A 54,843-nucleotide genomic window follows, 5' to 3' on the forward strand; every position below is an offset into this window, starting at 1 on the left:
TCACTATTGATATGAAAACAACTTTTTCAAAAGCCTCGATTCGGAATCAAATGTTATACATGTACATATTGACAATGCCCCTCCTTATATGTTGAAATTAACAATAAATTGATTAATGAAGAAAAGAGAATTGAAACTTTCTATGATTATCACTACTTTTATTTGTTACTAACGTTACTGCAGTTTCGTCCTATAAGGACATTTCCAAACTTATACATTCAACTAAAAATGACTGATTACATTAGCCCTTATATAACTCCACTCATGTTCTACGTCACTAGATGCTTCTTCTTTGTGATTGGTTTGAGCCGATTGACTCTCCTGATTAGAAAGTTTAGCTTCTTGGGACTGTGGCAGTGACAACACCTAAAAATGAACAAGGAGAAAAAAGAAGAAGATCAAACGCAATCGACCAGTGGAAGAAAGGACTTGTGATTCGCCATTTGTTTTTTGTATACAATTACGAGTTAACTAGTAAACGAGTTTGTGTATGAGGTTGTTTATTTATGTTCAAAGTTTGGTTTGCCATGGAAGTAAAAGTTCATCCAGGAGGTCATTTTGACCTCAACAAGATTTGCAGAGCTTGTTTGACTGAAAAGGGGGAAATGCGATCAGTATTCATCCAGGATGAATCTACAGGACAGTCTGTGATTCTGGCAGAAATGTTGATGGGATTTTCTTCAGTTCAGGTATATATTAACGTGATTTAGTACCTCGTCCTACTAATGGATTACAGGTGGATCATTCTTAGTTTATATTGTTAAGGCATTCATTCATGTTCTCCTATTTCTTGAATGGAAAATTGATAGTAGAAGTAGTAGCCTACAAGTGCATTTCATTTCAAGAAAATTCAAAATTGATATTGAAAAAGCTAAGTGATAGAGATGAAATAATTTGAAAATATTTGGGAAAATATTTTGTGGGATATTAGAAATTATTTCTTAATAAATTTTGTAGTAACGATATCTTTTACATGAACTATGAAAGTTATTATTTGGTTCAAAGGCTGGTTCTAGTTTTTGATGAATATTTCACTGCGCATATGTAAAGTCAAAACTCTGCGCTCCGATCTACTTTCGAAAATACAGCCACTTGAAATTTGAAAAACTGACGCTTTTAGAACCCACTTCTGGCAATAAAAACTGGTAAAACATTACCTTCTTTTCACAATTGCTCCTGCATATCTTTATTCCCATACCACATTATTTTCATACAACGTGTTTAATTTCCTCAAAATCTATCTAAATCACATAATAATTGAATTTTAAACTGAATAACATTTTTACAACTTTATTTCTGTTGGCAGTATTGACAAAATTTTCTTTTGAAATGTGCCTTCGCAATTCATCTAATGATGCACTGTTTGGCACGTTTGGTGTAGTAATGAATATTACTGGAGTTTTTTCCCAACACCAAATCATTATTTTTAACATCTCGACACGTGTTTCGATCACCAAGTGATCATCTTCAAATAGGAAGATTAAACTGGAAACTAACGCGAAGCTAACGCTATTTATGCTATATAGATATCCCATACAGGTAAATCATCCAGGTGTACCACCCATACAGGTATACCAACCTAAATTAATTTTACAATTTATCCTTATCTATTATTTTACAATAAATATTTAACTGTTATAGCTGTATATAAAACAATTTTCAGCTATATGAAAATTAATTTCACAATATTGCCTATCTAAATTATTTTTGCAATGTGTCCTTATGTAGTAATCAGTAAACCCAACAATATTATTTCAACAAGCTATATGGTATGCTCTTTGGTATAGGTCCGTCATCGTTATTTATAATATTATTAGTCTGGTTCACATGTACTCGATTTAGCTCTTTTTGGTGACATTTTTCAGTTTTTTCCTAATATCTCGGAAAATTTTCAAAATTTTGGAATTTTGAAAAAAGATTTGAAAAGATCAATGAATTTGCGTAAAAAAAGGCCCGACTCCCAAAACTGTATCTGGATTAGTTATAATTTTTACAGAGCCCTGAAAATAGAGCCAAAAACGGGTCCCTATAATTATTAAACTAAAACCCTGGCATTTTTTTCCTTTAGTGAAGTTATCCTTAATAGGCAACAAAATAGATTACCGTTGCCAAAATAAAAAAATTGTTATTTTCTATTTTTTTTTATTAACAATTGAAAATTATAATTTTATAAAAAATACATTACAATTTTTTTTTTAATTTTTTATTGTTTCAATGTCTCATGGCTATAAACTAATTAATAATTTTTTTAAATACATTGTTTATAAGCAATTCGAAAATTTTTTTTAGAATTTTTTTTAGAAAAAAAATGGTTTCTTAAAAAAATTTCTTTGTTGCTAAAAAATGCGTTAATTAATTAACAATCGTTTTTTGCAACTAAATATTAAAATTAAGGAACGGTTTTTTTTAAATCATAAATTCTATTGTTCTTTAACTCCTACTGGAAAATCTTGATAATCATTAAGGTCGTCTTCATTTCTATCGGGATTACTATCGATAGCATTTAATCGACCAATCATGATATCAGTATCATCATCGTCATCATCAAGTGATGGTCTTGTACTGTTAGAACATGTTTCACCTTTACAATTTTTGCATGAAGATGAGCAAGGAAACCCAGCTTTTTCACATCCACATCGATTATTACACTCTTTCATGCAGGCACAATTAACCAGCTTAAGTAAGTCGTCAGACGCCAGTTTTTCCGTTGTTTTTATCGGCAGGAACATTGTTTCAGATTTGATCCAACCCCGATCTTCCGGATTCAAATTATAATTACAATTGCAATAGTTTGAAAGTTATTATAATTATAAAAGCGAAGGAGCAAATGAAAAAGACAAGTATCAAGGTATCACAATATTAAAAGTTTTATAAAAAATAGAATAAATTAAAAAAAACACATAGTTACTTTTATTATAGAACAAAGTTTTGAAAAAAAAATTGTTTATAACAATTTTTTTTTTAAATAAACAACTAAAAAAAGAATAAAACATTTTTTTTCAAAACCATAAAGAACAATAGAATTTATGATTAAAAAAAAACGGTTCCTTAATGTTAATATTCAGTTGCAAAAAACAATTGTACATTAACAAACGCATTTTTTAGCAAGAAAGAAATTTTTTTAAGAAACCTTTTTTTTTTAATCATGATTTTTTTCAATTAACATAATGCAAAAAAAAATTCGAATTGCTTCTAAACAATGTATTTGTTCATAATAAATGTATTAACAATAGCTGTAAAAAATTAAAAAAAATATTAATTAGTTTTTAGCCATGAGACATTGAAACAATAAAAAATTAGAAAAAAAAAATTTGTAATGTATTTTCTATAAAATTATAATTTTCAATTGTTAATAAAAAAATAGAAAATAACAATTTTTTTATTTCGGCAACGGTAATCTATTTTTTTGCCTATTAAGGATAACTTCACCAAAGGAAAAAAATGCCAGGGTTTTAGATTATTAATTATAGGGATTTTTATATAAATTTTCAATTCATAAAAAGTTGTTAATTAACAAATTTATAATTAACGTTAAAATTGGGGTAAAAATTTTTTGACTGCGGATTATTGTTTATTGATGTATCCTAACATTACATGAATTTTTTCATTCTTCAATATTTACATTTAATATGTTTAAATAATTTTTTTTGTTTTTATGTCAGAGTGACGAAAGGCGCGCGGAAGCCAAACTACCCGCTTTTGGCTCTATTTTCAGGGCTCTGTAAAAATTATAAATAATCGAGATACAGTTTCGGGAGTCGGGATTTTTTTTTACGCAAATTCATTGATCTTTTCAAATTTCCAAAATTTTAAAAATTTTCCGAGATATGAAGAAAAAACTAAAGCCCCATTTTTTTTTCACCTAATTGTTTATAACTTTTGTAATTTTCATCGGCGCGTTTTCGGACCTTTCCTTAAACTTTCTAGGCAAAAATACGAATCGAATGACACCTTGGTCGTAATTTTTGGTCAGGGCTGAAAAATGTTACAAAAAAAAGTACATGTGAACTAGACTATATTATGTTTACTTATTTCTACACTCTCATAGACATCCAATTGCCTGTTGTTAACTTGTCTAACTAATCTTAATGAACTGAAGTCTATGGAATGGTTTTGTTGCAAAATATGATGGGCGACTGCTGATTTTTCAGGTCTTCCATATTTTAAGTGTGCTATGTGTTCCTTATATCTTACTTTGATAGATCTTTTTGTCTGTCCATAATATTTTGCATCGCAGTCCTTACATTCAATTTCGTACATTGCAGACTTTTCCGAATTCTCGACATTGTTTTTTGGACTTCTCAAAATGCTCTGTAGTGTATGACTTGTTTTAAAAACAACCTTCATACCTAGTTCCTTGAAAATCTTTCCAAAGTTCTTCGTATATTGGTGGTATGGAACTGAGATGTATTTATCTTGGTTTTTATTCTTTCTGAAAGTCGAGATTTCGTTCATTCTTAACCTGAACTTCTTCCTTATTATGTCATCTACAATACCCCTCGAGAAACCGTTAGTGGCTGCTATTTCCTGTATTGTACGTCTTTCTTTTGTGAACCTATCATGTGTTAAAGGGAAAATCAAAAGACGATGCACTAAAAAATTCAACCAGCACGTTTGTGTCGTCCACAGTGATGTGAACTGTCAGGAATATACCTGTACGTGCTTGTTTCTTTTCTAAATATATCGTATTCTAACCCTCCATATTGGCTCCTCATTACCAAAACGTCAAGAAATGGTAGTTGTCCCTTATTTTCTAACTCATACGTGAATTTTATTGATGGACATCTATCATTTAAAATGGAAACAAAGTCCTCAATATTCGATTTTTTGGTATCGAATATCGCGGAAATATTATCCACATACCTTAGCCAAATCCTAGGAAAATTCTTCGACTTTTCTTTGGTTTCCATTTCGAATCTGTTCATGAGCAGGTCTGCCAGGTAGAGGGACAAGGGGTTTCCCAAGGCTGTTCCTTCCTGTTGTTCATAAAAGCAACCTTCTACCTGGAACCGATTTTGTTTCATACACAAATTAGTAAGAGAAACGAATTCATCGATTTCGTTATTATTGAAATTATTTTTCTCTAGTAATTCCCTGAGGTATTGCAAGGTCTGTGTTCCAAAAAAGGATCTTGTGACCCAGACTATGGGTGCGAGTATGTTGATTTGTGTTTGTATATGTGTATGTATCTTACTGTTGGTTTTTAAAATCATTTTATTCGAAACTCTTCATTTTCAGATTGAAAATGGCGATGGTCTTCCCAGTATGATATGTTTACAATGTGTTCACCAGATAAGCAGATGCTACTCTTTCAAGAGGTTGTGTGAACAGTCCGACCTCAGTCTTCGCCAGTATCTTGGAATCGGTAAACCGTCGATAGTGAAACAGCGAAAAAAATCAGAAAATCATCAAAACAATGACTTTTCCGGTGGTCTTTTTCTAGATAACTTCGGACTAGAAACGTCTTCCGGTGACAGTGATGACGACGATTTTACTGACGACTATAATTTAATCCAGTCAACATTACTAGATACTTCCGATGACGAAAAAGCAATTGCCCAGAAGCAACTTTTGAAGGCTGCAAAGCTTCAGAAGAGTAGAATATCCCGAAGAAAATTACTGGCAAAAGGAGGAAAAGCTGCAGGTAATGAGCTCCAGGTATGATTCGCGGCCACCCAATCCTTCCTTCTGTAACTTTGATCTTATTTTTTTGAAAGGATTTCAGATATTCTGATTCAAGTTCACTCACTACAATCAGAGTATCATCTGCAAATAGGTTGAGTGATTCACATCCATTGATGAAGTTAATGTCATTAATGTAAAGAACAAATAGAAGCGGGCCCAAGATACTACCTTGAGGTACACCATTATTGACATTGTTTAGGTTTGAATATGTCCTGATAATTTTAGTCTGTTGAGTTCGACCAGAGAAGTAGCTTTCAAACCATTCAAGTACTGAACTAGAAATTCCATAATATTTGAGTTTTTTTAGTAGGATATTAATGTCAATTGTCTCGAATGCCCTTTTGAAGTTTAGAAACACTGTCACTATATATTTATTATTATCAACAGCAAGTTTCCATTTGGATGTTGAAACTTGTAATACTGTTTCACATGAGTGTTTAGATCAAAAACTGGATTGGTTCTTCATAATCAGTTTATTACTTTCAATGTAATCAATCAATTGTTCATATACTGCCATCTCAATCAATTTTTCAATGGGAGATAAAGTATTTATCAGACGAAAGTTGATGGCTTCATTAGTATTATTATTTTTTGGTACAGGAATTACTGTACCATTTTTTAATTTTTGCGGTACTTTACCAGTTCTGGGTGATGTATTAACCAAATTCAATAATACTCCACCGATTGCCTCAAACGCACTTCTAAGTACTTTGTTGTTTATATAATTGGAGTTACATTTGTCATCAAAGTTTCTAATAATAGTTCTGACATTGATAATAATTTTAATTTAGTTATCTCACAATTAATAGGTGAGAGATTATTGTTAGTCCAAAGGGAAGAATGGGAATTGGTGTTCTTAATGTCTACTATACCAGGGGTCTCCAAACTACGGCCCGCGGGCCAAATCCGGCCCGCCAGTGTCATCAATCCGGCCCGCGACAGTCAATGATTACCTAATTGTTGTTACTATTGCTGTGGTAAGTTGAAGAAGAAAACACAGAATGATAATTACTCGGTTTATTTACTTGCAAGGTAAAACTTAGCGACAGAAATGATGACAAAGAAAACTTAAGTATCTGAGTTTAAGCATATTAATAACTAACAAATAATTGAAATGAATTTTTCTTCTTCAACTTATCACAGCAATAGTAACAACAATTAGATAATCATTGGCTGTCGCGGGCCAGATTTATGACAGTAAATCATTGACTGTCGCGGACCGAATTGATGACACTGGCGGACCGGATTGATGACACTGGTGGGCCGGATTTGGCCCGCGTGCCGTAGTTTGGAGACCCCTGGTATATACCATAAATTGTTCGCCGAATCACATCTTTTGTAGCACCATCAACGTTTGCGAATTTTTTATTTCTTTGATTTCGTTTCATTGCATGGTCAATGACATACCCTATTTTAATGACTCGAAGAACTGTCAAACGAAATAGTTTCGTTAACTCGCATATTCTAATCATAATAGCATTCTGTGAAGTGTGACAGTTTTCCTTCTTCAAGCATTCATGAATATTTAAAATTACTCGCTGAACTTGAACATGTAAATCCTTATTTTCAAATTCCGGATCCCTGTCGATTGACACAGATTCCTCACACGTAATGTTATCATTTGTTTCAAAAGGTCTCCAGAAAGCCATTATGATGAAAGTACCCAAAAACTCTTGTATTTTCACAAAAATCGGTTTAAATGATGAGATTGGAACCTTTGGTGTAAAAGTTGAAAAACTTTTTCTTGAGATCAATTACTCTAACACCAAACTGATATTTTTGCAGTCGACGCGCGTTTCGCTAATAAGGTTAGCATCTTCAGGAGAAGCAAATTGATTCTGAATCTACAGACAAGGGTTAGCTGTTTAAATACCTGAAGTTCTTTGGTCCGATGTGGACTTTGTTTGTTAATGATGATTATCCCAATTGATTTTTCGGTAATTAACTAGTGGAGTCACTACCTGTAAATTAATTTGTCCCCTTTTTAATCTATTGTTGACAAATTAATTTGCAGGTAGTGGTTCCGCTAGTTAATTACCGAGAAGTCAATTAAGATAATCATCATTTAACAAACAAAGTCCACATCGGACCAAAAAACTTTAGGTATATAAACAGCTAACCCTTGTCTTCAGATTCAGTATCCATTTGCTTCTCCTGAAGATTCTAACCTTGTTAGCGAAACGCGCGTCGAGTGCAAAAATATCAGTTTGGTGTTAGGGTAATTGATCTCTAGAAAAAGTTTTCAAAAATCAGTTTGCAAAACCACTGACTACCTCACCTAACCTCACGAACACACGGCACTGATAAAGAAATATTGTGAAACGGCCAAATAATTAGTATTCAGCCAGTCCAGCTAGCCGAGCCTTTATTCCTCAACTACATTTGGTAGCACGTTTACTAACTATCTGGGCGACTGGGGGCCACAGGCCAGAAATATTTATGACTGTACCAGGGACGCTTTGAACATAAAAGCAATGGTAGTATATACATTTCCCATTTGCCGGGCAGTGATTATGAACACCCCTTTGTAGTGCTCTTATTTTCATTGCCGTTCCAATTGGGAATGGATAGACTATATGAAAATTCAATTCACTACAGAAGTGTATTACAGGATGCTGAGTGATTAGTTTTTTTCTTACTGGAGATTTGACAACAATCGTTGGAATGTTATTTATGTATTTTATAGTTTTGTCAGTTTTGCCCTTATTTATTAGTTCATTCAGTTCACTTTTAATTGATACATAATATTCTTTTTTTTTTTTTTTTGTGACCAAAAATTCATCAGGAACGTTTATAAAACTAATCAATAGAGTTTATTCTATGATTTTCGCTATAAGGGTTTTACAAAAACCGCGACACGTGTTTCGCTATACAATAGCTCCCTCAAGCATAAAAACAGTTTATGCTTGAAGAAGCTATTGTATAGCGAAACACGTGTCGCGGTTTTTGTAAAACCCTTATAGCGAAAATCATAGAATAAACTCTATTGATTAGTTTTTTAAATATGGATTTTCATCAAGTATCGGCCAGTTCTATTCAATTAGGAACGTTTATGTTTCTTTTATTTTGTAAAATATAGATAGCTTCTTCATGGTTCTTCAGTACAATTTTCATAGTTCTGTTTCTATCAGGGATGTATTTTCCAAGCCGAAATGTATTTTTTATGGTTACTTGATCGGTGAGTCCGCCAAGAATTCTTTTTACTTTTTCAGTATCACTCTTTGCCCTTGTCAAATGGTTATTCTGCAAAAAAAAAAATGAGCAATTCGAAAAATTGTTCTCCTGATAACAATGTATCGAGGGAGTCTTGTTGACTCACCCTGTACATTATAATATAATTAAATTGCTGAAGGAATTATTCAATTGGTTGTACCAAGTTTTTTTTTTTTAATTTCAGCTTTGGCCACAAAGAAATTGAAACGCAATGCCAATCAGTGTAACGTGTGCAAAAAACAGTTCATCAACTTGAAGTCTTTCAAGAAGCACTTGAGAATGCATATCGAAGACCGTCCCTTCAAATGCAAACTGTGTCCTCGAGGATTCACCGAAGAAAATTATTTGAATAATCATATGCGCACCCACGTCCCGGAAGAAGAAAAACCTCACGAGTGTGAAATTTGTAAAAGAAGATTCATCCACATCACGTTGCTGAACAAACATATGTTGAAGCATAGTGGCGAAAAACCATTCGTTTGTAAAATATGCAACAAGGGATGTTACGCCGAAAATAGCCTGTTGAAGCATATGAAAATTCACGAGAAAAAAGAAGGTGATCCTGGACTACTGAAACACATCTGTGATTATTGTAAAACGGAGTTTCCCGATTCTCAGAGTTTATCGATCCATATCAAACAGCATACTGGCGATAGACCTTTTGTGTGTAATATTTGCGGGAAATCCTTCCCACAGAGGTTCAATCTCGAGTTACATTTGAGGACGCATACAGGTAAATAACAAGTCAGTTCGTTTAAAAAACTTGAAGCCCAACATATTTCCATGTAATCGATATTTAGTTTCATAACCTTCGATGGAACTTCGAAAATGCTTTCAAATCGTGGAAGTAGAGACCAAGGGAATAAGCACTCAAAGCGTCGAGTGACGACTGAAGTGTTAGATAAATCTAACCGTATTAGTCGTGATTTATAGAATTTTCCAGGGCCGTAATTTGACGTGTTAGGAATCACACGTTAAAAGATAAGACCTCGTTAATCCTTAGCTCGCACAAGTTTCGACTTCTGAGGGTTGTCGTTCGTAGGGGTGCGACAGCTGGTTAACGGAAAAACAGATTTGAAACAGATTTAAAAGGGAATAATTCACATAATTATAATCAAATATTACCGAAACATCCAGGAATATAAAATTTAATTTAATTTCTCAGTATGAAGTGAACGTCGACGATACAAAAACTACAACAAAAAATACAGGTCCGTACTTAAAAATTGAAAGATGGGGGTGTCTCAAGTCAGGTGACACCCTGTATAAAAGATTCATGAACATATTCTGATAGCTCACATCGAGTACCAATAGCAAAATGTGGACAGATTTTCAATATGTGTGTGAATAAAGAAAATATAGACAAAAAATAATTTGGGATATTTTTGTTTTTTCTGTATATCTCCAGAACCAAAAGAGCTATATTCGATTTTTTTACATCATTGAATAGGTCTCTAAAATACGCAACTTTGCCACGATTTAACCGACATTCTATCTCTTATCGTTTACGAGATCCCCATGTACAGAAACCAATTTGAATAGCCCTGTACATACAGGGTGATTCAAAAGTACTTTGACAAACTTCAGGAGGTGATTCCTCACAATATTCTAATATGAATTGTCCAAATGAATAAATGTCCGGAAACGCTTCGTTTTCAAGATACAGGATGTTGAAGTTTTATTTTTATTTACGTTTTTTTCAAATAACTTTTGAAATACTGAACTTAATTGAACGAAACTTGGTAATAGGAGGTTTTTGAGGTGTCGAATTCGAACCTGATGTTCTTATTGCTCTTACTCGTAGGGGGCGCCACCTACACGTCTTTCTCTTTTTTAAAGATTCATAACTTTTTTGGGCGTACTTCTAGCACATTTTTCAGTAAAAAAATCGATTCCTCTATAATATCTACGTAAATAAGCTACCCTTGTTACTAGTCGCTGTAAGCAACCGTTTTCTAAATATTTGGACTTGAAAACTTCAAGTCGATTATTTGATAATCGATGCATGTTGAAGTTATTACGAATATTTTGCATTTTTCACAAGAATGCTTTGGAAATGAATTTGACGTTTTACTCGTTTGAAGAGGTCATTACTGTTGGGTACGTTCCTTTATGACATCCTTAAGCGAAATAGTTATTTTTGTATCAAGGGTGCATAATCAGTATTTGTTTTAATAAAATTTGCAAGAAATTTCAACATTTTATTTCAGGAAATTTTGAATATGTAGAATAAACTAAAATAAACGAAACTAAATTGTATTCAAATAAATTGTTGGAAGTGTCCACCTTCAGTGAAGAAACAGGCAGTCAGTCGTCTAGTCATTGAATCTCGTACCCGCTCAAAAATTATTGGTGTGTTTCTTATTGTTTCACAGGCGTCCACTATTCGGTTTCTTAGATCTTCCTCGTTCACTACTGGAGTCTTATAAACTAGTGACTTCAAATGTCCCCAAAAATAAAAATCTATCGGGTTTAGATCTGGGGACCTTGGTGCCCACGCCTGGTTAGGTTCTTCTACCCCCTACCGATCCATCGATTTGGATAGACTGTGTTAAGGAATTCCCTGGCTACAACGCTAAAATGGGCCGGAGCCTCATCATGCATAAACCACATGCGGATAAGAATTTCTAATGGTACATTCTGAAGTAGTCCCGGCAATTTATTTTCTGAAAAGTGTCTGTAAGTTGCGCCATTCAGTCGGAGCGGAAGAAAGAAAGGACCTATCAAGTATTTATCAATTATTGCCGCCCATACATTAACAGAAAATTGATACTGATAATGCCTTTCACTAACTGCGTGCGGATTTTCGAGAGCCTAAACATGGTTGTTATGAAAGTTTGTGATAGCATTTCGGGAGAAGTTTGCCTCGTCCGTGGAGAGTACATATCTTAAATATTGAGGATTTCCAGCCAATTTTCTCAAAAACCATTGACACATAGTAATGCGTTGGGGAAAGTCTCGTGGCAAAAGAGCTTGTCCCCTTTGAATATGGTATGGATAAAACTGTTGATCGTGGATAATTCTCCAAACTGTGGACTGAGTAGAATTGACAGCTTCAGCAATTACTCTTGTGTTAGTTTCTGGAAATCGCTCCTGGTAAATACGTCTTGCTTCGCGCGCATTGGCATCCGCAAGGCCATAAACGAAATGCATATCGGCTAAATGAGCATTATTGTTTAAATAATCCATTTTTTCAAAATGAGTGTTTTCTACTTCTACTTACGGAAACTTCAACAAAACGTCTAACTGTCACAAAATATGTAATTACCAAAACTACTCACAAACGTCAAATTTATTTCCAAAGCATTCTTGTGAATAATGCAAAATGTTCGTAATAACTTCAACATGCATCGATTATCAAATAATCGACTTGAAGTTTTCAAGAACAAATATTTAGAAAACGGTTGCTTACAGCGACTAGTAACAAGGGTAGCTTATTTACGTAGATATGATAGAGGAATCGATTTTTTTACTGAAAAATGTGCTAGAAGTACGCCCAAAAAAGTTATGAATCTTTAAAAAAGAGAAAGCCGTGTAGGTGGCGCCCCCTACGAGTAAGAGCAATAAGAACATCAGGTTCGAATTCGACACCTCAAAAACCTCCTATTACCAAGTTTCGTTTAATTAAGTTCAGTATTTCAAAAGTTATTTGAAAAAAACGAAAATAAAAATAAAACTTCAACATCCTGTATCTTGGAAACGGAACGTTTCCGGACATTTATTTATTTGGACAATTCATATTAGAATATTGTGAGGAGTCACCTCCTGAAGTTTGTCAAAGTACTTTTGAATCACCGTGTATAAGGAGGCATATTGCAATATAAAAAGAAAGTTTATGGTGCATTTCTTTAATGTCCCCTATTATCAATTCAAAAAATTTAAATATGGGATAATGAAATTAGGGCATGAATACTTTATTTTTGAGTGAAATTGACAGACGAAACTTTCAAGATGGCGACTGGGCGCCATCTTAGAAACAAAAATTAAAGGGAAGGGGGTCTTGTGACACATCTTTTGGAAGCTCCTGACAAATGCTTCAACCCTAGAATATAATTTTTGAACACAGTAACACAAATATCTCTACAAATATTTATTATTCTCTGCCGTATATTCAACATTGAAACAGGTTCAGTTTCGTACACCTTTTGCCTCATAATGCTTATAAAAAAAGCCTCATAAAAAAAGTACAGAGCTCCATCTTGAAAGTTTCATCTGTCAATTTAACTTCAAAATAAAGTATTCATGCATTAGTTTCATTATCCCAAATTTTGAGTTGACCCCATTCAAAAAATAAAAGGGGGGGAGGCATTAAAGAAATGCACTGTATATATATTAGATTCCATTTTATAGCAAAGCAAACCAATTTTAAAGAAACAAAAATACAGCTTTATAATATCACAGGCAGATCGCCTGTGAACTACAACAAACAACAGGTTTATCGTCGCCCTCAGCTTAGTTCGAGGAATGATACTCTGACGGAATTCGATTTTCAATTATCGGAAATCATCGACTTTATGTTGATGATATACAACACTGACGAGTGGCCAAACAGCCACTGACGAGTGGCCAAACAGCCACTGACGAGTGGCCAAGCAGCCCGAAACCGTCTGCAAGTGTGTTCCAATAATTGAAAATCTATTGCGGCAGTTGTATCGCCAACAGCATATGCAGGAATAACTTCAGTGAAGAATCCTGCACTGACACCTGTCGGATATAATCCAATGCCCTTCGTGGTATTAGCCAGGGGAGTAGTTGTTTTCTGATAGGTGTCAGTCCATTAACCTACTGTGTAGGGCAGTGGTCGCTAACCTGTCGATCGCGAGCTACCGGTAGCTCGCGGAGGCAATTCTGGTAGCTCTCACATCGGTTTTAATTTAAAAAATACAAACTGCAAAAATCAGAGAAGCTTCCAAGAATTCCACAAAAAATCTAATTGTCAATATTAAACATAAACAGCGGCAACGTTGCGGTGAGCGATCTGCCGCTGACGCCATCAAGCTAGAATCGGCTAGAACCGACCAGCCGGACCAGCGCGTTAGTGTTCGAGAACGATCTGGATTGCTTTGAACGGGATAAATACGCACGGCGCGGCGACATTGCGCTTAGTTTAAAACTGAACGCGTAACCAACGTCCAGCGGTTGGGTTAGTAGAGAACAACAAAAATAATATGGTAAGCAGTTGTAAGAAAGTAAAGACATACCACTTTCATTCGGAATGGGAAGAACAATACTTTTTTACAGAAGTTGAAGATAAAAATGTGTGTTGAGAGACATCATAAAACTGTACATTCTAATTTTGAAAAATCATTCCCACTACATTCTGCCGCCAGAAAGGAGAAACTGAAACAGTTAAAAAAGCAGTTAATTGGACAACAATCAATATTTTTAAGAACAGTCGACAAAAATAAGGCTGCAACTGAAGCATCGTACCGTGTGTCCCAGATAATTGCACAAAAAAAGAAACCTTATGAAGACGGGGAAATGATAAAACAGGCGTTTTTAGAAGCTGCTGATTCGTTATTTGCCAACTTTAGAAATAAAGACGAGATAGTTTCAGCTATAATTTTTTCACTTCAACTGGATGGTTCAACAGATGTCATTGACACTGCCCAGATGGCCGTGTTCGTCAGGATGGTTTTTAGTGATTTTACGATTAAAGAAGATCTTTTGAAGTTCATTCCACTGAAAGGAGACACTACTGGACATGAGTTGTTTTCTCATCTAAAAAAGATTATTTCTTCCGAGAAATTTCCAATATCGAAAATGGTAGGCTTGACAACCGATGGCGCTCCAGCTATGGTGGGTTGTGATAAGGGTCTGGTGGCGTTATGTCGTAAAGATGAAACTTTTCCGCAATTTCTCTGTTACCACTGCATTATCCATCGGCAAGCATTATGTGGAAATTTCCTGAAACTAAACAACGTTATGAAACTGGTGGTAACAATTGTGAACAACATTAGAACTCAAGCGTTACAAAGAAGATTATTCAGAACTTTGGCCGATGAAGTTGACTGTCAATACGGGGACCTACTCCTTTACTCTGAAGTCCGATGGTTAAGTAGAGGACGGGTGCTGAAACGTTTTAATGATGTCCTATCTGGCATAGTTCAATTTTCCAAACAACGCGATGAACCGACTCCGGAACTGGAAAATTCAATCTGGCTTAGAGATTTTGGTTTTCTCGTGGACATTACAGAGAAATTAAACGAACTTAATTTGCAGCTTCAGGGGAGAGACAAAGAACTAGCGGAAATGATTTCTGATATAAAAGCATTTTTCAAAAAGCTGGAGTTTTGGGAACAAAACCTAATTAACAGCGATGCCAAGCATTTTCCTATTCTTTCAGAAAAAATATCTCAAAATCCATTAGAACCCTATGACAACAAATATCATGTAGAAATAATTTCTACCCTGAAGAATAACTTCAAAAATCGTTTTAAGGATTTCAATGAAATGGCTTTAGTAGCGCAGTTTGTTGTTTCACCCTTAATGGAAATTGATATCCAACAGTTTGCAACTTGTGTTATGCAGAACTTTGGCGAAGACATCGCTGCAACAGAAATGGAAGTCATTGAGTTTCAAAATGATTTAGCCTCAAAATCGTTAGTCTCAAGTACTGAATGTATCTGGCCTATTGTAAGTAAAGACAAATATTCAGTTCTATGCCGTGTTGCTTCGAAAATGAACCAGTTCAACCTATTTGTGTGAATCTTCCTTTTCCAATATGAAGTTTATTAAGAACAAATATCGCAATCGACCTACAAATGAACATTTGGATAATTGTATTCGAATGGCTGCATCAAATTATACTGCAAACATTAAAAAAATTATCGATGAGTCTGAGTGTCAGCCTTCTCATTGAACGTGCTTTTTTATTTTTCAATGTTTATGTCCATGATAGTGCGTTACTTTTTTGTTATTATTATTAACTATTTTTAAATCATACGTGACATGCCGTTGTGGCTGGATAAAAGTTTGTATTTATTTTTTAAACACCTTCGTTTGATAGGTAGAAATGTAGCTATGAACAAGTACGTACTAGTACTATTAGTTATTTTGTTATTAGTTTATTATTAGTACCTATGTATTATGTATAACCAGTTAAATAGTGAAATAAATACATATAATGATAAATTAACTGTGGATTATTTCATTTACGTTGCGTTACGTGGCTTCCGTGTTGGCGGCCACTGGTGTAGGGTGTTGAGACTGGCCTGAACGAATTGTTCTTTTAGATGATTTGATTTATAGCCAGTCTTCAAGTATGCCCACTGACTATACGTGAAAGTTAATGGAAGGTGTTATTTTCTTAATATGAGTTTTATTAATATTGGATCCATAAGTATTCATACTATTCCATATTTGTACTTAAACGCCTTCAGCGCCAAAACCCCTAACCACACCTCAGGCTTGACTTGTACGCGCCTATGGTCTCACTTATGCACAATCCATTGGTTCCTACTTCCACGTTTCAAATCCTCATTGAGAGAGGAGAGTAAGGTCTATAAACGAGAAATGATAAATTTAATTTTGAACCTCAATCATTTAGATCAATGTCCAACTATGCAAAACTCCACTCTGGCTGAGCTTAAATTTTTTTGTCGCAGTTTTTTTGCTGTACTTTCATCTCCCATTTCACTGTTGAAAGTTGTCAAAAAAAAAATGAAATTGACAAAAGCATTTGACACTTTATACCCGGTTTACATATTTCAGGTGAGAGACCCTTTCAGTGTGAAGTTTGCAAAAATGGTTATGTATCTAAGGCAAGCTTAAAGATTCATATGAGAACTCACACGAATGAGCGTCCATTCGTTTGCAATTTCTGTGGAAAAGCTTTTCGCCAGTCGGGGGATCTTACGAGCCACAAACGTCTTCATGGAACTGAAAAACCAATTGAATGTTCCGTTTGCCAAAAAAGGTTTGTTATTCTTCATTTTTGTAATCATTAGACCGTACAATTGGAAAGAACACAGTCAATCAATTTTTGGGTTGAATACAGACAGTTGAAAATGATGGTGACTGTTGAAGGTTTGTAATAAGTTCTGAAGTTTTGTTCAAGTTTGTTCCAACCAGAATATAAACTTAAGGAGAGTTTTTATTAGGTCTTGTTATCACATCTGACGAAAACTTTTCTTGAGGAGAAGCATTAATCTTCCTCTAAATAAATATTGTTTAAAAAAACTAAAAATCACGCTTTTAAAGAACATCAAACTAGAAAAAGTTAAACATTTTTTTTTTAAATAGGCTTCAAACAATAACGATCAAAAAATACACACATCGGAAAAGTCTAGGGATATTTTTATAACATACTAAATATCATAAAAATAAATGCATGAGGTCGTTTAATTTCGATTAAATTGCTACACTCGACCACCCTGTAGATTTCTATGGGTTGAACAAAGCCTGCAAGAACGGTAACTAATTTTTTATCAAGTTTTTTACAAACTGTAGGTTTTCTGCTGAAATGAATAATCTGAAAGTGTCGAGTTTGTACATTCTATGCAGTTCTTGCTCAGCAATTAAACTGGAAATATTGTGCTTTAACATGGAACGCCATCACTTACCATTGGCTGAGATGAATAGAGCTGTAGGGCTTCTTCAAGGTGGTATGCGACAAAATGATGTAGCTCTTCGTTTGGGGGGCTCCCAAAGTGTTATCAGTCGATTGTGGCGGCGTTTCCGTGAAACTGGCAGTCCAGCCGAACAACATCCAGGGCGAGGACGCGCTACAACTGCAGTTCAAGACCGATTTTTGGTCTTAACCGCAAGAAGACAACCGACAATCACAGCACCTGAGTTGGTTAACGTGTTGCAGCAGACGCACCAGGTAACCATTGGTCGTGATACTGTCAGAAATCGACTGCATGAAGCAGATCTCCACAACAGAAGGCTGCTTAGATGTCCACCTTTGTCGAGAGGCAATCGCGGTAGAAGATTAGAGTGGTATCAAGAACATCAAAACTGGGATGCAAATGATTGGGCCACAGTTTTGTTTACAGACGAATCCAGATTTGGATTTCATCCAGATTCTCGTCGAGTAAGACTGTGGAGACGACCTGGAAATAATGAACATTTGAGACACGTCCAGGAAGTCCACACATACAGAGGTGGTACAGTAATGCTATGGGGCGGAATCATGATCGGCGGCAGAACCGATCTCGTTTTTCCAAATCGCTCCCTCACAGCTCGACAGTACCTCGACACCATTCGTCTACCTATCGTCCGTCCGTTTGCTGGTGCTGTTGGTGAAAACTCCCACCTAATGCACGATAATGCTCGTCCACATGTCGCGCGTCTAGTGACTGACTGGCTCACCAACGAAGGAGTTGATGTATTGCCATGGCCAGCACAATCACCGGACCTGAATCCCATCGAACATGTGTGGGACATGCTTCAACGAAGAATTACTCCGCATATGGGGAACATTCACACAACGTTTCAATTGAATGGGCAAATGTACCTCAACAAGACATTGAAAATCTCATTTTGTCGATGCACGATAGATGTAGGGCCGTAATAAACCAGCGTGGAGGCCATACTTTGTACTGATTCCAATTTTTTTTCTATTATGATTTTTTTTCAGGGTGCCAAAGAAGAGCCATATTTTTTTTTTAGTTTTGCTTATATGCGCACTCAGTATTTTTGACCATTTAATGAATTTTGTTGTAAGTTACATTCGTTTAATAATCACCCGTCAACTTTTTTTCCCTAAAGCGATCTAAAAAAATTATTGCCATTTTCAAAAATATCCCTAGACTTTTCCGATGTGTGTACTAGTATTATTGTGAAAAAAGCGCAGGCGCCTAATATACAAAAATTATGGCACAAAGCGACCATGCTTTCTTCACAATAATACTAGTATTTTTCGATCTTTATTGTTTTATGTTTATTTAACAAAAATATTTTCAACTTTTTAGTTCGATGTTCTTTAAAAGCGTGTTTTTTTAGTTTCTTTAAACTATATTTATTTTTCTAAAGAAATGAACTTTAAACGTTCAAGCCAGTCTCGTATATACCTACACAGTAGGTTGAATGGACTAACGCCTATCAGAAAACAACTACTCCCCTGACTAATACCACGAAGGGCATTGGATTATATCTGTCAGGCGTCAGTACAGGAATGTCTCTTGGGTTTTTTGCCCAAAATAAACCAGTTATTTTACGAACAACTACAGAAATACATCGTCATAAATGCGAACTGGATTTATTGTTATTTTGTAGTTAGTACCTGCATTAAATGATTAAATTATTAATTTTTTAATAACAAAACACACAACATGTAGAAATTACAGTAAATGTTCAATATGTTTACCTTCAGACATTACGCATGCGTCGGCGCATTGAGCCACGTATTCGCTCAAATATTCCTGGAGTCTCTCTGATTACACTGCATGTATCGATGATGCGGTTTCTTAAGTCCTTTACATCGCGAACAGGAGTACTATAAAACAAATGCTGTAAATGGCCCCAAATAGAGAAATCGAGAGGATTGAGATCCGGGGATCGAGCGGGCCAGTTCTGTGGTCCTCCTTGACCTATCCACTGATTTGCATATGTTTCAGTTAAATGCTGACGTGCTACTTGATTAAAATGGACGGAAGCCCCGTCATGCATAAAAAACATATCCTTTCTGACGCCCAAAGGAACTCCCTCCAGCACTTCTCTTTAAAATTGAACGTATGCCCCACCATCTAATCGAGGAGGTAGAAAATGAGGCCCAATTAAATCATCCCCAATAACTTCGAGCCACACGTTAAGAGAAAACTGTTCTTGATGGTTAGTTTCGACAATAACGTGAGTGTTTTCATCAGCCCATAAGTGGTAATTATGAAAAATCTTGTCCCGAGAAAAACTATATTCGTCCGTGAATTCTATCGTTTTCATAAAGTCACAATTTCTTCTAATCATTTCCAGCACCCAATTGCAAAATTAAAGACGGTTCGGAAAGTCTCGCGGTAACAGTGCCTGTACTCGTTGCAGGTGGTGAGGGTATAAGAGTTGTTCCTTTAAAATTCGAAATACCGTCATATGATCAACATTTAGCTGGAAAGCAATTTTTCTACTACTGGTAGTAGGTTGTTCTTCAATCAAATTAAGTACTGCTTCCTCAAGCTGTGGTGTTCGTACTTCTGACCACAATCCTGCGTTCTTTTGTCAAATGAACCATATTCTCGTAATCGTTGATGAAGTCGAGCAATTATTCTATGTGAAGGATGCTGCCATTGAGGATACATTTCAGCACATCTTCTAGAAGCTTCTAACCCATTCCCCTGCGACAGACCGTAAACGTAATGCATATCAGCCATTTCCTCATTTGTGTATGCCATTTTAATAACAAATGAATTATTAAAGTAACAAATTAAGAACAGGACAACAACACACAATTAGTATTGATTCAATGTCGAAAATTCACAAACTGACAGCGTCATACCAATTCAATTGTCACTATCGCTAAAGGCGACCTACTAGATAGATTAGTTTCGTAATTTCGCATTTATGGCGATGTATCTCTGTAGTCGTTCCTAAAATAATTTTTTGCTGCGAACTGGTTTATTTTGGGCCAAAAACCCAAGAGAAATTATTTGTTTAGAATGAAACAGGCTATCGGAAATACATTTTTAAATGGTAAACAAATAATAAGACAAAAAGTTACATTGGAAATAAATTTTAGGGGTTGCGTTTTCCACCCCTCACACCCATGGGGTGAACCAAATAAATTTTTGGCTAAGTGTCTTTTTGGTAGTACAAAAGGTCAGGTTAATTGCAATATTGTAACTTTTTTAGTGCTTGTGAAAAAAATTGTTATACAAATTTTATGTACCCCCTTTAAGGGGCTGTATCTTAACAAGGGATGCTCCAATGAAATTTCTTTATATGAAAGATCCTATCTTTTTTTCGATGAGGAATCACCTCCTTAAATATTTTACACTTATTTAGTTACGCCCTGTAGAGGAAGATAGGTTAGGTGCACAAAATGTCATATGTCACAGAATGTCTCGGAACATAAGTAAACAGAACAGCACGCCTCTGAAATATGTCATCTTTGTTTGTCTCATCCAGGTAACAGATTCATTGTCCTTTATTAGCTATAACCGATGTTGCCAAATGGTGAAATAGAAACGAATCCCTTTAAATGTTGAATGCATTATTTCATTCCTCTTTTTTAAGTATTTAAATATTTTTTTAAAGAAAAAGGTTGAAATGATAAGTTTAAAACGCGTTGTTTTAGAGCTCTTTTATGAAAACTACTTGATTTTCGTCAGGAGGAACATGCCCCATTGCCCTTGATTTCATTTAAAAATATTTTTTGTAATGCTTCAATTATTATTTAGCGTTTTTTTTTTTTTTAGATTCACTACAGTGATGAAGCTGAAGTATCATATGAGAAACCATACTGGCGAACGTCCCTACGTTTGTTCCGTGTGTGGCAGAGGATTCACCGTTAATACAATATTACTCAGGCATATGAGGGTTCATTCTGGAGAACGCCCTTATGTTTGTGTAACTTGTGGGAAGGCGTTCTCGCAATCTAGTACTCTCAATACACACATGAAAGTCCACGCTCCATCGCCAAAGTATCCTCAAGAACAAAGGTCGACCAAATTCCAAGAAAACAGCGACACAAAGTACCACAACCAGCAGCACACCCAGCAGAGGCCACTACATAACCCAGATCACTCGAATCGACTTGTACAGGCAGGAGACAGCAGGATGATTCAAAACGAACCTATTCAGCGGATGCTGTCAGATAATAACCGCATGCTCAGCACTGATGGATCGAGATTAGTGGACAGTTCGCAAATGTTGACCGATAACAGAGTTCTCGAAGATGCCACAAGGTTGTTGCAAAACGATAGTACAAGACTGTTGATCGATATTACTGACCCCCACCACTGAGATTACTAGTAACTGATAATACTACACGGTTACTCTCAAGTGATGGCAGACAACTCACCCAAGACAATAGACTGCTAGCCAACGTGAATTTGAGCGATAACAGTAGGCTTCTAAGTGACAATTCTCGCCATTTGGCCGTTTTAGATGGATCTAGAATAATAAATGATAAGTATTTGCCAAACTATGATGCGTATCATCGAGGTCATTTGTAGTTGACTAAGTAGTATATACTAGTACAAATAGTGTGTGTACGTGTAAGTAAACAGTGTGTCCACGATGAGGAGAGCTAGTATGGGAAAATCAGAAACCGTAATAGTTTGTTAAGTTGACCATCGTTAAAAAAAAAATGTGGGAATTATCCAAAGGAAGAAAGGAAGCAATTAATCCCAAAATTTCACTCCAAGTAAAGATGTGTGTAGATCATGCAAATAAGCAACTTTCAGGCAGAAACTGGAAGAAGAAACCACTTGAAATACCTACTTTCATATACAGGGTGACAATTTGAAAGCCTACAATGGCTATATCTTAGCAACCGAATAAAATATAAGAAATCGCTGAAAAGAACTTCCTAATAGGGAGTGGGAAACGAAATGTAACAGCTAACTTATTTTCACTTACCCCTCGCCCCCAACCACCCCAACTTTATAGTCTCAAATGGCAACCCCTACTTGTGATACCTTATCTAAAAGCTCTTAGGAAATGCTCTTCAATGGTACCCTACAAAGCTACATTCGATGTAATAGTAATCTAATAAAACTTATTATGCACTGTTTGGAACCTTTGGTGTAGTAATGAATATTACTGGAGTTTTTTCCCAACACCAAATCGTTATTTTTAACACCTTGACACGTGTTTCGATCACCAAGTGATCCTCTTCAAAGAGGAAGATTAAAACAGTTTTCTCTTTGAAGATGATCACTTGGTGATCAAAACACGTGTCGAGGTGTTAAAAATAACGATTTGGTGGATTAAAACAGTTTTAATCTTTCCCTTTGAAGATGATCACTTGGTGATCGAAACACGTGTCGGGGTGTTAACAATAACGATTTGGTGATTAAAAAAGTTTTAATCTTCCTCTTGAAGATGATCACTTGGTGATCGAAACACGTGTCGGGGTGTTAAAAACGATTTGGTGGATTAAAACAGTTTTAATCTTTCTCTTTGAAGATGATCACTTGGTGATCAAAACACGTGTTGGGGTGTTAAAAATAACGATTTGGTGGATTAAAACAGTTTTAATCTTTCTCTTTGAAGATGATCACTTGGTGATCGAAACACGTGTCGGGGTGTTAAAAATTTTGGTGATTAAAACAGTTTTAATCTTCCTCTTTGAAGATGATCACTTGGTGATCGAAACACGTGTCGGGGTGTTAAAAATAACGATTTGGTGGATTAAAACAGTTTTAATCTTTCTCTTTGAAGATGATCACTTGGTGATCGAAACACGTGTCGGGGTGTTAAAAATAACGATTTGGTGATTAAAAAAGTTTGAATCTTCCTCTTTGAAGATGATCACTTGGTGATCGAAACACGTGTCGGGGTGTTAAAAATAACGATTTGGTGATTAAAAAAGTTTTAATCTTCCTCTTTGAAGATGATCACTTGGTGATCGAAACACGTGTCGAGGTGTTAAAAATAACGATTTGGTGTTGGGAAAAAACTCTAGTAATAATCTAATAAAACAATATTTATTTAAATCAAAATTTTATTTTCCATTATTAATGTGACAAATGTTCAAAATTATTTCTATTATTTTCAAGGCAATAATAAAGAGTCGGGTTGCGTCTCAAAAGCAACAGATTTTAGGTGGGCTCAGAGAAAGAAATCGAGAGGAAGTAGGTCCGGGGATTCAGGAGGCCATTCAATAGGACCTCTTCTTCCAATCCATTGATTAGCATAATTATCATCTAACCATTGTCTAAGTGGAAATACATAATGAGGAGGTGCCTCATCCTGTTGAAAGTGGGATAAAAGTGCACTCGTCACTAAAGCAAATATTTTTGAAGAACCAAGGTTCTGCGGATGTCATGATTTCACAAAATTCAATCCTTCTGTCGGAACAGCGTCGTCAAGTTCTTGAAGGATTTGTATTTTATATAGATGAAGTTTATGTAATTTAGGTACTTATAGATTCACGGGATAATCCAGTTGCTGTATGATTCATTGCAAACTGTCTAAGTACTTCAGATTGCGTTGCTTCGCCCAGTAATCTTGGTTGAGCACTTTTTTCCTTTGTGACAGTACCAATTTCTTGAAATTTTGCTACTGGTTGGTGAAGGTACACGTGACTCACAATTCTCTCTGGGTGCCTTTGGTTGAATACTTTAGTTGTTCTTAAGAACCACTGATCTTTTCTACCATAAATAAAACTTGTTTCCACATGTTCAGCTGTGTTTTGTACCATTGTTGCATACAGTCAGTGGGCATACTTGAACACTGGCTATAAATCAAATCATCTAAAGGAACAATTTGCTGTTGGTTACCTCATAAGAGTGGTTGTAATAACTGACTCTCTCACAACACAAAAAAAAGAAAAAACAGTTTTGATATCACTTCAAGATTTCCATTGCAACTTTTTTTATATGATTCGCCGAGCAAGTAAAAATATCGCAAAAGCTGCATATTGAGTTGTAGTTTTCACACATATATATATTTAATTGTGCGAGATTGTGTGAAGTTCCCTGAGACGCATCAAGAGCAACGCTTTGGTTTCTGACGGGATATCCCTCAAAATGATCAAACTCATTGACTCTTTTTTTGATAAATCACTTCACCTTTCTCATAAACTTTATCATTACCAGTTGCCAATTTCCAAAATGTTGGAAGGATGGATTGGTTATCCCTCTGGCTAAGTGTAACTCACCTACTGTCCTTTCTGACCTAAGACCAATTACAATTCTACCGTATCTCTCTAAAGTAGTGGAATCGATTCTGAAAAATCAGATTAATGAGTACGTCAATGAAAATCATATTATAACATCTGTACAATCAGGATTCAGACCTCAGCATAGTCTTCTGTCAATTACTGACGATATTTTTCAAGCTGCAGATGAACAAAATTTGACTTGTTCAATACTCCTAGATTACAGCAAGGCATTTGACACTCTAGCTCTAGATCATATGATATTGTGTGACAAACTTGTCTACTTCGGTTTTTCTCAGAAAGCAGTGTCTCTCTTAGAAAACTATCTGAAGAATCGTACTCAAAGAGTTGTTGTGGATGAAGTTATTTCAGATGCTTTGCCGGTATTGAAGGGAGTGCCACAAGGATCTATCCTTGGGCCCTTGCTTTTTAGCTTGTATATTTGTGACTTTTATCTGTCCGTGAAAAAATGCAATATACATCACTATGCAGACGACACGCAGTTATATTTCTCTTTTTCGCCAGGCGAGTCTACATCTGCTCTGTCGCGTATTAATAACGATCTCCAAGCCATCTTTGACATTTCTACTGCCCATAAGCTCAAGCTCAATTCAGACAAATCCGCAATAATGATGTTCGGAGCTAAGAAGAACAGAGAGCTCACCAGCTCTACCTTTCAAGTTCGCATCGAAAACGATATACTTCCCTCCGTGGACGAGATAAAAAATTTAGGATTGTGGTTTGATCTGGATCTCCGCTTTACTAAACATGTCAGCTATCTGAACCAATCTTCTTATAACGTTCTCAGACAGCTTTTTCCTAATCGTGATTTGCTCAACACAAACTTAAAACTCAGACTATGCGAGTCTCTGATTATGTCAAAAACTTCCTATTGCGACAGTATTTATGGACCTGCTTTGAAACAATCGGATGCTCTCCGACTACAGCGTATTCAGAATAGCTGTCTACGTTTCTCGTTTGGTATTCGGAAATATGACCATATATCCCCAGCAATGCAAGAATCAGGATGGTTAAATGTTGGGAAACTTAGAACTCTACACCTTCTTACCAACACACATAAAGTTTTGATAACTCAACAACCTGATTACTTACTGAAGAAGCTTAAAACATTCTCTACGATTAACAGCTTTACTGCAAGGAACAGTTCAGTTCTAGTCATCCCCAAACACAAATCTTCCATCTTCACCCGCTGCTTCTCGTATAATGCACCCAAATATTATAATCAACTACCCTGCGAATTTCGATCATACACCATCGTAAACTTTAAAAAAGACTGAAGACTTATTTATCTCATTAGCCTCTTGCCCGTTCCCGACCTTGGCATTTCTAAAATGAATTTTCTAAAGTAAAGCAATAACTAAATTTTTTTGATTTTGTTAACTCGACTTGTATTCATATTATTTATCTATAGTTTCTCCCAGGTTGAGTTGAAAAACAGCCTTGGCTGATACTCCGCCTATTCACCATATACTGGAAGTTTTTTTTTTTGTTCCTGTATTCTGTTCTATTTTATTTTTGTCTATTCCATTTGTATTTTTATGGTGAATAAAGACGTATTATTATTATTATTATTATTAATTGGAGAATGCGATATTATGTTTGTTTGTGCTGCAGAGCAGTAAAATGTGAGATTCAGCCGTGACTGAGCTTCTGAGCTTCAGTTCTGACAGGAGCAAAAGGCAGTCTACTTGGCTGTGTAGTAGTTTATGCAAAAAGGCTATTGAAGCACATCTCCTTTTTTATAAAGAAATTAATTGAAAATGATTGAGAAGACTATAGTGGTCAGAACCCCTAACTGGATAAATTCCAGTGTTTTTGAAGTAAAAGTGTTTCAAAAATTTTCTCATGACAGAAATAGTGGGGGCTCCAAATAATTGAGCAGTATTCTAGCTTGGATCTGACACTGATCTAGAATACTACAATAGTAATAAATATCCAAAATTAAAAAATCAAGAAAGTGTGTTCAAATTAAAATTCATCTCAGTTAATCAAATGAAAGAAGTCTTAGCAACTATCAAATCGAATGCCACTGGTTTTGATGGTTTATCCATCAATATGATTAACTATTGTAGTCCGTTTATAGATAATTTTCTCACTCATATTTTGAATTGTTGCTTAGAAAAATGTTATTTTCCTAATCTATGGAAAATTGCCATTGTTAGACCTTTGAGTAAAGTTTCAAACCCAGTGAACTACACTGACCTCCGTCCTATAAGTATTCTTTCTACGCTTTCAAAAATATTAGAAAAACTCATTCATCATCAAGTAAGTTTATATCTATATGAAAATTATATTATTCCTGATTTTTTTTTTGATTGTCAAGCCGGGTTCAGAAGTGGGTATAGTACATCTGCAGCCCTCGTTCAGGTTACAGATGACATAATTCGAAACTCTGATAATAAAGAACCTAGTTGCCTTACAGATTTTTCGAAGGCATTTGATACTATAAATCATTCTTTCTCGGATGAGTTAGTCTTGCTACTATTTTCATATCTAACGAATCGCTGTCAAACGATATATTATAATAATGAAATGTCGTCAACTCGAAATGTTACTTCTGGTGTGCCTCAAGGGTCAATCTTAGGACCTTTACTCTTTATAATCTACGCCAGTGACATCTTGAATTCTATGAAGCACTCAAATGTTCAGGCCTATGCAGATGATACGCAATTGTATACCAAGTTAAACATCTACAACCATGGAACTATTCAAAACCTCATCAATTCCGACCTACAAACCATTTCTAATTTAGCTGCGCAACATAATCTAAAATTGGTAATAAAAAGAATAGGGCTATAGTCGCACAATATCTCACAATCAGAATTGAGAACACCATACTTCCCGTTGTGAATTCCATTAAAAACCTAGGTATTATTGTTGATTCTGACCTAAAATTTGATTTGCATTTGAATGATTTGCTTAGAAAATCGTTTGGGACTCTCAAACTGATTTATTCAAATAAAAAATTTTTCAGTCGACCAATCAGGAAACTTCTCACTGAGTCGTTGCTCTTATCACGGTTCAACTATGGTGACATTGTGTACAGCCATCTTTTAAGTAAATTTGATTTAAATCGGAAACAGAAAGTACAGAACTTCTGTTGTAGACTTGTCTATTCTTTAAGAAAATTCGATCATGTCTCGAGTAAAATCAAAGAATTAAATTGGCTGACAATGATCAATCGTACTAATTATAATCTTTGCAATTTTGCGTACAAAGTATTGAGTTAAAAAATTCCCACATCACTTTACAATAAACTGATTCCTAGGTCTATGCTACATTCATTGGATGTAAGATCAAAAAATAAACTGCATGTCCCTCGTCATAAGACGTCACTGTTTCAGAAGTCGTTCGCTTATCTCTCCATCAAATTCTACAACTCACTGTTATACAATTGTATGCAACTTTCGAAAGGAGAGTTAAGAATCATTCTGAAAAAACACTTTCTGGAAAACACTTTCTGAATACCAACAGGAACTTGAGTGCCGTGTCCTGAATTTACCTTTAACCTTTACTTACCTTGTCACACTATGTCATCTAGATACCTATGATATAAATTATTATTATGTGATGCGTTTTTTTCATCGTGTCTTTCTCTCTATTTATCATTTTACTTGATTAGAATTGTACATTTTAGGTTAAGTGTAAGAGTAGCCTTTGGCTAAACTGCACCTATTTTGTACCTTCACCAATAAAGACGATTTATTATTATTATTATTATATGAGAAATATAATATCTTCAAGACGTTTATGTTTGTGAAGTTTTGACAATTTCGTGTGATGAATTTTACTGGCTTTGAAAACTTTTTTGTTTATGTGATTGGCAAATGCCATTTCAGAGTCAAAAAATACACCTAAATCCTTAGTCTCCACAAAACGGGTTAGCAAACTACCTTGAATATTGTATGGATGTCCAATACGTCTATGTTTTCTAGTATATGACATGACTTTTTATTTACCCATATTCAGATGTAGGTTATCAATTTCACACCAAGCCTGCACATTCTATCTTTCTGAAGTGTTATGCAATCATTCACATTTTGGATAGAATTCAGTACTTTCAGATCATCAGCAAAAAAGTTTCATAGAATTTATTTGTGTGCTTAAATCATTGATAAATATTAAAAACAACAGCGGTCCCACCTTCGATCTTTGGGGTACGCCAGACTTTGCAATGATTGTGTTTGATTTGTATCCGGTGTAATAAACTATCTGGTTACGGTTAAAAAGATACGATTCAAAAAAGCCTAGTAGCTTATTATGAAGGCCAATAAGGTCCAGTTTCGAATGTAAGAGGCTATGATCAATTTTGTCAAAGGCCTTTGAGAAATTTGTGTATATCACGTCCACCTGTCCTTGATTATCCAATGTTGAGCACACGTAGTGGGAAAACAGTGCTAGATTTGATTCAGTGCTGCGGTGGTTCATGAAACCATGTTGAAATCCACTTTTTTGGTTGTGTGTTGACAAGTAAATGTGCTCATACAAGATAATTTCAAACGCCTTCGCGAAGTTCAAGATAATTGAAATTGCTCTGTAGTTTGATGTTTGAAACATCCCAGTTCTTTAAAATTGGTCAAATTTTGGCAAGTTTCCAAACATCGAGAAAATGAAATTGAGCTACTGAACTCCAGACATATCTAATAATGGATTCGAACAGTGCATAATAAGTAGTTATTGAAGTCTGGATTCGAAAATGAGACTTTTGGTTTTTTTTTTTTTTCATTGAGTATGATCTTGTTTGTCAAGAACCAGGTTTTTCCTTGTTCCATAACTTCCCCAAGGATTGTAGCCGGACACTCCTCTTTATTGATACTGATGCCAAATGTGGTGTAATCAGCATACATAATTGTCTCGATATTTGAGGTGAACATATTTGGCAAATCGTTAATATAAATTAATAAAGAGAAGAGGCCCAATATTGATCCCTGAGGAACTCCCCTACTTATTATCTGAGGAGTGCTTCTCTGATTTTCAATACAAACTACTTGAAATCGATTGGACAAGTAAGATTTGATTACTTTGAGTGCCACTCCTCTTATTCCGTAGTACTCCATTTTCCTCAGTACTATGTCATGATCAACACAATCAAAAGCTGCACTTAGGTCTGTGAAGATTCCCAAAAATTTTTCTTTTCTTTCAAAACTGGTTTTTATAGCATGAGTTAATGACTTGATGGCATCCAAAGTGGATATATTTTTCCTAAAACCATACTGCTGAGGACTCAGGATTTTGTTCTTATCAAAGTAATTAACTAGTTGATTATAAAGGATAGTTTCAAATATTTTTCAAGGCAAGATTGATATTTGCCTGAAGTTTTGAGTTAGTTCTGGAGATCCTTTTTTATAGATTGGGAAGATTAATGCCAACCTAAGCATTGAGGGAAAACATCCTTCATTTAGAGAGGTATTAATGACATTTTCAAGAACGTCCAACAATAAATGACCACACTTTTTAACAATAGACACTTATTCCGTATATATCCTCAGCCTTCTTGTTTTTCAACGTCTATATCACGGCTAGAATATCATATCTATCAATTGCTCTAAAAAACATTGAATATCCAGTATTATTTGCTTTGTCTAAATATTTTTCCATATCCTTTGAACTGTTTGGTAAACTGTTTACTAGATTTTCAGCATGAGCGATAAATGACAAGTTCAAATTATTTAAACTTACGTTTTTTTGATACACCCTTTATTGTACTTTTTTCCCTGTTTCAGTTTTTATGATGTTCCAAATAGTTTTACTGACGTTTTCAGAACAGTGTATGGAGTTGAGACTGGCCTGAATAAATTGTTTCTTTAGATGATTTGACCAGTGTTGCAGATAAAAATTATGTTTCTGGGGTACAACGTATGTATTGTTTCCCGTCTTAATGTAAAAAATGCAATACAAAAACACCTTCAAAAAATGAATATTTCAAACATCACTTTTTTGGTGCTTTTACTTATCAGAGTCAAATTTTTTCAGGTACAATTAGACAAAATAGCACAGGCATGTTTTTAAACATTTTTTGAATTAATAATAGAAAATAAAAATTTAATTTGAATAAATAGTGTTTTATTTGATAAAGCAAAAACTATTACATCGAATGCAGCTTTGTAGGTTACCATTGAAGAGCATTTCTTACAAGGTCGTAGCAAGGGGGATCAAGGGGGATTTAGTCCCCCCCCCCCCGAATAATGTGAGGATTTTGTGAAGAATACCAAATAAGGGCGCGAAAATGTGAGAATTACTAACATCGATTGTGAAACATCGTCAAAGGCTAATTCTTTTCTGAGATCAGTCATTTCAAGTGATTTTGTTATAAGCTTATGTTGCTTAGGAATGTTGTTCCCATACACACTGACACTATGCAAAATACTTCGCTCTTCCATTCACGATTTGGCAGCAGCTTTACAACATGTCGATTTAATCATAAAGACTATCGAAGATGTTCGCCAAAATATTGATTCAAAATCCAATTTGGTACTAAAGAGCCTTGGGGCAAGTATTTTAAGGCGAAACATCGATGTATACCAGTGAGGATGACAGTGTTCCATGTAAGTGCAATTTGTTACCATTCATTTGAAGTAGAACTCATGTGAATGATATCTGATCTTTATTCCACAACGAATGTTTGAAATACAAACTGAGTAGAGAAAAGTATCTTCTGTATAATTCAGTGTTCATATTGAAGTATTTGTTTCGAAAGATTTTTTTTTCTTTAGTGTAATTCAATGTTTATATGAATGTAGCTGTTTCAGGAGGACTTTCTTTCAGTTTGTGTCTGAAACTTACTTCTTTGCATGACCTACACATCCATGTATAGAAGGTACTTATTTTCGAATTGATTACTTCCTTCCTTTCTTTGGAAGATTCCCTCATCCTTGTTTTTTGTATCAAGATGGAGTAGTAGAAAGCCAAAAACTTTCTTTCCCAAAAATTAATCACTCCTAAAAATTCAAATATACATTCCTCAATAACTTTAAAAAATCATAAATTAAACATAGGCGTAGATAGAGAATTTTCAATACATTACACACTGTACATTTATGAATGTGTGGTGTACTTATTCAAACATAAAGATAAGTTCTTGGAAGCAGGATCAAATCATACTTAACATTTGCGGAATGTAAATATATGATTCCCTATTTATAGACCAACACTAACAGAAAAGCATCCGTTATATGTGTCAGTCAAGTTCTTCAATAAATTACCACAAAATAACAAATCCTGTAAGAGCCTTCAAAAATTTGGAAAATATCTGGAAGATTTCCTTATAGACTTGGAACCATATTCAATTCAGGAATATCTGGATTACCGTTAACTTCTTTTTATATTGAGATGTTTTTATTCGTACTGCAAACTGATAGTTTTTCATTTTAATGTTCGTACAATCTGTCTGACGTTGCATTTTATGTTTTCATGTTGCAAAACAATGTAAAGGATAGCCTGTAACATATTATTATTAACTAGCACGAAAGAAAAATTCTTTGAAACAACTACTTTTATATGAACATTGGATTATACAAAAACTTTTCTATTCAGTTTGTACTCCAAATATTCATTATTGAGTTGAATCAGATATCATTCACAGGATTGCTATACAATGCAGTATACAATAGAGGTAAAAATGTCAGTTACATGGAACACTCATGGAACCTCAATGGCGGACATCGATGTTTCGGAATAAGACACTTGTCTTATTGCTTTTTTAGTACCAATTACGTATTCAATGGTATTACGTTTCCGATTTTCCCATGCTGGCCTTCTTTCGAAAATTATGAGAGGCACAAGTTTGGTTAAACTACGAAAAAGTTCCCATTTTGGAGCTTATTTAAATGACGTTATGAAGGTACTGATTACCAACGATTGTGGTGATACATCAGTGAAATTGCCGCCTAAAAAAAGTAAAATATAATAATCTTCATTCATTCCTTCAAAAAGAATGACTTCCCAGGTGTAGAACATGTCAATAACATACGAAGTCTGTTCAAAAAATGAGGTGAATTTTCGTTTTTCTCAAAAAATATTTATGTCTCCTTCAGAGTAGTCCCCCTCGAATAATAAACTTTTTTTTCTTTAATTACAACAATCCGTCTCCTTTGTGGGAAATTCAACAGTATGGTGGTTGGTGCAATTGCTGGTGTGTTCGGAATGTGGCCTGTATCACATCCTCATTGTTAAAACAGTAGCTGTGTTAACTGTGATTACGCTTTAAACGTTGCGCTTTGTTGTGGTTTGCCTTGAGTAGCCAGACCAGAGTATTTGGATCCCCCCCATGCCCCCTCCCGGGTTGAGAGCCCTGAATTGAAATCTTCCCCAAACGGTTACTGTGTGCAGAACATCCCACCTCATCCATCCACCCCCGTTTCTCAGGAGCGGTCCTCAACTTGCTGATGGGCACTTCAGCACAATTGACATCTGACCTACTTTGGTCTAAAGTCAGCCGTTAGGTTCTTTTGCTTTCTAATGTCTCTATCACCTTCTTATCAAATTTTGGAAAATTATTTTTACGCCTGATGCTTCATTTCAATTTTCCTCAAATCAACTCGATGGGATTGAAAACACTAAAATAGGGGGGAAATCTCAATATAGTGTGTCCATACTTTTCAGCAATACTCTCAAGAGCATAGTCTTTTTCAACTGTTTTTGTCTGTAAAACTTCAAGTAGTTGGTTTTTGATATAGTTGTCTTCAAAATACAAATTGTTATCCATTGAAAAACTTTTAATTTCATCTTTCCTCGAATTTTTATTCGGTAATTTGATGAGCTGTCGCGAATAATAGGAAGCGGTATCAAAAACTATTATACTATTCGCATCCAAATTTGGGATCAATGTGTTTTCAAACCATTCCTCAAAAATATTAGCTTCCATGTTCTTATGATTGTCAACATTGCAGTCCTCAAGTTTTTTTCCACATAATTTCAAAGAATTCTAATCCCATTGTTCACTTCCTCCACAATGCACAACTATTAGTCGCTATCCTTTATTTGCAGGCATGTTAGGCGTACACATTCTCGAACCATCAGTCCACCCTTTCGTAACTGTGTCGTGAGTGCCATACCAAGTTTCGTCCAAATAGAAAATTTGCCGTTGTTCTTGTCTATATTTAGTTATTTGTTCTAAGTATTTGTTACGCAATTCCACTATTCTTCTGCTTTCCATAACTGCTTGACGTTTGTTTATTATTTTGAATCTAAATCCTAGTTTCTTTATCTAGTTCTGAAGAGTTTTGTCACAGCAGCTCACTTTATGGCCGGAAGTATTCAATTTCTTGTGATTTCAGTTGTAGGAGTATCATTGCTTTTGTAACAGTCGCATATTGTTTTTTTTAATGATTTTATTAGATGAACATCTAAAGGTTTTGGTAATCCCGCATCATATCGCGTCTTGCGTTCATAAGGTTTGTTTTTGGCTATTTTACGTACAGTTGAGAAAAGAATTTTGGTCAAATCTGATGTTGCTTGTAATCATTTGTTTCCCTCGAAACCAAACTTGATATGTAGATTCTTATATACATTGAAACGTACTCTCTGTGTTTCAGTATTCAAATGCATACGAATCTTATTCACTGTGTCTGTGTTGTTATCAAACTCATTATTAGTACTTGTCCAAGGACGCCACATTTTAAAGAAATAACAAAAATGTTAAGTAATTATAACTGCACCAATATCGAATTTCAACACTCAAATCGCGATCAGTTCCTGAACTGAACATTGACAACACGACTCTTCTAACTATCCTCACATTCTATTGGTCACCGTAACATGACTTCCAAATTTAATTTTATGACTCTTCAGCCAATCATAAAACTCGGTTAGTAAAAATCATCCAATACGTACCGCCAATTCTTCAGTCCACGTGGACTAATTCGTAGCGGCATTATTCCTTTGTATTGGTTTTTTTGGCCTTCGAGTTCGCCGAAGCTTTAAAATTACTATATCGGTTACTTCGACTATACCTATTCCGTATATATCTTGGAGCGTGTACGGCGGCTCTTACGTACAGTATTTGGGTGTCGTTTGATGCGCTCTTTATAGTTTCAGATATGGCGTATAATTTCTTCTTTCGTAGTGGGCATGTGTAGATTATGGTGTAATGATTCGTTGGGTACAAACCAGGGGGCATTGGTTATCATATGGAGTACTTTATTTTGAAACCTTTGTATGTTTTCATTGTTTGAATGTGATGCAGTACCCTACAGTTGGATTCCATACGTCTAAACGGGCTTCAGTATAATAAACATGTGCCAGCGTTTTATCCTAATTCGTCACATGTTATGACTCTTTTAGGCAAATTCACCTTATTTTTTAAACAGCAGTGTTAAAGCCAAATGGGATAAATTCATTATTTCGGTTACTGTACATATTTTAACAAAATCCCGAAACACGTCAAATTTAAATTATAATTTGATATTTTTCAACGGAAAAATGCTACCCCTATCTTCAACCCCTTTCGAACCCCAGTTTTTTAAATGGGAAGTATAGGCTTGTGATATATCGTTTGAAAGGTCTCTTTATTCTCTATTCAAAAATGTTGTCGCTTTCAAGTTTATTGCAACAATTAAGATATAAAAATGAGTAATTCAAATGTAAAGGTTTAGTTTTGTACACATTGCTCTTTACATATCCCCATAAAAAGAGATTTAATGATGAAAGATCAGATGATCGCGCTGGCCATTCAATCGATCTTCGTCTCCCTATCCACCGATTGGGAAATGTATCGAGGTATTGTCGGACATTAACTTGGTAATGTGGTGGTGCTCCAACCTGAAGTAGTGTCAAATAATTATCGCCATGCCCTCAATTAAAAAGGTACCAATGATATGGTTTCCTACAATCCCTGCCCAAACATTAACCTTTTGAGGGTATTGCTTGTGTCCTTTTCTCATCCAGTGAGGATTTTCCGTTGAACAGTAGCGGCAATTTTTCCAATTAGTATGACCCTTAAGAGACAAAGTACACTCATCAGAAAACAACGTCTTCTAATGGGGAACGTTCCTCAATTTGGGTTATTACAGCAACTGCAAGTTTGGACAAAATAAAGTTGAGTTTATTTCATGAGTTTTTCAAATTCACTTCGAAAAGTATTCAAATTGATGTTTTAAATGTTGGGTTTCAATTTTTAAAGGGATTTGTTTCTAATTCACATATCGGCAACATATTGGCGCCTATATCAAAGTTGAAATAATTTATACGTACCTAGATATTCTACTTTAAAAAAAAGAAAATTATCTTTATAAATCAACAATTAAGGCAAAATATAAATTATAGTTCAATACCACCTCCACAAGCCACATAAACAACAGTTGTTTTGTTATTTATTTATATAAAGGAAGATAGGTTAGGTGCAGAAAATGTCATATGTTACAGAATGTCTCGAAACATACGTAAACAGAACAGCACGCCACTGAAATATGTCATCTTTGTTTGTCTCGTGCAAGTAACAGATTCATTGTCCTTTATTAGCTATAACCGATGTTGCCAAATGGTGAAATAGAAATGAATCCCTTTAAATGTTGAATGCATAATTTCATTCCTCCTTTTTAAGTATTTAAATATTTTTTTAAAGAAAAAGGCTGAAATAATAAGTTTAAAATGCCTTGTTTTAGAGCTCTTTTATGAAAACCTACTTGATTTTCGTCAGGAGGAACATTCCCCATTGTATGATATTGTTATCCAACGTGTCCACCATTTGCTCACAAAAATACGTTTTTCTATCAAAATCGTCTTTCATGAGCTCCTGAGTAGGTATCATTTTATAGGGATGCATTTTATTTTCTTTTAATGTGTTTACTATCGATGTATGGCTAACATTGAATGTAGTGGATGCCTGTCTACTCGATTTATGTGGGTTTTCCTCAAACTCGAGCATCGCATCTAATTTGAATTCATCACTCACTGCATTGGCAGCTGCTTTTTTTTTCTGCCCCACATGACCAAGCTCGCGAAACTCTTCTATGTTTTGCTTATTGTTCCTTGAGATATAGGCGGTATATTAGAAAATTTCTCATGAAATAGGCGAGCTACTTCCTGTTGTGTTCGAGTTTTATATCCGTAACCAATCATTTGGAAAACTGTTATTTTATGCATTTCCTTTAATCTAACCATTTGTCAGACTTGAAGTTAACGAACTTTAAACTTAAATTGAAATACTGACAACTAATGTTGTGACATACAAAACAAGTTGACAAGGCGTTTTAAACTAACGTTGCCACGGAAATCATTTACAGTTTTTTAAAGTATACCATCTAAAAAAAACATTGCTATAGTTTTTGCTTACTTTCTTATTATCAATATCCCAACATGAAATAGTTTTGAGTATATTGCAATAAGTTTTGAGTGTATTTTATCGAATTTCAGTAACCACATTTTAATTTATTTTTATCTGAATTGTTGCAATAAACTTAAAAGCGATAACATTTCTGAATATAGAATGAAGAGACCGTTCAAATGATACGTCACAAGCCTTTACTTCCTATTTAAAAAATTGGAGGTTGTACCTGTCAGTCGACAGGGGTTGAAGGTAGGGGTAACATTTTACCGTTGATGTATGTCAAATTTAAATTTGACGTGTTTCTGGATTTTGACGTGGTCTTAGGACGTCTTAGGACGTGGTAAGTCTGGACGGCAACTAACTTTATTGAGCCCCTTTGTGATTTGAAACATTAATACATGTGCGTTCCGATATGACATCCTCCTTTTCAAAAGGTGTTTTATATCTTTTGTGTAAGGAATATTCTGCATACAAATAATTATATTGTTAAAAACCGCAGGTACTGAGTACCATTACTTTTGTAAGGATTATAACACATGTACATAATTGACAGTCGAAATACGATGAACAAGTGGCATTACATTTTAGTTTTTCCCTATTTACGGTATTGTGTGATATTTTCTTGTAGAAATTAATCTAAAACCCAAAGTTGAAAAGGTGATTTCATACAAACAATCTGAAATATTGACAAATCAATTGTCTTAGTATCAGGTGATATTTCCTGCTCTTGAAACATATCACACATCCAATAGCAGGAAAAAACAATAATAAGAAAATAGTCATAGGAACACAATACAAAAAATTAAATAATTTGTGCATTATGCAATTATCAAATTTGCTGTTTCTTTTGCATTCCTTCCTTATCTGTAATAATACCCTTTTTTCCAAATCTGACAAAGGCTCGACGTCTTTGTTGTTATAATAATTATTAATTCCTTTATTTAGCATAAGCTAATATACAATAGTCGATCCTATCATTAGGCTAATGTCAAAATATTCAAACAATGAATTATAAATATACATATACATATATATCACTGGCTACAACCACAAATAATAAACTTCAACCACTCATATGGAATATTTACACATAGGTGAGCAACAAGGTAAGACAAAAGTATTGATACAGATACAAAGCAACAAAAACAACAGTTCATAAACCTTGGAATAGTAATGAAGTTATTGAACTCAAGAAATAACAATATTACAATATTTGATACCATGAACTAAATTATTGAAAGCCAACATTCCTGCATGATAAATAGTTTTTCAGTACACCTCTTATTTTTGTTTCCTACATGGATATTTTGGTTGATTCTGGTATTATAATGGGGAATGTTCCTCCTGACGAAAATCAAGTAGTTTTCATTAAAGAGCTCTAAAACAACGCATTTCAAACTCATCATTTCAACCTTTCTCTTTGAAAAATTATTTAAATACTTAAAAAAGAGGAATGAAATAATGCATTCAACATTTAAAGGGATTCGTTTCTATTTCACCATTTGGCAACATCGGCTATAGCTAATAAAGGACAATGAATCTGTTACCTGGATGAGACAAACAAAGATGACATATTTCAGAGGCGTGCTGTTCTGTTTACTTATGTTCCGAGACATTCTGTGATATATGACATTTGGTCCACCTAACCTAGCTTCCTCTTTATTAATAAATAACAAAACAATTGTTGTTTATGTGGCTTGTGAAGGTGGTTTTGAACTATTATTTATATTTTGTCTCAATTGTTGATTTATAAAGATAATTTTCATTTTTTAAAGCAGAATATCTAGGTACATATAAATTATTTCAACTTGATATAGGCGCTGTTGCCAAAAGTGAATTAGAAACAAATCCTCTAAAAAATTAAAACCCAACATTTGAAACATCAATTTGAATACTTTTCGAATTGAATTTGAAAAACTCGTGAATTAAACTCAACTTTATTTTGTTCAAACTTACATTTTCTGTAATAACCCAAATTGAGGAACATTGCCCATTATAATAATTTTCATATGTTATTTTTCCTTTCTTCCATTCCTTCCATATGTTCTTTTTCTGCTCAAGTAGTTCGGAGATAGATGGTGATGCACGTTATATATCAGTACCATTGTTTGATAGTAGGTACACACATAGTCTTTTAATGACATCCATTTCAATTCTCTCAACATGTTGACTACTGGCGTGTCTCTTGGTACACCCAGTATGATTCTCAAGGCTCTATTTTGTTGCTTTTGAAGTCAATCCAACTCGTTTTTATTAGACTTAAATAGTATTGAAGAACAGAAAGTAAGATGTGGTAAAATAATATATTATAAATTGTAATTTTTGACCATCTAGATGGGCTAGGCCAGCGTTTCCCAAACTTTTTTGCCTGGGGACCCACCTTCATTGCGGATTTTTTGTGCGACGCAGATATCAAATAAAATTAAGTATAATTATTATTACTAATAATATTCTCATTATTATTATCGTGAAAATTTACTATTGAGGAATAACCTCTAAAAGAAAATGGTAAAGATGATATAATTGAAGATAAAATATAGTACGAAAAAAGACTTTTAATTCAGATTCTTAAAAATAAACAAATACAAAAAATGAGAAAATGAGTCTCATGTGATCAATGTGACTTGTGGAGCTGGTGCTTACCAGCGGCGGCTCGTCAAAGGAGGCAAGGGAGGCTTAGCCTCCCCATAAAATGTGAGACTATTCATCGCAATAAATTAAAAGATGTTGACAAATAATTATGATTATTTTTTTCTAAAAATGCTTGGCTATCATTACTTCACCAATAATTTTTAATATAAATACATAATATATACTCACTACGTAGTACGTACCACACTGTATCCTGCATCAACAAAACTCAAATGCACCGCTCATGAACGAATAACGAATGAACCATCAACCCGAAATAATAAATGCCATACGTTGCAAAGGAGCCAAGCCTCCGACCGCTTCAAAATACACAAGCTCCACGAAACCGATTCAACCAGCGACATACGTCCCGATTTGTAATTTCAGTTGCAGAAATTATAGCGTTAGAGGAGGCTAGCCTCCAGTTGGTTTCCGTTAGAGTACGACTGCGTTTGTTTTTTATTTAATTATTCGGACGGGATGCCATGACGGACCGGAACTGAACAATATTTCGGTAAATCGTTTTAGTGTTTCTTGATAATATTCGTTATTTGTGTATAAAACAGGCAGTATAGTATTATAGCAGTGCTTTTTGGTAATATTTTTATTGTGTTTTTGAAGTGTTTTCTTTCAATTTCGATGTGTTTTCAGGTTTTCACTTTTCGGTAAGTTTTTTTTTTTTCATTTATTATGGATACAAAATTTACCTCGTTCTACAGAAAGACATTTTAAATCTAAGGAGCATATATTTTCGTCTTGTAAATTAAAATTGTTTAGCAAACAAAATATAGCAACAGCTATGGCCTCAAAAAGAGGCCATAATTTTTTTTAATAGTCAGGTTAGGGAAAATTGGTCGAATTTAAAAAAAATTATCGATATTACGATTTATTTGGGTTCCCAAGAATCAGCTTTTCGTGGACACGATGAAACCAAAGATTCAATTGATTGCGGCAATTACAAGGAACTCTTAATGTTATGGGGCAAATATGATTCACAATTTGGCACTTTTTTAAACGGTAGCGTTTTTTCGGGCACCTCAAAAACCATCTAAAATGAGCTGATAACAGTGTGGCATATATTATTAAGGAAAATATAAGCAAGGAGATTGAAAGTGTTTCTTTTTTTTGCATGGGAAATTGATGAAACTGAAACTACCGATATTATCTGTACATCACAACTTTCAATCGTTTTTAGATATGCCAAAGATGATAATGTGGTAGAACGTTTTATGGGTTTTCATGATGTTTCATCTGGGCGCACAGCTGACGATTTGTTTAATTTTTTGATTCGTACGTGTGACACCTATAATTTTTGGCAAAAGTTAATTGCGCAAACCTATGATGGGGCTGCGGTCATGGCCGGCTATTTAAATGTTTTACAAACTAAAATGAAGTCCATAGGTCCTCATGCACTTTGTCATGCCCATGCCCTCACTTTAGTATTAAGCAAAGTGTGCAACAACATAAAAATTTTCGCGCCACCGGCGGGCTTTTCTGTGTGTATATAGTCTTTATGACTTTAGCCTCCCCTGTTCTCCAATGCACGAACCGTCACTGGTGCTTAAGATTTACGGTTGAAAGTTGAGAACTTCAAACACAGGTCACCTTTTACACTAAGCCTATTTCTATATTTATTTTTCAAATATACCAAAGTAGAGAATGCCCTCTCACACAAATATGTGTTGATTGAAAACACCAACAGCTCTTTTGAGGCTATGCTCGAAAGAACTGGATACTCTCCTCTAGCCTTTATCTAAAATGGGAAAAACAATTCAAAAGTATTGTGTTTTTAATATGTTTTTGCGGCCCACCCAAATTGCTCCCGCGACCCACCAGTGGGTCGGGACCCATAGTTTGGGAACCACTGGGCTAGGCGATACTCTCACCTGAAAATTTACCTTATTGGTGATAGTTTTTATCACTTTCAATACATGTTCTTTGAATGTTAGTCCTTGGTCAATCAATAATCCCAAATACTTCAACACTGGTAAACTTTCGATATCCTCATTAGCAATCTTTATACTAATTCCTCTATTTTTGATTTCATCATAACCTGTTTCATTACTCACTAAGAGAAATTTCGTCTTTTCGCTATTTAGTTTAGGAGTGTTGAGATTACACCATCGACTCTGCAGAGCTCACTATTTAGAGTCTCTACCAGCTCATTAACGTTATAAGAACAGTAGTATAAGGTGTCGTCTTCAAACACAGAAGGAAAAGTAAGGGCCCAAGTGTACTACCCTGTGGCACTCCATTTTCAATAATAATTTCGGAGGAGGTAATATTATTGACCTCTGTTAATTGTTTAATATAATATACAATTGCTTAATATACAACATGTATCAACGATAGGTGGGTGAACGATATCTCCTTCCCTGTTAAGAGATTCAAAAAAACAAATGTTTCGGGATAAAGTTGTAGTGATTGATGAAAGCTATGAATTTGTTTTGGGTAGTGGTGTGAATTTGCACACCACTCGGTGGCAAAACGCTATTAACACATTCAAGGAGGCTGGCAGACAACGAACACAAACAATAGTTGAATCCCATCGCGACAACTCTACGAATGAATGACTATTCTGAAAAAATTATGAAAGCGGCTTTCAAAATCACAAAGAAACATCAGAAAACCCGAGAAATGCAGGTCATAACAACCATACAACCAACTTTTGATGCCTTATAAAGCTCAGATCTTACCTTTTTTGGAGTATTGTTCTCATGTATGGAGTTCTGTCCTCTGAAGTTGCTGGATTCTATCTAAAAAAAACATCTGCCTGATTGGAGATGCGAACATCACGTGCAATCTTGATAGCCTGGAACACCGAAGAAAGTTTGGAGATCTGTCTCCAACACATTTGATTCCACCATGAGCGGTACATATCAGAAATACGCGACGGACTGTGGCTGCTCATCGTTTTCAGGTTCAACTCAGTACACCTCGAACTTCACTGTTTAAGAACTCTTCCATCTGGAGAACTGCGTTTATGTGGAATAAACTCCCTGAGGACGTTTTTCCAAATGGATTTAATTTCCAGCTATTCAAATCCAATGTGAGTCGCTACTTTCGCACAGGCACCGCTCTGAGAGCGCCTTAAGGCTTTTCCTGAACTGCTTGTGTTCTGCCCTTGATATTTTCCGATTCCAGAGAGGGAGCCTGAAAATCAGCTACCAAGCCTCAGGCAGCAGGCGCGCAAAGGAGGGTTACAAATAAAGCAGCAGGCGCAGGTGTTAATAATTTTTTTTTTTTTTTAATGAAGAGATACATGTAAAGTGAGTTTGAATTATATCATGGAGGGTACGTACAGCGCCATCTGCCCGCGAATAGATCAAGCAATAATGTCGATAATTCTTTGTTTCAAGGTGGTTGACAATGTTTCGTGGTGTATTTCATCAGTTCGGACTCCCATTGTCTAATATAATACACAAGACATTTTCCTGAAGTACATCAACAACGTAAGTCCTTCCATTACTTTCACAATGGAGAAGAAAGTCCACAACGAATTGCCTTTCTTAGACGTATTGGTGAAGAGGACCGTAACTAAATGGGAAAAATCTGTATATCGAAAACTTACTCACACAGGACAGTATCTGAACCAGAAATCCAACCACCATCAATCGACTAAGAGATAAATCATCAAGAATCTACTAGACCGTGCTTTTGGGCTCTGTAATACAAAGGAAGGTTTCGAAAAGAAACTAGGCATCATCAAAAATGACCTTCAACGGAATGGTTACTCCAGAGTGATGGTAGAACAGACCTTAGCTAGAAGACAGCAAGAACTCCACAAGGAAGAGAAGCCACCACAACCTGTACTTGTACTCCCCTACATCAGAGGATTATTGGGTCCAAGTATAACATCAGGACCTGCTTCAGATCTGGGAACACTATCCGTAGCAGCCTCACAAAAACCAGGCCACCAAACGCGGACTGCGATTCCAAGAATTGCATTTACCGGATACCCTGCGAGTGCGGAGGATCATACATCGGTGAAACTAAGAGGCCATTGAATGTTTGCATTGTTGAGCACAAGAAACACACACAGCGAGGAGAAACCAGCAAATCCGGAACAGCAGAGCATGTTTGGACTCATCAACATAATATCAAGTGGGTTCAAGCTGAAATCATCCACAAAGAGGAACACTGGTTTAGGAGAAAATTCAAGGAAGCTGCGTATATGTTGTCCAACAACGCATTTAGTCAAGCTAGCGTAGAGATACGTAACATATGGAAACCTCTTATTAAGCGAAAAATGACCAACTCCCGCCAAACGGTCATCTCCCGCTAAAACCAATGAAGCGGAAAGAGGGGATAGGTGAAAAGTGAAAGCACCCGAATGACCAATAAATAGTCAGATCTCGGACCTTATCCGTTGGACTATCAGTCCAAAGGGTAAAGGAGCCAGGCTTCAACCTGATCGAAATCAAGGCGACGTGCAGGAATAATTCCAGTTATCACCCGAAGACGATTGTGAATACTAACAATCAAAACGTCGTGACGTAACTTGGTTTGAAATCTTTTAATTTTTATTTTTCATTTTTGTTAATAATGTTTTTTAATTTTCAGCTTTTATTAATATTTGAATTTTTTATTTTCTGGTTGTAGCTTGTATGTTATTTCCTTGTAATTTAAGTTTTTTGTTTTAATAAAATTGTTATTTTCGGTTAATCTTTTATTTTTTTCAGGGATTTTAAATCAATTTATATTATATTAGACAATGGAAGTCCGAACTGATGAAATACACGTCGATAATTCTGTCAAATATAGATCCCGAGCTTGAGAGTTACAGTCATTCATACAAGTGAAGCTAATATTAGTCCGGTCAAATTAGACTAAAAAATGAGAGTGAAAGTACATAAATTTACAACAAGCTGCAAATGCGTGTAATTGTTCAAAACATAGTTAAAAATAAGATTTTATAATTCCGAATAATTGCGATGCCTGGAAAAATATGGTTTTTCGCGATTTTCAGGAAAACGGTAAGTTTTATCATAAAATAACCTCAGATAAAAATTGTAGATCATAAAATTCTCTACAAAGAATATATCAATACTTTTTTTTCTTAGAGCCACCGTCTCTGAGATAAGACGAGTTAAAAAGTTGTAATTGTCATTATATGCATAAGTGCCACGTATACACATCTCTGAAGTTGTAATTTGAGTACTAATATTTTCTATTGGTATACATAAGTATAAATATAAAGGTACGCTAGTGTAACCTTGAGCCAGCATGTGTCTCCCTGTTCAATTGTGTGCGTGGCTAGGGTCGTATACCTGTTTTGTGTCAGAATGTCCAATAAATATAATACCGTTAGTCTTGAGCCCCACGCTGTAGTGGAAACACGTGTTTAACCTAACCTATTTCGTGCTGTTTTGAGTTTTATAATAAAAATCTCCGAATATTGTTTTATTTGCGAAAAACTTTTAACTGAATATCTGAAAAGTCAGAAATCTGTGACAATACATGAAGATTGTCGTAGAAATTATACTCGGAAGTGTTCTATTGCTGCAGATAAAAGACAACACGACGAACAAAAAGCCAGTACATCAACAGTAGATCCTCCTCGTACAAGATCACGTGTAAGTGATTCAGCTTTTTTTTCACAAATCTATGCTTATTTTGCGGCAAGGAATTGAATGAAGAGCATGAGAGAAGAAAATCCTTAGATTCTCGCCGTCGAGTTAGTAAAGTAAGTACTCTTAATTTTAAAGATTCAATTTTGGAAGTAGCTCGGACTCGTTCCGATGCTATAGCAGAAGCTGTTATTGCTCGAGTAGAATATAAAACTTAAGTACGGGAATAAACTTGTTATCACTGAAACATCGGGAGCATCAACATTTATATGCTTAAAAGACAATCATGATATTTTGAATCAAGCGTGGTACGAAAAAAAAATGGATGAAAAAGAAGAATTATTCAGAATTCTAGAAGCAGCAGCAGCTATCATTCGCGAAGAATTCAAGCCGCAGTGTTTGATAATTTTAACTACCCTTCACCAAGTCGCATGTTTGAATATTTAAACAATGGAATTCCTGAGTCCTTGACATATTTAAGGAACGAGTGATTTTGAAGAATAAACGATCTAATTTAGATCACTTAAAATCAGTATGCACAAATATTTACCATAGTATTATGACTGCGGTTCGATCAAGGTCTTCATTTGATACCAACTAGAAAACATGCGATACATCACTCTTGACGCAGTTTATCTACACCCAGGATGAACATCAAGAAGAAGAAGAAGATCAAGAAGAAGTATTTGAAGGTTATGATTCAGATGAATACGTTTTCACATTTTTTTAATTTCAATCGCTTCCTAATATATTTTATTATGCAAGTTTATTATACATTTTTTGTAGAGAATTTTATGATCTACAATTTTTATCTGAGGTTAATTTTATGATAAAACTTACCGTTTTCTTGAAAATCGCGAAAAACCAATTTTTTTTCCAGACATCGCAATCATTCGGAATTTAAAAATCTTATTCTTAACTAAGTTTTGAACAATTACAGGCGTTTGCAGCTTGTTGTAAATTTATGTACCTTCCGATGTCTAGATTGACCGGATTATATAAGGCGTGTAATAAAAAACAAAGTTTTATTTCTCATTTTTCTCTTCTACTTCTTTTCCATTTATTGGCCTCGGCAACCAAGGCTATCTGGCCAATTGTTAACGAAGGTTATTCGTAAAACCAAGTGTTATTACATTTGAATGAGCCTGGGACAAACTCATCCACATTCGGGTAAAAAGTAGTTTCTTTCAAAGTGTAGAACGCTGAAATCAAATAATCCTATATATCTGGCGTTAATGTTGTCCATGCACTACAAAGTATCTCACTAGCAAAGCACATTGTCTATTAGTGGGACTAGCCCAATTATCGTCATTGTTTATGTTGATAGTACAAAGCCACATGCTGTGACAAATCACACCCTTAAACAGCTTGAGGTGGGAGAAGGAGAAAAAAGGTTGATAATGCCTCCAAATTATAGGTGTTTTCTGGCGTTTTATCGTCTTCGGGCGTATATTCAAAAACGATTCGTAGTGACGTCATTATTAATGAGATTTTCCAGAATGGAATGAGACAATTCGTGTCAGATGTCAAATTCAATAACAAAAACAAACTTTTCAATTTTCTCTAACCTCAATTGAAGTTGGATCTGTCCATACATTTTTTTGCATAAATATTACAAAATAGCTGCATTTTTGCATCCAATGTAACAGAATTCTTTTTTCTATTCAAAATATAGACCAAAAAGTAGATATTTTTACAACTGACGTAACGTCAAATTCCGTTTCAAAACCAACCTCACGCTAGTTTTGAATCATAATGAATACGTTTGAAATCATAGTTGATGTGATGTCATCGTTTCAACGCCAGAATGAAGGTATTTGAATCGTAGACGAATATGTTTTGAATACATGAGCGCCGGAAAATGCCTTATGATTGTGCAAATGGTCAAATTATAAATTATGTATAGATAGCGGAATAAGTAATGTTGCATTGAAAAGTCAGGTGGGTGCTCGTAATCGCGTTTCCGTCGATTTGATATGTCTCTTTTATCGAAAAGAGTTGAATCTAATAATTGAAATGTTTCAAAACTTCAGACAGATTATGAAAAAGAGAGGAAGAAGAAATAAATTGGGACATAGATGGAGAAAACAGTTGGGTTTTTATGAAAACATACGCAAAATGTATTTGTGAAATATTTCTTGAACAGAGAAATTACAAAAAATAATTCACTTCTTACTTGTATTTTCGTCATTGTTTTGATTTTGGAATCAATAAAATTGTCGAAAAAATAATTCAATAATAGAAGGAATGGAGGGTTACATGAGCAGAAGTAGCGTAAAAGCACTTTAATACGTAAATCGACTTGGAGAAAAATGAGACTATGATTAGTTTATGCTAAACGTTCGCAAATTATACGCGGTATTATAGGATAGCATTCTGGTAAGTTGAGGAAATAAAGCTCTGTGTGCTATTACATCGTATCCTAGAGACAATTTCTCAATTGTATTCGGTTTATGCCGTTTTGCTCTTGCGACTGCCCTAGAATAATTTTTACTGACTTGGTGTCCATGTGCTTGGCAAGAGAGTAAATATATTCGATATCAAAAAGTGTCATTGTCAACATCGATCTTAAAGCATCGATGTACGATAAATATTGAAAGGAAAATATCGTGACATTTTCTTATGCATTCTCACAAAGTAGGAATGTTCGATATTATAAAAACATAGATGTTAACATCGATCCAAAAGTATCGATGTACGATAAATATGGAGAGCAAAATATCGATTTTTTTTAGATGTAAAAATGAACCTTTTTGAATTATTTGAAAACAAGATTGACACTCAAATTCGCAAAAACAGCGTTCAAACTCAAATCACGAGTATCGGGCTTGAAAGACCAAAATTATCAATGTAGGTGGACTGTATTTCCTTTGACATGAATTTAAATGTTGTTTTTTGCGTGAAAAACTACAATGTTCTTCTGCCAAACATCGATGTTTCCTCAACATCGATCATCCCTACGAGAGAGTTGGAGAAAAGCTTGTGCATTCCTAAAGAATAGCTCTGTTGTTGTTTCTTATATTTCCAGAAAAATCTTTAACAGGATATGTTTTCATAACTTTCTCCGGATTCTGCAATAACTAATCTTAAGTGCTTTAATCCGTCGACGGGATAAACTAGATTCCGAATGTTTTTTTATAATGTTCACAACTGTGAAAAGTAATTTAAAGGAATCCATGCTCAACTGAAACAATTTCACTTATAGTTTTGCAATCAGTTATCCGATTTTCATGCAGCTCACACCTGCTTCGAAAAAATAATCTTCAGATGGGTGACTAAAGTTTCTCGAATTTTCTGAAAGAAAAACAATTACCTATAGTAAATTGTTTTAAAATCATGAAAAATGGAAGTTACTCTCCACTGAATAGAGTTTTTTTAATTGGGTACATTTTCACGACATTGCATTTTCTGGAAAAGAAAGGGATTTCTAGTACTCCATCTTGATATATAAAATGTAGGAATCTTCCAAAGAAAGGAAGGAAGCAATCAATCGTCAAAGAAGTAACTCTATCAAAGTTTTGAGAAGTAAAATAGAAAATGCATATACGACAACCAGTTCCTGGCGCCCTCTATTCATTCCAGAATCCCTTTTCCGATCGCAAATGCAGGCGGCCAGAGGGCGTGCAGATTCGTTTCTTTAAATACCTAATTATCGGTGCGTTTGTGGTCATGCGAAAGAAAGTTAAATTTTTATCTTTCATGAAATGATTTTCATTTTTTTATGAATCCCCAGAAATTGGTTGTATCTTTCCAGTTAATAAAAATAGATATTATTGATTACTTACAAATCACGTTTTAATTTTTCAAAGCCACCTCAGTTTTTTTGTAATTGCAACTTTTTCAACATTGAGAAAATGAGCAGGTTTCACCTCATTCACTTGCCGAATAGAAGGAAAATAATATAAACTTCTCTAAAATATAGTAATAATAACAACAACAATAAAAATATATAATATAACAAATATAATAAATAACATTCGATCACAATTTATTTTTTGACTATATGAACTTATTTCAATCAGTTGAAGTTAAGCCTCTGCGGTTTATTGAGGACACACAATAAGGACGTTTAATAAAGCAGTGCTTCAGATGAACGGATTCGAATTCGTTGTACTCCTTTAGTTCTAATTCACAATCGGTTGATATTTTCAAATAATCTTTAACAGCATACTTTTTCGTAACTTTCTCGAATTTTTCCATAACCAACCTGAAGTGCTCTAATCCTTGGACGGGATAGACTACGATTTGTGATGATGTTTTGTAATGTTCCCAACTGTGATTAGTAATTAAATCGTATTCATTCTTCGGGTATTCACCGTTGACAACACAAAACTCATGGAAAATGTCGAAGTAACGAATATAGTCTACTCCACATTTTTTTCGCTGTTTATAAGTATTCGAACAAACTGTAACTGCCTGGCAAGTACGCAGAGATATCACAACGTGTTCTCTGCAGCTTGGTTCGGAGGTATTTATGAAATCAACTTGTGGATTACGATCCTGAACATGTTCGATTTCGTCGAATTCTCTGGAATTTTCATGCAGAATATGATACAATCCCAGCACTTTTTCCACGGGTAAAATATTCAAAATAGATTCGTACCTCTTCTCGCATTGTCCGGAAAAGAATATCAGGGAGCCTTCTATTTCTCTATATTTCTGGTATTGAGCCAGAATTTCACTTAAAAACTTCCTCGAGTTTCCTTGATTTCGAACCATATAACTCCAGACGGTCCAGAGTTTAGTTTTATTGTACAACTCTTCATCCACAGAGTGAAATATATCGGAATAAAAATCCAAAAAATATGTTGAACTCTCTCCCATGTTTCTCAAGACATTATTACGAGAATTTGGATACAGTTTATGAGATACATTCACAACGTACCACAGACCTATGCTCAGTTGGTCTTGTATGTCCGGTTCCAAATTGGGAAATAAACTAATTGGAGTTATCGTACGATCGCATATATATTTTATCTCCTTCTTTATAATTTCAGGCTCGTTTTTCCACTTGGGATGGAACTTCATCAGCATGTAAAGAAACACTAAGTGCCAGAGGCCTGAACATTTTGAAAGTATACAGTCAATCCGACATATCATAGATAGGATTATATTGTTGTTTTCCATAACAACGTCCCAGTCCATAAGCTCAGAGTCACTATTGAAAATGTAAATTCCTGTCATTGGTTGCCTTGTGAAGGGGGAAATATTTTTATTTTTCAACTTGGAATAACTTGTGATATCTATTTGATTATATTCTACCAAGTTCAACATTTTTTCCACTAGATCTCTATGCTTCAATATTAGGAACGGGTTTTGAAACATTTGTTTGCCGATTTCTCCTGGAATTTTATATTTTCTCGTGTCTCTCACCAAAAGACATAACTGCTTACATTTGTTGAATGTAATATCGCAGGTTATACTATCCTCATCTGTTTCAGAATCTTCGTCCAGAACGCATTGCACCTCGGGTTTCAATAGCACATTTATACTATCAGATAAAACGTAGTCATACACAGGGTTGTCGAATAAATTCAACAACTCCCTTATTTTTTGTTGCAATATTTTCACATTGAAATTATACAAACCCCTTTCAATGAATCTCATGCACCCTTCTACATCATTGTTCTCAGAAAATAATCTCAAAGATTTTTTTTTCTGGTACCGTCTCGAAAGTCGATTGAAGAGTTCACCAAGTTTCCATCTGAGCTCAATTTTATCTTCAGGAAACTTGTTTACAAGAGAAATAATGTTATATTTGAAATCTGGAGAAATATCACTCAGTGTAAGTTTGTCGAAATCTATGTTGATATCGATGTGATACCATAGGTAGCCATTGACGAAAACTTCCTTTTTGAATTTTTTAGATGTGAACAGACCGTCGAATTGCATGTTGATCCTTTCTTTTTCTACAAAGTAATATATCTTGAAATTGACAATGTTATCAAGAATATTGCTTTGCTTTATTATTTTATCGCAAATTTGTATATCCTCGTCATCCATATATCCGACTACTGTAATTATGAGGATATATTTGAAGTAGTAATTTTTTATGGTGTTAATGAATTCTTGAGGATGTGATCTGTCAGTAGCATCATTTTCAGCTGCAATGTCCCCGTCCATTTCTTTCACGTTTGAGCCCCAGAAGATGACTTCGTCAGCATCATTAATGATATCTTTCACTTTATTCAGATAATATTTGCTGTATTTATAAGAATCGCCGTTGTTGACACAGACTACGGTTTTGATCTCATCCATTACAGTAATAATAAAGTGTACTAACAATCACCAATCGATAGGGTGTGTAGATTTTCGAATGATCCCCTGAAAAATAAAAAACCAATGAAAAGCAATAAATTGGATAAAAGTAAACTCATTCGTAAGTAGTTAGTTTCTTTTGATTTTGCTCAGCTTTGCAAGTGATTCGCTTCGTTTCGATAGCGTGTTTTTGCTCTAAAAAAGTTGATAAAAAACTTTTGAAGATTTCATAATGTGATGATTTGAGCAAAACTAGCGAATTCACAATATTTATATCAAAGAGGCAAGGAAATATTCCTAAAATTGAAAAATGACTGACACAGGCACCTTTTTTACTCTTGTGTTACCCAATCTAAAGTAGCGAAATACATGTTTTGAATACATGAGCGCCGGAAAATGCCTTGTGATTGTGCAAATGGTCAAATTATAAATTATGTAGAGATAGCAGAATGAGTAATGTTGCATTGAAAAGTCAGGTGGGTGCTCGTAATCGCGTTTCCGTCGATTTGATATGTCTCTTTTATCGAAAAGAGTTGAATCTAATAATTGAAATGTTTCACCATAAGAAAAAATATTGGCCGACTGCTCCACAAAACTTCAGACAGATTATGAAAAAGAGAAGAAGAAGAAATAAATTGGGACATAGATGAAGAAAACAGTTGGGTTTTTATGAAAACATGCGCAAAATGTATTTGTGAAATATTTCTTGAGTCCTTGAACAGAGAAATTACAAAAAATAATTTACCAGAAGTTTGTCCACTTCATTTTTTTTTCAAACTGTGAAGGTTGAAAAATCCCTAAAAAATATATGATAGAATTGGCCAATACTTTACTGGAAATCTACAACTAACGTATTCAAAAAATACTTTATTGTAAGATTTTCACTAAACAGTTTTACAAAAACGCAACACGTGTTTCGCCGTACAATTGCTTCTTCGGGCGTGTCTTTGCTCTAAAAAAGTTGATAAAAAACTTTTGAAGATTTCATAATGTGATGATTTGAGCAAAACTTACAAATTCACAATATTTATATCAAAGAGGCCAGGAATTATTCCTAAAATTGAAAAATGACTGACACAGGCACCTTATTTTTATTCTTGTGTTGCCCAATCTAAAGTAGCGAAATAACTTTAATAACTTCTTATACTCTAACACTATCCATGAAAATAATTGAGCAAGTTTCCCAAATAAAATTTTTATTTTACACGCGTTTTTCTAACACCGTAGCTTCATCGGTAGTAGAACGAAAAATTTAAATTTGAAAAGGGCCTAATCATTATCACGAAAAATGTTAATAGGAAAATGATGTGGACTGGACTTCCATTTCCTCAAAATACCAGCGTCATAGAAAGATAATACCCCGTCCACATCTGAAAGGTATTAATATTCGCATAAAGTACGTTATGTTGGCAATTCTTGACAATTGGCAACATTGTATTTGGTTTCCCCTCTCTCGGTTGTTAATGTTGTACCAGTAGGGTGACCCAGGGCTGCTCCTGGCTATACAATTGTACGAATTGTTAAACAATTCAATATTTTTTTGTACATGCATACCACATTGACGAAAAGCATACCTACCTTTTGACTTCATTTGGTTTTGCATTACGTCACTGATTACGTTATATATTTACAATTTTCAATCACTTCATCCTAGGATAGTCGAATAATCTGTCTATCTCTGTCTGATATGATAGGCGTGTCATAGAAGTCATAGATAACGATCATAAAGCACAAAGCACTTAATTTTTAGATCAGTTAAATGTCAAATCTTTCGAAAACCGCTGGCGCTAAAAGAAAAATAAATCCTCAGTGAGAAAAAAGAAAAGACGAATTGTAAATAAATATTTATGAATAGTAGTTGGTAGTTTGAACTGCTTAAAGCCTGAAATGAAACGAATAGACCGGTATGTAACCAGTTATCATGCATTAGAATTATCAATTTATATTTTGAATCACTCATTACAGATATGTATATTACTGGAGTTTTTTCCCAACACCAAATCGTTATTTTTAACACCTCGACACGTGTTTCGATCACCAAGTGATCATCTTCAAGTTTTAAAAATGTTTTAAAATGTTAAAAATAACGATTTGGTGTTGGGAAAAAATTCCAGTAATATTCCAAACAGTACATCATAAGTATTACAGATATGTGATTAAATTGTCTAGAAAAGAATCTAATCCAACTCGGAGTTCTTCATATAATATCTTGCCTTTTTTTAAACAGGTGCAAGCACATATCTATATTTGCCGACGAACATAATTATTATATGTTCACACAAGATTCACAAGAAATTGTAATACTTCAAGAAAATGAATCCAATAATTCTTCAGAACCCAGGAAAGGAAAAAAAGAAAGCGAAAAATGTATATTCTCAATCCACAATCATCCGGAGATGAATTTACATTTCTCGACAAATCTAAAAAATTCCCTTTTTGTAAAATTGGTCAAAAAAATTATCTGGAGGAAAATATCACATGATTCGGCATTTAAATAATGATACTCACAAAAAAATGAGCATGCGGCAAGAACTATTGCACAAATAGGCAAAATATTACCAAACTCAGTGGAAGAAATGAAATTACAATTGATGAGAGAAGTTGAATTGAAATTTTGTTGCTATATATGCGAACATGATTTTTCCTTATCACTAATGAATACTTTTCCAGATTTTTGCAAAAGTGCATATGTTGATTCTGAAATTGCCAAAGAAATCAAATTTAAAAGAAAGTTACCCAATTAATCGTCGGACGTTTAGGGCCAAATTTCAAAAATGAGATAGTAAATGATCTGAGGAGAATTCATTTTTCAATTATCATCGATGAAACTACAGATATAAACATGAAAAAGTGTCTAGTAATAGTTGTGAGATACTGGAAAAATTAATCTGTATGATAGCTTCTTAGATTTAATTGAGACAGAGAGTGGAACAGCTGAAGGAATTTTTAATGCGGGCAATCAAATCAGTATATTCATAATAACCACTTCAAAATATTCACATTTCACATACGACGACGTGTCTGCGCATGCGCAAATCGCTTTATTCCATCAATCCATCTTTGCATCATGCGGGAAGCTGTCACTTGTCAATTATTCTGATGACAGTGTTGGCAACCATTGATGCTATATAATTATGGCGAAAAGCATAAATTTTCATCTGTTATTTTCGTAAAAAATGTTTTTGCCTTGGAGCAGCACTGGCGTGACCACATGCAGTAGATTTCTACTTTTCCGGTAGATTTTCAGCACAAATTAAAAAATTGCAGTAAATGAATTTTCGCCGGTAGATTCATAAGACGAATTGGTGATAGAATTTTTATTTCAATGTGAGGCGGCATCTACAGCAAATGACATGAATTTAGGACTTCTAGGTTCTGCCCGTTTCAATACACAGAACACAAAATGGATACAGATCATAAAACATCCATTTCCCGATTGC

General features: G+C 34.7%; 2 protein-coding genes across 2 annotated transcripts; one reads left to right on the forward strand and one right to left on the reverse strand.

Moving 5' to 3' along the window:
* Nucleotides 1-392: 392 nt before the first annotated feature.
* Nucleotides 393-37,778, forward strand: LOC111516908 (uncharacterized). The gene is given in 6 exon segments (XM_074186627.1): nt 393-689; nt 5,239-5,644; nt 9,083-9,631; nt 16,612-16,816; nt 21,249-21,789; nt 21,792-37,778. Coding segments are annotated over 6 exon segments (2,100 nt in total). The 5' UTR covers nt 393-506; the 3' UTR covers nt 22,008-37,778.
* An 11,332-nt stretch (nt 37,779-49,110) lies between these two features.
* Nucleotides 49,111-53,069, reverse strand: LOC141487532 (uncharacterized). The gene is made up of 2 exons (XM_074186626.1): nt 52,982-53,069; nt 49,111-51,469 (listed from the first exon to the last, which is right to left on the reverse strand). Exon 2 carries the CDS (start codon nt 51,401-51,403, stop codon nt 49,160-49,162), a length of 2,244 nt encoding a protein of 747 aa, XP_074042727.1. The 5' UTR covers nt 51,404-51,469; nt 52,982-53,069; the 3' UTR covers nt 49,111-49,159.
* Between the last annotated feature and the right edge of the window lie 1,774 nt (nt 53,070-54,843).

Source organism: Leptinotarsa decemlineata, unplaced genomic scaffold (assembly GCF_025532065.1).
Source record: "Leptinotarsa decemlineata unplaced genomic scaffold, Ldec_3_MD MMD2_P_RNA_scaffold_4, whole genome shotgun sequence".
In the NCBI taxonomy this organism is placed as follows: domain Eukaryota; kingdom Metazoa; phylum Arthropoda; class Insecta; order Coleoptera; family Chrysomelidae; genus Leptinotarsa; species Leptinotarsa decemlineata.

Bases quoted from the DNA above. Each gene is read 5' to 3' on its own strand.
- LOC141487532 (XM_074186626.1), bottom strand. From the start codon at position 51,403: ATGGATGAGATCAAAACCGTAGTCTGTGTCAACAACGGCGATTCTTAT.